The 71673-nt window shown below is 41.4% G+C and overlaps 2 protein-coding genes across 7 annotated transcripts in view; one reads left to right on the plus strand and one right to left on the minus strand.

Moving 5' to 3' along the window:
- Positions 1-46833: 46833 nt before the first annotated feature.
- On the plus strand, positions 46834-56484 carry Hnrnpa3 (heterogeneous nuclear ribonucleoprotein A3). 3 transcript variants are annotated; one of them, XR_010050885.1, is made up of 12 exons: positions 46834-47025; positions 48969-49091; positions 49178-49324; positions 49403-49613; positions 49906-49995; positions 50079-50174; positions 50274-50351; positions 51125-51265; positions 52040-52162; positions 52251-52321; positions 52414-55001; positions 55085-56484. XR_010050885.1 is itself a non-coding variant. In XM_005008660.4 (11 exons), exons 1-10 carry the CDS (start codon positions 46954-46956, stop codon positions 52301-52303), a joined length of 1134 nt encoding a protein of 377 aa, XP_005008717.1. In that variant the 5' UTR covers positions 46834-46953; the 3' UTR covers positions 52304-52321; positions 52414-56484. The 3 variants fall into 3 exon arrangements, 2 of the variants coding, with proteins under 2 accessions (XP_005008717.1, XP_063115424.1); XM_005008660.4 differs by having other exon boundaries at positions 52414-56484; XM_063259354.1 differs by lacking the exon at positions 52414-55001.
- A 4720-nt stretch (positions 56485-61204) lies between these two features.
- Nfe2l2 (NFE2 like bZIP transcription factor 2) overlaps positions 61205-71673 on the minus strand; it is a 26740-nt gene continuing 16271 nt past the window's right edge. For 2 of the 4 annotated variants that reach the window (XM_063259351.1, XM_003478542.5), the window contains exons 2-5: positions 65278-65547; positions 64334-64423; positions 63484-63672; positions 61205-62998 (exon numbers count right to left, since the gene is read on the minus strand). In XM_063259351.1, coding sequence (XP_063115421.1) covers positions 61769-62998; positions 63484-63672; positions 64334-64423; positions 65278-65547 — 1779 coding nt within the window. In that variant the 3' untranslated portion in view covers positions 61205-61768. Of the gene's footprint in view, positions 62999-63483; positions 63673-64333; positions 64424-65277; positions 65548-69605; positions 70188-71673 lie in introns of those variants that run through there. The other 2 variants (XM_063259353.1, XM_063259352.1) reach the window with 2 other exon arrangements.

Below are 71673 nucleotides of genomic sequence, written 5' to 3' on the forward strand. Positions count from 1 at the left end.
TCTTTTATAATTTGTCTTTTGATAGAAGTAATTAGTGTTGGGGTTTTTGTTTGTTTGTTTGTTTTGTTGTCTTTTTGAAACAGGGTTTCACTATATAATTCAGGCTGGCCTTGAGCTCACTTTGTAACCTAGGCTGGGTTCAGATTTGCAACAATCCTCCTGCCTCAGCCTCCTGAGTGCTGGGATTACAAGCGTGTGCTACCACATCGTTTAAAGTAATGAGATTTAGATGGGATCATGACAGTGGAGTCTTCAGGATGGATCAGGGCCTTTATAAGAAAGGACACAAATCATTTTCTCCCTCTCTCCCCCTCTCCCTCGCCCCTCTCTCTCTTCCATGTGGGGATGCAGTGAGAAACTGGCTGGTAGGGAGACAGGAAGAAACCTCCTACCAGGGAGCTGAATCAACTGGCCCCTTGATCTTGGACCTCTGAGCCCCTGGAACCATGAGAAATAAATTCTCATTGTAAACCACCTAGTTTACATCAGAGCAAGCCAAACCAGAACCATATTGCCTAAAATCTCAAGCAGAGATCACTGGTTAAAATGTAAATACATGATTTAGGATTAAACTCCAATGGGTTTTCTCCCTCCCTTTAAACCCAAATCTAGTGTTTTTGTTTTTGTTTTTGTCTTTGTTTTTGTTTTTGTACCAGGAAGCTAACTCATGATCTCATGTTTGCCAGGCTATATCCCCAGCTCTGTTTTGTTTTGTTTCCTTTCATTTTGTTCAGATAGGATTTCATTATGTAGTTCTTGAACTCGCAGCGATCCTCTTGCCTCAGCCTCCTGAGTGCTGGGGTCGCAGGGGCGCACCACCACGTCTGGCTCAAACTTGGTTTTGACATTCTACCTCTCTTAAGCTAGCCAGCCTGCTTCATGAGATAAAAACCAAAGTAAAAACTCCCAAATAGCAACCTTTGACCTAATTTAATAGTGACCTAACAAAGCCTGAGAAGAAGAAAAGGGGGAGGGAGTAGAGCCAAGGAGCTGTGATCTGATAAAACACTGCCGGCACACCGGCACACCGGCACACATGACCGTGCCGTTCAATTTTAGGAAGCCAGTGGAGCGAGAACGCCAAGAAAAACTGATACGGGAAACGAAACTCATGTGGAATAAATCAGTACGGAATTCCAGTACCGTAACCCAAAAGGAACGAAACTGTTAACGAGAATTTAAATATTAACACTGCTCTCTGGCCTATAATGTACGGAAGAGTGACATTTTGCTGGAACACATCCATTTCTGTAATTACTTAACCAACTAATCCAATAAGGCCAAATTTACTAAACTCCAAGCTGACAACCTAGAGTTTTTCTTCTTTTGATATAATTTAAAACATTTTAAGATATTTTAAACTGTCACCCAACATAGATTTATTAGAAACCTAATGGTATGTTATGCAACCTGCAGGTTTAAGAAATATTAAGATAAATGCAATCTTTTAAAAAGTGCTAAGCCAAGTGTGGTGCCTCATGTCTGTATTCTCAGCACTCAGAAGGCTGGGGCAGGAGGATCATTTCGAGTTCAAGATCAGCCTGGGCTACAAAGTGAGCTCAGCCTGAATTGCATAGCAAGAGCCTGATTCAAAAAGACCAAAATAGATAAGTAAGTAAATAAAAAATAAATATAAAAAGTGTTATTAAGTGATTCATTGCCCTTCAAATTATAATATTCACTATGTATTTTACTCTGGAAGGGAGAAAATGCCCAATCAGTTTTCAAACTTTCTTGTAGCCATAATCTCTTCTTCCCAAGCCCTACTGTATGAAAATGTCCCCCTTAAATAAAACAGGAAAAGCAGATCTGCTCCAGGGATGTCCAGGAAGGGGTAAACAGGGAGCTGTCCACGTGGACCTTGGGAAGTTTGCTGCTCTCTCAGGGGTAAATGTTTCCAAAACACCAGGGCCTGGTGCAGAGCTGGTCCCGAGAACACCCCAGCACCCCCAGAAGGCTTCTCCCTCCTCTTCATGCCTCCAGAGGCATGGTTTGAAAACTTTAGTAAGATAACTCTGCTGTGCCTGCCAGGATGTTTTCTGAAGATTATCTCTAAAGTTGATAAGCGGCTGCTTATCCATATTTAGAAATCTTATTTGCCTAGTCTTATCTTGTGAGTCAATAAATGATCTTATAAAACACACAGTAGGAGTTGAGTAACCAGCAGTAGACAACTTTACCTCCTCATTTAAATAATCCTTCGATCTCCTTCCCTTGACATTTCCAATGTATACTTTAGATACGATTTCCCCTTCATGTTTAGCATTACAGTATATGGAAGTCAAAAAATGCCTACAGATTAATTCTTTACAATTTGCTTTCAGGGTTGAGCTGTAACTTAGGAGCAGGGTACTTGCTTAGCACACACACAAGGCCCTGGGTTCTGTCTCCAGCACTGAGGAAAAAGGAAGGAAGGAAAGAAGGTCAGGCAGGCAGGAAGGAGGGAGAGATGGAGGGAGGGTACATTGCTCTTGAACTTATGAAAGGACATACAGACATTATCTTATTCCTCTCCCTCATCCCTTTTTCAAACTGTCTCTTTCATCTGCCCTTGAGTGAGGACTCTGTACAGGAGTAGGGTGAGTTGCAGGCTTTTCTGGGTCCCAACTCAAACAGAAGACCAGGAGAAGCAGTCCCTTCTGAGAAAGCCCAGGGCGTCAGAGGGTCTGATGCAGTCGCTTGCCAGGCAAATGTCCATCAGAGCATGCGGCTTGCGGGGCACAACTGAGCGTCCTTCAGTAAAAAATCTTCAGAAGAATAAAGGGAGGCACTGAGCAGATGCCCCTGCTCTTGCTAGTTCTTGGCATTACCCATATTTTCTCTCCGCTTTATGTGTTTGCTTTCTTATTAGCAAATACCCACTTCATTTTTTTCTTGTGAATTTCTCAATCACCTTTGCATATACATTTGTAGATTAGGCTATCAAGGGGCAGGAGATAAACATTTCTTGTACAGGCTGGGAGCCAGCAGCTAAGCACTTACAGGTCTTTCCTGGGGTGGATCAAGTTAACCAAACAAAAGAGAAGGGAGGGGCCAGGCACTTTTGAGTAAAGACAGGACCCCTGGAGGGCGGTCCCTTCCTGGGCCCAACTGAGGGCTGAGCTCCACACATCTACCAGGGCCTGTTGCAAGCCAAGCACCTTGCTCTGGAAGTCAATTCCACCTCCAAGAGCCCAGTTTGCCTTTAATTTGTTTTGTTTTTTTTTTTAATTTTTGTTGGCACACATTTGTAGTCGGTAATGACTGCAGTCACTGTGGTGAGTAGGTACATGTACACAACACATCTTAGTCCTTTTTACCTCCCTTTCTTCTCCCCTCCCCCCTTCTCTTGGTTCCCTTCCCATTAGTTTTATTGCCTTTTCTGTTTGTTTTTCTGGGATCAGGGAGCTGGGTGGTCTGAAGGAACCCCGTATGGCCCACCACACAGTAAGGCCGATCACTAAAACAACACATTTTATGAAAGACGTTGTTTACTTACAAGGTTAACAAGTGTGTCCAGGCAGAAATCCAGCTTCAGATCTGCCTCTCCCCGGACAAGTTTCAGAAAATTGATGGGATATAAAGCAGGGCAGGCTGAGGAGGGGAGAAAGGTGATCAGAAGGAAGGGAGGTGGCTTGCTTGTGCCTAAGCAGACTTTGTGGCTCATTGTAGGACACGTGCCAAAAATGGTGGCAATAGCATACTCCAATTGGAGTTTTGGCCCTCTGACCTCAGAAAGTCACCTATTAGACACACAGGTGCAAGGGAAAGTTCAGTGACTTTGACTGGTATGAGCTACTTCCAGATACCCGAAAAACAGCTTGGGCAACTGTTAGCATCATGACCCATAGGTCAGAGGCCTTACGTTCAGCAGAGCTAATGGACACTTTTTTGCTTAGCTAGGTGAACTCTAATAGAGATAAAGGCAAATGAGGAGACACAAGCCAAGCTAGAGGCTTCCTTCAGGCTTTCCCTCCATTCCATGCAGTATGCAAAGTCCTCCCACATGCACACAGGACTACTCTGAGGCTGTGTACTCTGCTAGGCGAGTAGGGGCAGGCTAGAAATCGGGGCAGGCTCTGGGTCAGGCCAGGCATGCTGAGAACTTGGGGAAAGGGGAACTTGGGGACAAGGGAACTTGGGAGAAACCAGAGAAGAGATCTTGCAAAGAAACAACAGAGATTCACATCCAGTCCCCACGATGGGCAAGTCCCTGTGGCCTCCGAAGCTCCATACTGATTTCTGCTGAAGTTTTACAAACAGGATGCAAGTCCATGATAGTTCACTAAAACTTGTGGGTTCTTCAAAGCAAAATCAAGATATTTTTTGTAGCTTGAACATATGAATTTTCACATAAAATCCCATATTTAGAAAGAGGTACACTAAACTGTTTGGGGTGTGTGTGTGTGTGTTGCACTGGAGACTGAACCCAAGGTCTACACATGCCCCACCCACCACTGAACTACACCCCCAGGCCCAAATAGCCCCTTTTGGAGGTATGATTAAAAGTAAAGTCCTCTGAGAGAATTCTTAGGGTGTGGGAGAGACTATCAGCTCACTCTGACCTGTGTTGCCGGAGTGGAGGAAAGTCCGTTTGGCAAAACATTGAAACCACCCTATTTCCCTCTGTTCAGTAGCTCCTGATTAGCAAACGGACCCCAACCCTCTCTTCTGTATAGATCGGTGCAAAGTCCTGAGGGCCGTTCAAGTCAAGGATTCCAGTTTTGATGCCTGTGTTTTCAATGGAACCACAGAGCCACCTAGGGCCTGTACCTCTGGCACTTCTTCCTGACAAACTGTTCTCAGAATTGATTGGTTCCAGCCATCCATGGTGGTGCACACCTGAAATTCCAGGACTCAGGAGGCTGAGGCAAAAGAATTACTATGACCTCAAGCCCTGCCTAGCTCTGCATGAGTTCAAAGCAAGCCTGGACTACATGGCAAGACCCTGTCTCAAAAGAACAAAAAAGCCAAAAATCCCCCCAAATCAAATACATACATACACACCACTGATCTGGGGGCCCTAGCCCCAAAGCTTCTGATCTAATTGGTCTGGGGTGTAGCCTGAACCTTAGGATATTTACAATCTCCCTCCTTGGTTCTAAGATATAGTCAAGGTTGAAAATCATCACTAATGTTAGAAACATAAGATGCGACTAGCTTTCATCTACTTAAAATTAATCTTGCTGGGCATGACAGTGATTGCCTGTAACCCCAGCACTCAACAGGCTGAGGCAGGAGTATTGTTGCAAGTTCAAGACCAACCTGGGCTACAAAGTGAGTTCAAGGCCAGCCTGAATTGCATAGCAAGACCCTTTCTTAAAAAGACAACATAAGAATAATAACTGGCAAGTTACTGACATCTAGATAGGCCCAACCAAGGAATGCCTAGCCACCACAGCAAAAGGGTCTGGACCATGCCTCGCTGGCCCCCTTAGAGGGCGCCCTACCAGCAATCTCTTCCAGACCTGTGGAAACACAGGACTCACTGGCACAACCAGTCCCTGAACTCCAAGGACAGCCCATCCTACTGGCAGAAGAGCCAAACTTGCTCCTGCCCTCTGGCGTGGAAGGGGAGTCAGTCTACCTACAGGTCTGAGAAAAGAACTTTGCAGCCTGGCTTACTCCCCTCCAACATACTCAACATCACCTCAACCTTGCACTAGGTGTTCAGCAGACAGCAGCGAAAGGAGAGGAACTTAAGGCCTCCAGAGTGAACATGCAACAGGTCATGGAGTGTCATTAACAGAGTTTTCATCAATTTCAGAGACTTTTAGTTATGTGACTTACGTTGTTTGGTTAGTGCCTAATCATTGTAATTATCTCATGATCATAAAATACTTTAAAGAGCATTAGTATATCAATATGATATGCTGTTTAAAAAATGTTTCCACTTACGTCTCAAAGTAGAGCGTAAGAATCTATGCTGCCTGTGCTGTATCATACAAATCAAGAAAGGAAGTCAGTGAGATTATAAGATATACACACACACAGCACCAAGTCTGTTTCCACTCGCTATTGCATTACTAGCACTTAGCAGGAGTAACTAATAGGTGGTAAATAAGCAACAAATAGAGAGTTGCTTGGTGAAATGCACAGAAGGAGAATGAAAGGCAGACAGGAGAGAGATGACATTGTTTAAAGGAGAATTTGCGTTTCTACAAATTCTGGTGTGGAACCCCTTCTTAGTCTTTTGACAAAAATGTATTGCCCTTGCTGCCAAAAAAGATGCTTGCATGGAAACCAAATATTTTTAAATGGTGATTACTAAGACTGTGTGATCACATGTACAAAAAATTATCAGAACTTTTGTTCCAGTAACAGAAATCCCACTGCAATTTTTTAAACAAATAAAGAAAATGTTTTCTTACTCACAGAACTGTATATTAAGTTCCATTTCCGCTCTAACTTCAGCACAGCTATATTCTCAGGCAGGTTTTCCACTTTCTACACATGGTAGCCCTGGCATTTCTAGGGTGCCCCTGGAGCACCCGTATGAATTGTCTAAAAACACGGTGGGCCGGCTTAGACAGGTCACAAGCCCACCCTTAGTAGAATCTCTACTTCCATAATCACCGGAGCAAAAGAGAGGCAAATGAATATTGCTGTAAGAACTCACCTTGACATGACTGCAGCCATGTTAAGTCTCAGCCACATGGATTGCTCCTGTGGTAACCATGGTCAGTTTTCCCTGCATATTTTCCCAGATTCTATAAGTAAACAAAACTGCCAGAGTGGTATGTGGAATTTATGACCAGAGCCTGTGTCTGACTCTCTGATATTAACTTGAGATAAACACATACATGCAGTTCAGATGAAATCACTCCTTCTGATCTCTGTAGGTTCCTATCTTTCTCACCTGAATCTCAAGAACCTGCTTGGTCTTGATTCCATCCAGGACCATGTTTCTGTCACTGAGTCCCCCAATAAGTTTGGACTCCTAAATACGTCTACCTCTTTTCTTTGTTATCATAACACCTTGTGGCCAATTCTCATAGACTAGGACCAGGCTGCTTGGGAACAAGTGGCAAGCCACCCAGGAGACAGAGGAAATGATGAGGAGAAGGAGTCACAGGGGAAGCCCTGAGGGCCATCAAACTCTCAGAGGAGTGGAATCCCATACACTTGCCTGTTAAATGCTTGTTGCTTGCTACACGAGTACAAGAACACCCCAAAGTCACCTCTGGACTTGGAGGAACTATTTGTGAATGCTGCTGGCCCCACTGCGATAAGAAAGGGTGGCATCTTGCTGCTGCCATGGGGTGCCCATTGATGCAGGCAGTTCAACTGGCCATCCATGTCCAGCCAGCTGAAGATGAGAGACTCAGGAAAAAGAATTATAATCTGAGCAAGATATGTGTCTCTCTACCTCTCAGCCTCTGGCTAGGTGAGGAAGTAGGAGACCAGGACACACTGTTAGAAGCCCCAGCTTGCTGCATTGTGCAGATGAAGGCGAATGCAGATGAAGAGCAAATACTTGTGCTCTATAATCTCCAGAACTGGAATTCTTAGAAGAGGAAGAACTTCAGGTTGAAGTGATAGCGGGCAGGGATTCTCCTGCCTATGAGACTCTCTCTGACACTCAACTGTTAATGGAAGGCAAGGGAAACCCACAGCATATGCAAGAGGTGGGGGCCCCCCTGTTCAAGGAAATGTGGCTATCTGGAATTTTTGTCTTGTTTTGGTTTTTGGTTTTTGAGACAGAGTTGTGCAATTCCAGGCTAACCTTGAACTCACTATGTAGCCTAAAATGGCTTTAAATCCACAGCAGTCCTCCTGCTTCAGCTTTCCAAGTGCAGGGATTACAGGCATGCACTATCATGCCCAGCTTCTGTCTGGAGTTATACTTCCAAAGAGTTGGTGGATGTTGTGAACATTTTTAAGTAACCACCCCATTGGGTCTGGCTGCCTGCGTGGTGAGACTCTGGAGAGGAGATGGCGTTTCTCTGGAAGGAAATGAAGCTGAGCATAATTACCACTCATCTGCCCTTAGACAGTGTCTACATAATGCCCACCGGATCCAAGAACATCATTCCCTTCTAGATTGGGTCATCGTGAGCTTGAAGAGGAATAGCCAGGAAGGGCACCCCATGGAAAAGCACAGAAAGCCCCACACACTCTGGAAATCAGCCCTGGATAACCATTTTGCCCCTGTGTTTCAAGGACCAGATGAACCCATTTTTACAGCTGGACTAAAAAGTCACAGAAGCCTCTTGAGAATGGCATGGCTCTTTTCTCTCTCCCCTCAGCCCAATTGACACACAGGATGTTTATGAGATGGGTGAGGCTATCACCAACCAGGGAGAGGCTGACCATGGTTTGGGCAAGGTGTGTCTTGTCACAAAACCTGGCAGGGAAAAGGGACAGATAAAAAGGGGGGAGGAAGAAAGTGAGGGGCTGTGTAAGATAAGCAGAAAACAGATGTGGTAGGATTTGCTTTGTGCCGACACTCCCAGAGAAAAGCCAGATAAACAGCCTAACGTAATCTTGGTAACCTGTCACAAGTGGCCTTGCATGAAACTCACTACATACTGGCTCTCCAGGGTCAAGGAGAGTCCATCACTGTGGTCGAAGGGGTGCTGGAGTATGCCGAGTGTGCCCTGACCAGGTAGCCAGACTGTTTTTCCAGGACCCTGGCAGTTTTTGATGGGTCTGGGGATAAAACTATCAGAGTAAAACAAAAAAGGGGGCATGTAGAGACTGGGAGAACACCCCCCCCCACTTACTCCATAAGGAGAGAAGTCACAGACCTCTGTGATGGAATTCTGACTCAAAGCTCGGGTAGTAAAGGCAGTGGGGGGGGGGGCTGCCCTGTTAGCCTCCCCATCTCTAAGCAGGTAGTAAATACCAGGCAGAACAAGCTGCAGAGTAAACAAGCTGAGATTGGGCACTTCTCATAAAAGAACTAAGGCAGATTGGGGTTTTGCCACCTCTTTACATTGCAGGGCCATTAGTAGCCCCGTCTGGCCAGTGAAGTATCTCAGCAGAACTTGGAGGATGCCTGCAGATCGCAGCACTGATGTGGCCACACTGGGGAGGAAGAGATGACATTTTACTGTTACAGTGATGATGCGGAATTGGTGAAGATTGTACCCTCTTACATTTCACAAAGTGAAATGACTGTTCACTCGTTTACACACGAGGGGTAGGCGGTCAACCCCAGGAAGAGTCAGAGCCCTAGGTCAGCTCTAATTTGACGCTCCTAAGGGCTGGTCAGATCCAGTCAGATATGTGTGATTCTGAACCCAGTACAAAATAAATATGTGCCAAAAAACCACCTTCCCATTTAATAAAAGATGCACAGTTTTTGCAGGACCCTGGAATTTTTTTCAAATCTATTTTATTAGAAAAATTTTTAAAAATTTCAAAACACAATAATTAGGGGGTAGCAATGCATATCATATATATGGATAGGTACATATACATATATTGTTTCTTGAACAGCCAGACCCTAGCCTCTCCTCGTGAGTCAGTGCCACTTGTGGACCTGTGGTAGACAGAACAAAGGACACATTTGGAGCAAACCCAGTCTGGGATGCAGCACCATGCATGGACCCCTCTGGACTGGAACAGCCAGACCCCAGCCCCTTCTGGCATGTGGGCTGGCAAATAAGTACCAACCCACAGCTCTCCGCTGCCCTCCACCATAAGCGACTGGCTTATCCAGAGAAACACAGGCTGTGATGATAGCTATGGAGGTGAAATGCAATTGGATGTCTGTGGTGCTTTGTGGTTTCACTAACATTGCAGGTCTAAGGCCAGTGTTCAGATCATAGATTCAGAGGATGATGGTACACAGTGTGACATTAGGGGGGATCTCCTTCTGAGAGTTGCAGCCATTGTTGATTCCCTATGGTCTTGTTTTGGAAGTCCTATATCATTTCCATTGTTTTATTGGGTTGGGTTTTATTCTCTTTTGTTTTGTTTGAATATGTCAAATCCAGTGGCAAGAGCAACTATTTCAAATATAGCAAGATACGTTATGGTAGCCATTTTGGATTTACTATAGGCTTGTTTTGAAGTCCTTTATTGCATTCATTGTCTTGTTTTTTATTATTTCTATTCTATTCTGTTGTGTTTGATTTTTACTATGTCCAAAGTTATCGGCAGTTATTTTGAAAACATCAAAAAGTGTTATGGTAACTATCATTGATTTTGTAATGTTTTTAGGCCCTGTATCTCTTACACTGATTTGTTTTGATTGGTTTTATTCTGTTTTATCCTCTTTAAATTTTTTTTTTTTTTTCTTTTTGGTACTGGGGATTGAACTCACAAACTTGTACCTACCAAGCAGATGCTTAAGCCAATTGAGCTAAATCCCCGGCCCATTAAAATAAATTTTAAAACATCAAAATATACATATATTGTTTTGTTAAGCTTCCCACACTAGTGATGTTTACATATATATGTCTGATATATTTCACGTAAAAGTGTGATTTCAAGTTGCATCCATTTACCTATAAAAGTCTCAAACATACCCTTTATGGCTCAGTAATGCTCCATTGTATAAAAATACCACATCTCTTTTATCCACTCTTCAGTTGATGGGCATTTAGGTTGTTTCTAAGATCAAGCTGTTACAAATTGCGCTGCTAAACATGGGAGTACATATATGGCTGTGATACGTTTTTAATTCTTCTCGGAAGATACTCAGAAAGGGAATAATTGAGTCAAACAGGAACTCTAGTCTTAGCTTTTTGAGGGATCTTCACACTGATTTCCCCAGTGGTTCCACCAGACTACACTCCTACCAATAGTGGAGAAGGGTTCCCTTATCCCTGTAGCCCCTCCAGCATTTGTTATTGCTTGATTTCTTAATAATAGCCATTCTTTCTAGGGTGAGGTGGAATCTTCCTGTTGTTTTAAATTGCATCACTCAAAAAATGACCAGCAATGTCGAACATTTTTTCATATATTTATTTGCTGTTTTTATTTTTTCACCTAAGAAATGTGGATTCATTTCAGATCCTCATTTTTGGATTGGGTATTTAAATCTGGGAGGACTGGTTTGTTTTTTTTGTTTGTTTGTTTTGTTTTTTGTTTTTTGTTTGTTTTTTATAGTTCTTTATATGTTCTTTATCTGTGGAAAAATTGGTAAAGATTTTCTCCCATATTATGGGTAGTCTCTTCACTGTGTTGGTGATTTCTCTTGCTGTGCAAAAGCCTTTCAATAAGGTAAAATCCCAGTTGTTGATTCTTTGTGATAGTTCCTGTGCAATCAGGGTTTTGTTCATAAAGTCGTTACCTACACCAATGTCTTCAAGAGTTTTATCTACTCTATCTTCCAGCAGACATAATGTTTCTGTTTTAATATTTAAATCTTTGAGCTAGTCTGAATATAGTTTAGCACATGGTGAAAGATATGGGTTCAGTTTTAATCTTTGGCATGTGCAGAGTCAGTTTTTCCAGCACCATTTATTAAAGATGCTATCTTTCTTCCAGTGAATGTGTTTGGCACCTTTGTCAAAGATAAGATAGCTTAGTGTGCCTGAAATTGTTTCTGCATCCTCTAATCTGTTCCACTGATCTTTAGATCTGTTTTACTACCTGTACCATACTATTTTTATCACAGTAGCTTTAGAGTGTAATTTCAAGTCAGGGATTGTGATGTCCCTGTCTTGTCTTTTGTTGCCCAGGATCGCCTTTGCTACTCTAGGTCTCTTCTGATTCCAGATGAATTAATTCTGTGAGATATGCTATTGGGATTGCATTGAATTTGCATAACAGTTTTGGAAGCATGGCCATTTTCACTATATTTGTTCTTCCTACTCAAGAGCACAGCATATCTCTCTATTTTCTAACATCCTCTTCAATCTCCTTTTCAGAGTATTGTGGTTTTCAATGTAGAGATCTTTTACATCATTTGTTAGATTGATTCCTAAGTATTTCTTTCTTTCTTTTCTGGATGCTATTGTGAAAGGTGTTATTTCCCTGATTCTTCTCTCAGTAAGTTTATTTTTCACATACAGGAATGTTATTGATTTTTTTTTTTTTTTTTTTTTTTTGCTTTTTTACCAGTACCAGGGATCAAACTCACGACCATAGGCTTGCAAGGCAGGTGCTTATGCCACTGAGCTAAATCCCCAGCCCCTATGCTATTGATTTTTGAGTATTGCCTTTGTGTCCAGCTACACTTCTGAATTTGCTTATTAAATCTCCACTTTTGGGGGCTGGGGATTTAGCTCAGCGGCATAAGTGCCTGCCTTGCAAGTGTGTGGTCGTGAGTTCGATCCCTGGTACTGATAAAAACGAAAAAGACAAAAAAAAAAAAAAAAAAAAAACCCTCCCACTTTTTTTAAATTTAAAAAATAAATCTATCAGTGTTTTTAGCACAGTTTTTAAGGTCTTCTATGTAGAATATCATCGCAAATAACAATAGTTTAACTTCTTCCTTTCCTATCTTTATTCCCTTTTTTCTTTCTGTTGTCTAATTGCTATGGCTGAAGTCTCCAGGACTGTTGAATAAGAGTGAAGATAGTGGACATCCTTGTCTTGTTTCTGATTTTAGAGTGAAAGCTTTCAGTTTTGCCCATTTAGTATGATGTTGGCTGTTGGTTTGTCATAGAAGGCATTTATCAGATTGGGATAAAGACCATCTATTTCAATTACCTGTAGGGTTTTTGTCATCATTGGGTGCTGGACTTTGTCAAAGGCTTTTTCTACATCTATTGAGATGATCATGTGATTTTTGTCCTTGGCCCTGTTGATATGGTATATTATGTTTGTTGAATTACATATGTTGAACCATTCCTGCATCCCTGGGATGAATCCCACTTGATCATAGTGTATAATTTCCTTGATGATTTGATGCATTCTGTTTACCGGTATCTTATTAAGGATTTTTGCGCCTACACTCATTAGGGACGTAGGCCTGTCATTCTCTTAGTTGGGTTCTTCTCCAGCTTTGGTATCAGGGTAATGCTTGCTTCCAGGAATGAATTTGGGCATATTGCTTCCCTTTCAATTTCATTAAAGAGTTTGAAAAGTAGTGATATTAGGTCTTCTGTAAATTTCTTGTAGAATTTAGCAGTGAATCCATCAGGGCTTGGTCTTTTCTTTGTTGATAGGTTTTTTAGTACATCTTCAATTTCATTGATTGATACTGGCTTATTTAGGATTTTTATATCTTCTTGATTCAGCTTTGGTAATTCATATGTATCTAGGAATTTTTTTTGTTGATTTTTTTGTTTGTTTTTTGTTTTTGAGGGGGTACCAGGAATCGAATTCAAAACCCTGTACTACCCAGGCAGGTGCTTATGCTGCTTAGCTATATCCCCAGCTCCCTTGTCCATTTTTTCTGTATTTTCATCTTATTAGAATACACATTCTCAAAGTAGGTATAAATGATCTGGAATCCTGCAGGGTCTGTAGAGATTTCACCTTTTTCTATTTCTTTTTTTTTTTTTTTTTTTATCGCTACCCCGGATCGAACTCACAACCTTGCTTTGCAAGGCAGGGGCTTATGCAGCTCAACTAAATCTCCAGCCCCGCCCTTTTCATTCTAATTGCATTGATCTGAGTCTTCTCTTTAGGGCCCTGGATTATTGGCAGGCTTTTGTTTCTCATCTAGCTCAGTGCTTATTCCCAGCGAGATTTTGATAACCCAGATGCAGCCTCCTCGGTGCGCCTTACCAGATGGCCTGAGGCACTTAGATGTCACTAGTACGCCAGATGACACGGGTTGGGCTGTCTGGGAAGAACAATGAGGATAAGTTACCTCTAGGTTTTTTTGTCTGGCAGGGAGCTGAAACTAAACACACCTCATCGGAACAACAGAGTCTAGCAGGGTATAATTCCTTACTGCAGGAGGAGCCAGTGACGGAGATTTTACCAGGCCGTGGTCTGCCTATGAAAGGGTGGCTGGGCGGCCTATTTCACCAACCACGATCACCTGAAACAGACTCTACTCCAAATTACTGGCATGAGTATTTACACAATGCCGTGTCATTTCCAACTGCTTGTTGATTTCTAAAGTGTAGATGGTGTTGGGCCTGGCTACCTACGAAGCCACTGCAGTGCCCCCACATCCACCCCTGTGCCTCTGACCTCACAAGTATGAGAAGGGGTGGTCCCCCGCGCTGAAAAGGCTGGGTATGCAGATGAGTCCAGTAGGGGGAACCCGAGTGCCAGGGCTGCTGCTGCAACACAAACTGTCACAGATGTTCTCTGGTTTGAGACAGGAGAAAATCAGAGCAGCCAAGGAGCAGAATTACAGGTGATGTGGCTGATGGCGACTGCAAGTCACGGCTGCTGGTTGTTAGTACTGACAACCGGGCGGCATACCAGGTCCTGCCACTGTGAATGGCACAATGACAAGTGAAACAACGGCCTACTGGCTTTCCGCAAGCCTTTCCTAACAAGTGAGCTAATCACACTGCCACCAGCAAAGATCTTGAGTAGTTAAGTGTGATTAATGTGTGGATAACCATGCCAGGTTGACAGCAAGCAGGGCGCCCTTCCACAGGATATGCTGCCCAGGACTGGGCCAGAACACATGACACGCCGTGGGACTTCCATCTGCCGCATAACCCTCAGGCAGCAGGGTCGGCAGGGAGAAAGCACAGCTTATTAAAGCAACAGATGCAAGCCCTATCAGGCAGACCCACCTTGGCTGCCGGACTGAAGACTTCAGAGAAGCATTAACACATTTAAATAGCCACACATCCAGTACAGCTGCCCCTTGTGAGTGTGCAGGGGTGCTGGCCCTTGCCCCTGAGACCATCCATGTCCACTCAGGACCTCCAGATGCTACAGAGACAAACAGTGCTCTGCTTCAAGTACTGCCAGCATTAAAACCAGGGGAGGGAAGGGGACGATTCAGTGAAGGGCTGAATGGTTTTTCCCTCTAGATGGAGCAGCTATACCTTGCCATGATATGAGGAGTCTCTGGCCCTTCTAACTGGTCCCTGTTGGTCCTATTGGCCTCTGGACCTCTGATCATGGTCTATGCCCTGAATCAGCTGACGAGATACATCTAGGTGCCACAGCTGGCCTCTCAGTCCAGCATGCTTTCTCCTTTTGTTTCAAGAATGACTTGTGGTGGACCCTCGTGGTGGTCAGTATGTGAGTATGTTCCACTACTTCAGCCCCCAAAGCTGCCACCGTGTTGCCTAACAGAGATGATGCCCCTAGTATTGTCTTGCTGGGTGGCACAGATTTACCTTCACAGACACTACTGAATATTTGTTTTTCTAACTATGGCTGTGAGGCTTTTTGCTGCCCTTCCTGGAACCACTGTTTTGGTTTGATTTAGTTTGTTTTAGTTTGACTTGGTTTTTTGAAAAGCAGTTGTTATTCTTCCACAGTGGCCTAGGATGTAAGGAGATGTAAACAAAATCCAGGCATTTTGAACTAGAAAAGCAAAAATAGACAATTTTTAGAACCTGATGTTTTGCCGGGCTGGTGGCGCATGCCTGTAATCCCAGGAGGTTAAGAAAAGAAGATCCTCACAAATTTGAGACCAACCTATGCTACAAAGTGCACTCAACTCCAGCCTATATTGTGTATAAGACCCTGTCTCAAAAAGCCAAAAAAAAAAAAAAAAAAAAAACTGACATTTTATTTCCCATCAACTTCATTTCCATTTTGCTTAAGTGTCTGTAGAACAGCTCCAGACTGCTCAGTGATTGTCCCTACCAACTCAGTGACCTGAGCAACCGGGGCTGCAGCACACTCTTCCTCACTAGGAAACTGATGAATGGACTCCAGCATGCCCTTCCGCCTCTGCCCCCTCAGGCTGCACAGCAGTGAACTCAGGAGCTGGTGCAGTTCGTTCACCTTCAGATTCCTCTTTGGTCAGAGCCTCTGCAGCAGAGACCTGCTACTTTGTTTTCAATCTCCTCGGGATCCCTGTAGAAGCAGAGATCAGGCCTGCTCTCCCACAGATCACACAGAGCAGTGGTCAGCAGGCCAACAGGACATGCTGCTGTGAGGGACTGGTAGTGAGCCCTGCGATCCGCAACCTGCAGAGGATGTGGTTCTCAGTAGGCTCCCTGGATCCGGTTAGTACAGGTTCCAGGAATGAAGTGGCCAGCAGCCAACTTCAGCACAGCCCGCTGGCTGGGGTTCCTAGAGGATTGTAACAGACAGCTAAGTTAGAAATAGTAGAGGCAGTCAGCTAGGGCAGGGCCCCTGAAGGAGCCAGTGCAGAAGACCAGATGCCTTGCAACTGTGGGAAGAGATGGGCACCTCCGAGATGGGCCAGACCTCAAGACAAAAAGATAAGATGAATGCACCTACATACTTCCTAAGGATAAACACCAGGGATTGATACTCTAAATAGGTCTCTGTCACCTTGAGGAAGTCAGGAGAGCCACATCCAACCCCCTACAGAAGAGCCTCTATTCTGTATTCATGCTCACTAGCTACATGACTCGCTTCCCCATTTGATCCTGATTTAATCAATTTTACCTGAGTGATTATACTTGCACTCTTATTGGTTGATCACAGTTTTGTCCCACCTCATGCCCACCTTGCAATTTCCCATCCCCCCCCCCCCCCGGACCACACGCCTTGTGGATTTACTGTATAAAAATCCCTGGGAAAGGCAGGGTTCTCAGCAACCCACTTATGACCCCTTCCATCTCTCTTTTGGACAGAAGCTTTCTTTTCCCCAATAAATATATTCTGCTCTTGACCTCTGTTGTTCCTAAAACTCATTCTTCAATTTTAGAGAACATGAACTTGTAACGGACATCTAGCAGTTCGGGGGCTTCTTTCCCCTGTATCAATATGACACTGACAGCAGGGGGTTTTAGTTGCAACTGTGGCTCGAGCTGCCAGCAGAAGCTTCTCCCAAGTCCTCTTCAGGCTTCCCTTCTGTAGGTATCCTGTGGCATCTGGAAATCCAGGTTGGTGCTGCCTAAGTGGACTCCTGCTGGAAGGAATTTGAGGACATCCTCTTCCTTCATCCACAGGACCAAAAGGGCTCTGGACACTGAAAATTTCCCTTTCAGTTAGGATGGGAATCGAGGGCATTGCCATGTGGACCTCTCCCTGGGTGGCACAGAAAGGACAGAACCAATGTTTTCAAGACAAAATGTTGTATGTCCCTCATTTCACATTCTTTGTGTCATATAAAGTTAAAAAAAAAATTAATGCTTTATCTGATCCTGTCCCTGCTCTAGGAGACACACGGCTTGACTCCCAGGGCTTCTGGTGGCAAAGACTGGTAGTTACTAGCATTTGCATGATTGTTCTTTGTCTCTTTTCATGCACGGGCTTCCACTGCAGCTCTGAGCTCTCTTACAGCCTGACATATGGCCTCCCGGCATGCTGCCTGCACACCGCTGCCACCCTGTGCAGGCTCAGGACACACACGGAAGGTGAGGGGACAGCAGATGAGACGGGAAGAGAGAGGCTGGAATGCATGGTTTTCCTTGATCTGAGGGGAGTATTTTGAGTCATAACCGTCATGATTGTCCCTGATTAGCACTGGTCAGTTTGCTCTGCTTATCCTCCCAGCACACTATAAACAAACCAAACCTTCAGAGCGGTATTTACGGTATTTAGGACCAGAGCCTGTGCCTGACGCTGATGTCTGTTTGCGATAAACCAGGTATGTTCTGCTTTGAATGAAGTCACTGTAATCCTGACCACTTTATATTTCTACATTTTTCTTTCTTTCTTTCTTCTTTTTTTGCATTCCAGTGTTAGGGATCAAATATAGGATTTCACACATGCTAAGCAAGTGCTATACCACAGAAATATAGTCCCAGTCCCTGGCTGGCCACTGTATTTTTATTTTATTTTTTATTTCTTTATTTTATTTCATTTTTAGAGACAGACTCTCGTTGTATAGTTCAGGCGTCCTTGAACTCACTATGTAGCCCTCACTGGCCTTGAACTCTTGGTGATCCTCCTGCCTCAGCCTCTCAAGTGCTGAGATTATAGGCATGCCACCATGCCCAGACCTGGCCACTTTATAAGCCCCTGTCATTCTGATCCCTGATACTCACTTTGTTGTATGGCTGCCTATGACCACACTTTTATAAGCCACTCAATAAATAGCACCCTGGCCAGGCATGGTAGTATACACCTGTAATCCCAGTTCTCAGAAGATAGAAGGCCAGCCTGGGCTACATAGTAAGTTCAAGACCAGCCCAACTACATAATGAGATCTTGTCTCAAAAAAACAAAACAAAACAAAAGTTTTAATCTAAATAACATAAGATAAATTGCACTCTTCAGTCCTGAATTTGAATCTTTTAATTGGTCTCACAGTAAACTGGGACTGGTTCTCATACATTGGGTCCAGGGTGTACTAGAGCAAATATGTATAAAGCCATGCAAAGCACTTAAATGAATCACTACATTATTTTAAAATATGCAAACTCATATATCTGTTAAGATGATAAATATATTTTTTAAAGGGGAAATAAAAGATGAACATTAAAAAAAAGAAGAAGAAGAAAGGAGCCTGGTAGAATGGTACACACCTGTAGTCCCAGCTACTCAGGTAGCTGAGACAGGAGAATCACAAATTCAAGGCCAGCAATGGCGTTTTAACAAGAATTTTGTCTTTAAAAAAAAAAAAAAAAGGATTCAGGATGCGGTTAGCAGAGCAACCATGGGTTCAAATAGTTATATTTATGTGACAAAACTCTTAATAATATTTTATCCTACTTTCTCCTTCATAATTTATTAATCACTTATTTTATTATGAAAACATTTTAGTCTTATATAAATAGAAGACACATTTAACTTCTAGATAGCTATGTAGACAGGTATGGTGGTGCACATCTGTAATCCAGCACTCAGGAGGCTGAGGCAGGAGGATGCCTGCGAGATCAAGGCCAGCCTGAACTGCATAGTGAAACCCCATCTCCAAAAGACAAAAACAAAGGTTAAGAGGATCCTAAAATTCTCATTCGTTTCATAGGTATCTGTGTAAATGTTTTATTTTACTTTCCAAACTATGAAAATAAAGAACAAATCTCATGCAATTTGATTTCCTTCCTGGCACCTAGTACATAGTATTTTGCTTTTACTAGATAGAAAAAAAAAAAAATGTGAAGCCTGGGTGTGGTGGTGCACACCTGTTACCAAGCACACCCAAGCCTGAGGCAAAAGGATCACCATGAATTCAAGATCAGCTGGGCTACCTACAGAGTTCAAGGCCAGCCTGGAACACATAGTGGAGACCCTATCTCCAAAAAAACAAAAATAAAACAAGAATGTCCAGGCTGGGGCTGTAGCTCAGTAGCACAGCGCCTGCCTGGGAAGCACAAGGTCCTGAGTTTGGCTTCCAGTACCAAAAAAAAAGAATGTCCAAATTTAGCTTCTCACCAAATGCCACCCTGCCTGAAATCCTTGTTCTTACCACTGGTTCTGATGAAAGTGTTGAAGGCTTCTGGTAAACAGGATATGTAATAATATATGTACTATTTTATCAGAAGAGCAAATCTATCTTCTTGGAGGCATAGGAATGGGGACAAGGGAAAAAGAAATTTCTCTGAAGAGAGGGGAAGGAATTTAGTGGGTTTTCAAGGATAAGGAAAGACGCATTCTCCTGCTGGCTCCTAGCCTGGCACCTGCAGGGTTAAAGATTTTCTTCAACTCTGTTTGCTCCTCCTTGTTCCTGTTTCCTGTCTTTGGCGGGAAGGAAGGGAAGACGCTGAGCAAGGGAGTGATGGCCTCTGTTTGTCCTGGAGCGTACAGATGACCGGCAGAGACCAAGCTCTGTATTTTTTTTGCCCTACAGGACATTAACTAGCTTTGAATCTATTCACAAATGTGCTCCAATATTCCTATATGTGTATTTATTAATATAATGCTAATATTTAGCCAGGTATGGTGGCACACACCTGTAATCCTAGCATTCAGGAGGCTGAGGTAGGAGAATTGCTGTGAGTTTGAGATCAACCTGGGTTACAAAGCGAGTTCAAGACCTGTCTGAGCTACACAGTGAAACCCTGTCTCAAAAAGACAAAAAAAAAAAAAAAATTTGAATAATCAACAACAAAAAACCCCTGATATTTATAGATGCAAAATGTTCTTTAAATTCTCTTTTGAATCAATCTTATATATATATATATATTTTTTTTTTGGGGGGGGGCCTTTTTCCTTTTTAGGGGTAACGGGGATAGAACTCACAACTGCATGCTTCCAAGGCAGGTGCTTATGCCGCTGAGCTAAATCTCCAGCCCCTTTTTGAATCAATCTTAATAGTTGACTAAGTCCCCCACTAATGAGTTATGGAAGTCCTTGACACATCTTCATTTTAAAGATTTCACAATTGTATGCAAATTAGGTATGTAATCTTTTTAAAAACCATACATTAGCACCATGGATGTTTCTAGGGATATTTTTATTCATCAACCAAATTCAAAATTAAACTTATCTTCCCAAGCAACATGATTCTTTAAAAATGTCAATTTTATAACATCTAACTTTTCCAAGTTTAAACAAAAAAATATCAACTAGATAATTTCCCAGAGGTTTTGAAATTGTCAGTTGCTTTAATATCAGATCCTTATGAAGATGTGATAGGGGCTGAGGATTTAGCTCAGTGGCATAAGCACCTGCCCCGCAAGCAGGTGGTGATGAGTTTGAGCCCCGGTACTGATAAAAAAAAAGATGTGATAAATGTATGCATCAATTCCCTCATGATGAATGTATTTCTTGTGTATCACAAAAATATATAAAGAAGAAAAACAGATCTTTAAATAAAAAGGTAGATTAAAAGCAGACTGACCAGGACAGTGTGGAGAGAACAAAACTGAAGGGTAATGAATGCCAAAGATCTATAATTTTAATACCAATCTGGGTAAAGGTCAACAGTGCAATTGGTTAAATAAATGACTTGTGAACATTAAAAAGCGAAGATTGATCATTAGTTCTAAATTATCTCTGAAGCAAGAATTGCTATGGAGACGATCCATATACCCACCTTGTTAACTCAGCTAGGAACTCAATAAATTCTTGTTTGATTGATCCTTAGTTACAGGAGACGATACATAAAAATGTTCTCTGACCTCCCAATCATTTACATTTCTCCTTTTAAAATTTATCTTCAGATGGCTGTGGTGGCACTCGCCTGTAATTGGAGCATTTGAGAGGCTGAGGCAGGAGGATCACCATGATTTTAAGGCCAGCCTGAACTACATAGTGAAACCCTGCCTTGAAATAAACCAATAAATAAGTAAATAAAGGAACAAACATAAATAATTTTAAAAGTTTATTGTCAAGGATCACAGTACCCTGAATTTTAAAAAATCAAGGCATCAAGGGGAATAAAATGTAACTTCCTTGGACGTACTCAGGTAAAATCATAGAAAGCGCTTGTCTTTGAGCCCCTTCTCTCCTTTTCAGCATCCCTTTCTATCAGACCTCTTCCTGGAGATTCTCCTCACTATGCAGGAACCCTCTGACCCAGGCTTCTAACCCCCTCTAGGCCCAGTTGCACCACCTATGGGCTTCCAGTCTCACCAAAACCCTGTACTTCAGCATAGGAAAGTTGGAGTCTACTTCTTTCTCTTCATTCCCTCTCTTGCTTGTACCCAACCAGCACTAAGAGAAAATGTTGGAGAGGCTGCTCTCTCTTGCCCCTGACTCCTGCTCACTCTGGATTAGTGAGGAGCTCAACTTGGGTTCCTGGACATCTCTCTCCTTATATTCTTTCATGTGGCCAACCAGATAATAAGATCTCAAAGGGGCTGGAGGTTTAGCTCAGCAGCCTAAGTGCCTGGCAAATGAGAGGTCATGAAAAAAATCTCAAAGCAAGTTTGAGAACAGAGCTATCAACAATCTCGAAAGAATTCACTTTCCTTCCCTTTAACTGGATCTGTAGAAGAGCTAAAACAGGACAAATCCCTTAGAAGAGCAAAGACAAAGCAAATCCAAAGTCGAGGAGGAGCTATCTTTATTTTCAGTGTGACCTCTTTAGGCCAGTGATGATGAAACTTTTGGAAAACCAAACAAAAACTAAAAAGGAAGGAGAACACACATTTTGTGCCTCGGGCTGCATCTCCATGGTTTGTAAACTGTTTTTCTCCCCTTCTCGCTTCCTTCCTTCTCCTTATCCTTCACCCATTGAACACTCCCTTAAGGGGAGAAAAAAGCTAAAAAAGGAATTAACCTGAAAAGTCAAATTTTTGCCTGGTAATAACAAGTAGTCACAAAACTCTCTGGAAGGAAGGCAGAAAAGACTTTGGGATTGAAACATGGAGAAAGCTGTGGTGTATGTGTCTCTGTATAAAAATAATCCGCCAAAATGGTTCCATCTGACCCTCACGTTGCCACTGATGCTGAAGATGCAGCAGGTGTGGGTCTGCTTTTCCACGAAGGAGGTGTGGGTGTTCAGCGCAGGGGCAGGGAGGCTGCCCTCTGTCACGGAGCTCAGAGAAAAACACCAAAGCAAGAAGAACCCAATTTCCTGCTACTTTTTGGAGTATGCTTCAGTTGCTTTGTAACTGCTGTGCAGATTTGTTAAAAGATAAAGCAAAATGGATAAGACATATAAACATGGAGTTTTAACTTGGACTTTGCCCATGTTTAGCAATTAGACTTTGGTCACATTACTCAACCGACAAATAGGAGATCGGTTTTGACTGGGATGGGGGGAAATTATACTAAATGGTTATAAAGCCTTTCACTAACTAAATAGCAGTGTGATTGAGGCTTGGTAGTTTTTACTTTTATTTGTGTGATTAAATAAAAACAAACATTTAATTTCTTCTTTATTTTTGAAGGACTTTTTATTATGCTTACATAGGGGAAAATGCAACAGTGTACCTTTAGCTCAGCTTAGTAGTAAATTCTTTAGGCTTTGCCTGAAATACTTAATCTCCCTCTCTCTCTGTCTCTCTCTCTGTCTCCCTCTTCCTCTCATTCTCCCTCTCCGTCTCCCTCTCTCCCTCTGTCTGTCTCTGTCTGTCTCTGTCTCTCTCTCACACTCTGCCTCTTTACCTTCCTTCTCTCCTTCTTCTCCTTTTCTCCTCTTTCTTCTTTTCTTGGAATTCAAGCCCAGGGTATCTCATGTGTGCGGGACAAGTGCTCTGCCACTGAACTGTACCCCTATCTGTTTTTATTTTATTTGAGACAGAGTTTCACTAAGATGCTCAGTCTGGCCTCAAACTAGCAATCCTCCTGCCTCAGCATCTAGGAAGTAACTAGGATTACAGGTGCACACTACTGCACCTCATTCCTATTTGCCAGCTTGTTTGTTAGTTTTTAAGACAGATCTTCACTCCATAATCCAACCCAGCCTTGAATTGAGTATGTAGTACAGGCTGACCTCAAACTCACAATCTTCCTGCCTCGGCCTGCCAAGTTGCTGGGAGCACAGGTGTGAGCCACCATGCCTGGCCATTTAGATCTTTAATCCTTTAAGTAACAGTGTTTTCACAGCAACAGGATGCCTCCTGAGTCTTCCTGAGGTGGTCCACAGGAGTCTGTACAGGAAACCCATTTAAAGGGAGGACACCTCTGAAAACACTAATGGGTAGTCCATATCTAAAAGGCTGTGATGTTTTATTTCAAGGTGAAACTTTTAAGCACAGATTGAAGAGTCTCAAGCTCCACCTAGCCACACCACCCTCTGGTGCTCAGCCCCCTCTTCCCCGTCCATCATCTTCCTCTCAGCGGCAGAACCCTCGGCTCCTGCCTCTGTCTATCAGTCAGTACCTGGCCCCTGTAAACCATCCCTCAGAACCATTTCTTATTTTCTCTGCATCCACCAACTTCTTTCCAGCCACTCTTCCTCCTGCCAAATTTAGCCTCTCACTCACCCCAAGTAACAGGATGTAGCCAAAATGAAATCATCTGTGTATATTTGTAAACTTCTTGAAGAAAACTGAAATGTAGACCTGACTTATCATTTGTTATCTATGGAAAATATGTTGGATTTTATTTTTAAGGTTGATGTTATAAAACATACGATATACACAGAAGGTAATGAACTTCAGTGCCTTACCACCGGTCCCCTTACCGCAGTCTATTCCCTTCCTGATTTTTCCCTAGAGTAGCCTGAAGTAAGTTTTTCATCCTATAGGTTCACTGCGAGGCACTCCATACATTGAGTTTTTGAAATTTTAAGTTCCACTCTGAAAAAGGAGAGCCTTGTCACAGACAGACAGTCTGGGAACATAAATGACTCCTTTACACGAAGAGTTTTTCAAAGTCTTGAGGAATTTTTCTCAATTTTCTATTTTCTTTCCCTGCATAAGTTGCTTTTAGGTTTCATAATTGTATTGAATTCAATTATTTAAATTCCAACAGACCTTTTCTGTGTTGAACAGTGAGTTTTCAACAAATAAACTGTCCTCAAATAAAAGTAAATTTTTAAATCTTATTCCCAGATCAACAAAAATATACAGGTTACATACATGAATATTACACAAGGACCTAGATTATCTGTCAGTATGTTTAATTCACTTAATCCCAGGATATTCATAACTCAATATTCCTCTAAAATGTGAATTATTATTTCAATTTCTTCACCTGTGAAAAATTATCTTACAATAGGACAATTCAACTTAATAGCTATCAATTTATTCACTCTTAGATATTCAAATTACCAAATAGATAGTTTTCTTTTTTGGTACTGGGAATTGAACTCAGGACCTTGTGCTTGCCAGGCAGGCATTTATGACACTAAGCTATATCTCCAGCCCCAAGAAGATATCTTTCTATCAGAAATCTTTACTTTTATCAGGCCTGGTGACACATACCTGTAATGCCAGCACTCAAGGGGCGGAGGCTGGAGGATCACCATGAGTTTGAAGTCAGCCTAGTTACATAGGAAGTTCAAGGTCAGCCTCAACTACTCAGGGAGGCTTGTTTGTTTATTTGTTTGTTTTAAGAATAAATAAATAAACACATTTTTAATTTTACTAAGAAAATATAGAAGGTCATTTAAGAATTTGTTTAGAGATCCAGATTTGAAGTGTAATTTAACAGCCAGGTGTGCTGGCGCACGTCTAATCCCAGCACACGGAAGGCGGAAGTTTAAGGTCATCTGAACTATATAACGAGACCAAAAAAAAAAAAAAAAATGTGTCCAAAAGAAAAGAAAGAATGAAAAAAGACATTTAATCCAGTTTTATTCTGTTGCTGTATTTTGGCTTCAATATAACTGTCAAATTATGAATATTTACATATCATAGATGGACCTGGCTTCCCTAGAGGAGAGGTAGGGAAGGTGGGCTGCTGTTAGGAGCATGCGGGAGGCCTGGAGAAGTAACACGGACCTGCCTAGCGTTGGCCAAGTCCCTGGTTGATGCTCAGCTGGGAGCAGGGTAAGGGAGCAGGAGTTAGGGATGGAGGATGGCGGGAGGACTAAGTCCACTGCAAATGCAGATACAGTCTCTTTTCCTTGCCTTCACTTGGATGTGAAGCTCTCACCAGAAGCACGGTGTTGTCTCCTATCTACCAATTCAGAAGTTCTTTAGTCTTCAGAGCACCACGCAAACAGTTCATCTCCAGGAAAGCTTCCTGGACACTGGTGGCCTGCGTGTACTCGCCCACTTCTCTGGAGCACAGCACTCTCTATGCAGACCACACAGGTCAGCGCTTGTCTGTTGTCTCCCTGTGACAATTACGAGAACAGAGGAAAGAAATGTCTGCATGCCGTTTAGTGTTTTCAAAACTCTGCATAATATTGTCCCTAGACTAGATGTTCAGTACATTCTTGATTAATTATGCAGAGGGAAGAGACTCAGAAGTCCCAGGAAAGACATGAAATTATATCCAAACACTACAGTGCCTCCAAAATCATATTGAGCGAATTATTAATTATGCATTCCATTTGAAGATCGCAGTGTAAAAATAGATCTTTAAAAGTTATCCCCAAGGCCGCCTGAGTTTGTACCATATGAATCCTCAGGGTTTATCTTGTCTGCTTCATATAGTGGGCCTCATTTACTAGAACACAGGGTCTAAAAGAGATTGAGAGCCGGGTGTGGTAATGCATGCCTATAATCCTAGCACTTGGGAGGCCGAGGCAGGACTGTTGGGAGTTCCAGACCACCCTGGCCTACAAAGTGAGCTCAAGGCCAGCCCAAATTGCATAAGACCCTGTCTCAGACAAAAAAAGAAAAGGAGATTGAACACTCTTGCTTTATCTAATAAAACCAGAACAGTGAGAAGAGGAGAGGAGAGTGGCAGGAAAGAAAGGACAAGAAGAACACAGGTGAGCTGCAGGCCAAAGCCGCCTGGAGCAGTCAGTGAGCAGGGGAAGGAAGGGACTGGACCGCCACAGTCCTTCAGAATCCTATTGCTATCATCAGTGTTCATCCTGAGAGTAATAGTAGATGGACTGAGAAGGTAGTGGCAGCCTGGTAGGTGGTGACCTCTATGCCCTTTCATGCTTCATGCCCTGCAAATGTCACTTATTTCCCTGGAGGCAACTAGAGTGGGTTTATTGCACCCCCACCTCCAACCCAAGGAGCTGGGCCCACAGTCAAGACACACTCAGCCCTTCCCATTGTGTCATCCAGAGGCTTTAGCAATCATTCGTGGAACCACACCAGGTGTTTTATCTAAGTCCAAAGGTGGTGGGAAGAGGCGAGAACTCCAAATGAGTGACAGGCAGGCACAGGAGTCACCAAGAAGAGCCAGCATCCTGGACAGGAACTGGCCAGCCCTGGGCAGCAGTACGGCAGCAGGCAGTCAGCTGGGCCTCTGGGCAGGACAGAGCCAGTCCTGCAGCAAAGGCAATGTGAGGAAGTGCTTATCATAAGATGTCTCTGATGTACAGATGCCTAGCATAAGGTTCAGAGGCCAGGAAGGCTATTGCCACCTTTTTCTGAATGCTTTCGCAGAATTCTCAAAGGCAGCATGATATGCTAGCTAATCAAATGACAGATGAGTGTGTGCACACATACAACTTTCAGTCTCTACGCGTATAATGAGGAGTTTTGCTCACTTAAATAACACTATAGTATGTCAAAATAAAGAGATCACGTCAGCTATCCATATAGGGACAAGCAGTGAAACTAGGTTCTCTATATTCCAAAGTAAGACATACAAGAGAAACTTCTTTATTTTTACTTTTTATTGCTTTTATTTTTATTTTTTTATTGTTTTAAAAACAAGGTCTAAGCTATGTGTGCTGTTCAGTCTGGCCTTGAACTTGCTTATGTATCCTAGGCTGGCCTCAAACTCACAGCAATCCTCCTGTCTCAGCCCCCCAAGTGCTGGGACTACAGGTAGGTACCACCATGCCTGGTCCAAAACCATAGTATGTAAATAACCTATGGCCTGTGTAAAAATTTATTCTATGACAATTGTATTCATTTATCAGAGGACTTTCTTCCACAAGGAAGAAATTGCTTTTTATAGGAACGTGAAAAGAAGGCTCTTGACTGTGGGCCCAGCTCCTTGGGTTGGAGGTGGGGGTGCAATAAACCCACTCTAGCTTCCTCCAGGGAAATAAGTAACATTTGCAGGGCATGAAGCATGAAAGTGCATAGAGGTCACCACCTACCAAGCTGCCACTACTTTCTCAGTCCACCTCCAGCTCTGATCCACACTGGAGGGACCTCTGGAGTACTCAGGTGGACAGCCCAGGTCCTTCACCGAGGGACCACATACTCAGGACTGGCACACTGTATGGACACAGGTATAGGGAAGAGGTACTGCAGGCTCTTGTGTGTTCCAGGGTTTTTGGCCACAGAATTCAGGGGTTCCACAAAGTCTTTAGGGGCAGCAGGAAAGTTGTTTTTAAAAAATTGCAAAATCATATCCCTAAGGGGCTGGGGATTTAGCTCAGCGGCATAAGCGCCTGCCTGCCGAGTGTGAGGTTGTGAGTTCAATCCTCGGTACCAAAAAACAAAAGAAAAAAAAAATAACATCCCTTGCTAAATAAAGGTAGCTGAGGGCAAGAGACTCACCTTTCTCCTTTCCCCAAGTTTCCAGGGGTGGTATAAGCACTGCTTCTTGCCTGTGGATGACACACTGTGCTTCTGGGTGAATGACTGCATACATTTCTTTTGTTTTTGCACTACCAGAGATTGAATTGCATGTTTGCTATGGCAGATCAAAGGCTTTCATTTGTTGTATACCATTTCTGTTTTATTTTTTAGCCTATTATGTAATCTAGCCAAAGAATTGATTATTGACATTCAATAGCTTATACTGCAGAGCTTATTTTGAGCAGAAAAAAGCTACAGTATAGGGGGGTAAAGCGATTAGGAATTATATGGTGCGAGATTACTAAGTGATAATTATAGCTTCACTTTAAACTACTTATTACAAAATATCTGCTTTGCTTCTGCTGTGGAGGAGAAGATAGGGAGGAGGTAAAATTTAGCCAATCTCCCAACCCAATTTTTCAGGGATAACCCTTGGAAATAATTTGTTCTTCTGGCACTGAGTGATATCATATGTTATTTACTTTCCAATGGATGTCGTTTGGCATCAATCTGAGAGATTTATTGTCTCTTGCAAAAAAGTAGCTAGTGGTTTATTTCACACTCCAAAATTTACACATCTAATTAGATGAGCAAGCCTTCCAAATTTCACACTATTTTGAAAAGAAAAAAGTCTTTGCTGAAAGCCAGTTCTGAGCCTTAAGAAACAAACTGCCTATAATTGAAGAACCATATGGGGAATGATTTGAAGCACAGTGATAAGGCTTTAGGGGTTGTTCGAGGTGGTCCAAAGAGAAAGCACAGGCGCCCATGCTGCCCTGCATCTGCAGATACCACAACCCCAGGTGGAGAATACTGCGATGAAACTACTCATAAAAGAAGGAATTCAATGTTGTATGTTAAGTTGTTTATGGCATCTTACTCAAGTGCACAGGGCAGGTTGTGGTGTGTGTGTGTGTGTGTGTGTGTGTGTGTGTGTGTGTGTGTGCCTTTTTGAGAAAAGGTCTGGCTATGCAGTTCAGATTGGCTTCAAACTTGCAGTGATCCTCCTGCCTCTGCCTCTCAAATGCTGGGATTACAGGTGTGCACCACCATGCTGGGCAGATTACAACCTTTGAGAAACTGAGGCTTCCATGGATAGCCTTTGCCTTCATCCTGCACAGAGCCCAGAGATCCCCACACTGCTGCCACTGAGACAGGCCTGCATAGCAGGGCTGAGGAGAAAGGGCCCTGAGCTGCCTGCAGGGTGAGATGTTACCTCACACCTTTTCTGGGCAGATCTAACTTTCTCTTCCAGTTTCTCATTAGCGGTACAATCATAGGCAAATTACTTAGCTTCTCTGACTCAGGGTGTCAGGGTGTCTTTAGTAAGAAACCTACCCACATCGACAAAATGATGAATTGAAACAATCTATGTAAACACTTTTGACAACCTATCTATGTGAATTTCTACTCTGCCTCCTCCTTTTCTACATAGGTGGAATTGGGAAGCCACTCTTCCTATCTTGTTCTCTTTGCTGCCTAGAAATTCAAAGTCATGGCCCAAGAAACAAGAGTGATTGTAACCCTGGAATTGACCAAGGAAGGAAGTTGTAGGTGTTCCTTTCTCCTGAAAGTGAACTCTAGCAAAAAGCGTTCTCAAAGGAAAAGCAAGAATTTTTTAATTGGTTACTCATTTTTAAAATGTTACACATTGAGAAATTCTACTTTTAGCCCATTTTTAGAAACAATCTTTGCTGCACAGATTAAGGAATACTTCAATGACACCCTGTGTCTTAGCTCAAGCCACCATAAGAAAAAATGTCCTGGCCAGGGAATGGTGTTGTTGGGAGTCTAAAAATAGCTGGGCTTCTGACCTCCCCTTAGCTGTGCTGAGAGCTCCTTTCGGTTCCCAAAGGTGTGTGGTCACTAAAGTATGAGCAAAGCTGAAGCGTTTGCCAGAACTCTTAGCTGACAATTTCAGAATAGCTGAGAAGGTACCTAAGAGCAAGATGATGCTTTATTCAAGAGAACACTGTGAATATTTAATACAGATGGGTATTATAGGGAAAAAAAACCTTTTGTCAAACAGTGTAAAGTACAAAACATAAAAAAACTAAGACTTTGTGTAAAAGAAAAATCCCATCATCTGTGTTACACTAGATGTCTATATATGACATTTTGCTAGTGATACAATTTGATTTGCAAACACAAGCATTTGGCAAATGTTTGCTTCCATTCACAAACTGTCTCAAAAAGGCAAAAAAAATTTCTCCTAGATCTAATTTTCTAAATTCTAATAAAATTTCATAAATAATGTAGAGTTAGAGGGGAAAAGCATAATCATAGCAACAATGCACTAATTAAAACACCAAAGTGGAACCTTTGCTGGTAATACAATTGGGTAATTCTCTGATGGGCTTGAATTTACATGGAACTTCATTATTTCTAAGGCAATTAACCCCAAAGAACTGGGTTCTTCTACAAAGAGTAGCAACACACTCACAACATGTCAATCTAGTACGAATTCATTACAAATTATCAAATATCAACAGATAGAAGTTTTTTTTAAAAAAAAAAAAACTCACTGGATTTTATTTGCCCCTTCTGAGCTATTTGCTAAATAGTATTTTTAAGAATTATGTGAATTTGATCATGCTCAGGCTGACTGGGGGACAGCCAAATGCCAGACCTCTCCTATGAGTCAGTGCCATTTGCGAATCGAGAGGGAAGAGAACTAGAAATCAACAAGAAGCTAAGACCTCCTATGATCTGGCGCCATGCCTGGGCTAACTAGGGGAATGCCAGACACCAGCCCCTTCTGGCGCGTGGCAGGGAGACAAGAAGAGCTAATGTTCCCCTGCTCACACCCCGTAAGCAATCGGCTGAACCACAGAAACACAGCCTGTGATGATAGCTCATAAGGTAAAATACAATTTAATCCTTATAGCGTTTAGTGTTTCATTGACTTTGCAGGCCTAAACCTGGTAGTCTGATGATCTGTGCAGAAGATAATAATACTCAAGGTAGCATCTATGGGAGATCTCCTTCTGAAGGTGGTAGCCATTGCTAATTCTTTATTATCTTGTTTCAAAATTCTGTATTATTCTCGTTGTTTTGCTTGGTTGGGTTTTATTCTGTTTTATCTTGTTTGATTTTGTTGTATTCCAATGGCATGAGCAGCTGTTTCAAAGATAACAAGATATATTATGGTAACCATTTTGGATTTACTATTATCCTGTTTTGAAATCCTGTAGTGCATTCATTGTTTTGTTTTTACTGGTTTTATTATGTTTCTGTTTTGTTTGATTTTACTATGCTTTAAGGTATGGACAGCTATTTTGAAGACAACAAGAGGCATTATGGTAATGACTGCTAATTTCCTATTACCTTGTTTTGAAATCCTGTGTCTCTTACACTGTCTTGTTTTGATTGGCTTTATTCTGTTTTATTTTGCTTGGTTTTTTTCTCTCTAAAATAAAATTTTAAAAAAAGAATTATGTGAATTTAGTCCCGGGACAGGAAGTAGCATGCAGCTCCATCTGCAGTGAACTGGGGGCTTCCCTCACTTACTTCCCTTCTGTAAAGTTACCTGTAAAAGCTTTTTAGCTGTAAAATAGTCTGATCACCCTTAGTGATGGTTTGAACTTATTTAAAATTCTAAATATTTTCAAAAGGGTCATGTTATCAAATGCCTCTCTAGCGCATCTTTGACAATTAGAAATTCGGTATTTATATTGGATTAAATAAAACTTTAAAAAAAGAAAAAAAAGGAATACATAGAAATAAGTATGTAGTACAAGAAAGTAATAATCTATTTTCTGTCTTTATCCTCTACAACACTGTTCTTATCAACTGTTTATTTTAAGCTCTTGCCAATTGAATACCATATAATCTAGGTAAAATGCTACAAGAAATTTATCAAAGGGTATGGAGATGCAGCCATTACTATTTTTAAGTGATACGGCTCTTCCTTTTGTTTTTGCTTTTACTTTCCATTTCTGTCATTGTTGATGAACAAGATTTATGGCAGTATGTGTGACCGCCTACACCCAAAGTTGACTGGATTAAAGATAGGCGTGTGTGTGTGCATGTGTGTGGTACTGGAGACTGAGCTCAAGATCTTCACACTGAGCTATACTCCCAACTATTTTTATATTTTTATTTTAAGACAAGTCTCCCTAAGTCACTAAATTGCCCAGCCTGGACTTGAATTTGTGATCCTCTTGCCTCAGCCTCCTCCTGTACTGGATTACAGATGAGCAACACCACACAGGCCAAAGATGGACATCTGAAGTAAAACTAATACATGTATCTGTTGCTTTCCTGTGTCAAATCAAATTCTATTTCTATCTCTATTTCTCTCTATAAATTTCTATCTTTCTGTCAGCCCGAAGGTATTTATGCTCAAAGGCATTTAACTCTGTGTACCACTGAAATAGTGTTAATTTGTCAGGCAAATAAAAGAAAAATGAAGTTAGATGTGCTAAGAGAAGGAAGAGACACCACTTGTCTCAAGTGGGACTTAAAAAGAGAGATTGTAGATCCTTTGGTCCCTACGAGTGTCACGGCTTATGGTCTTATTTCCCACGAAGCCTGAGTCTATTCCATTCTGTGAGATCTGTATTATCACTTATCCCCATGCTCTGAGAGCAAATTCGAATAGATTTCTTTCCTTATTTACAACACAAATGTGGCTGATACACCCGGGCTGTCCTCAGAAAGCGCCCAGAGAGCACCAGAAGCACGACAAGAGCAGACGAGGAGGAAACAGCACTTGGAGGACAGCATGGTATGGGTTATGGGGTACGGGTACGGGGTGGGTTCACCAGGCTCTGCTGCACCGCTAGTTTACTGGGACCGATGCCAAGACATCCAAGACCGCCCTTCATCCAGGCCAGCTGTTTCCAGAGAGTCCACAGGGAGCCCCGCCAGCTGGAAGATGGTTTCATTCCCCAATAGCTAGGTCAGGTCGCCCTGGCTTACCCTTTGGCAAATTGCAGTACCCACTGAAGGAGAGACAGTTTTGTAGAAACTTAACTCATCTTAGAAATTTAACTCATCTGAACTATCTCGTATAGTGTTAATCTCAGCAGTTCTAGCAGTATGTGGTCAGTTTGTTACTCACTAGTTCTAGATGAAAGAACATGTAACTTTTAAAAACATGGTACCAAGAACTGAACCTAGGTGGTACTCTACCACTGAGGTACATCCCTAACTCTTATCTTTTATTTTGTAATAGGGTCTTACTAAATCGTGCAGGTTGGCCTTGAATTTATATCCCCCTGCCTCAGTCTGCCAAGTAGCCAGGATTATAGGTATATAAAATCACAGCTTGTTAGGAATATACAATTTTAAGAATAAGAAACCAGGCTGGGCATGCTGGCACATGCCTGTAAGTCCAGAACTCTCACTCACTGCAAGTCCAAGGCTAGCCTGGGCTACACACTGAGTTCAAGCCATCCTGAACTGCATAGCAAAACCCTGTCTTAAAAAGACAAAAAAGGAATGAGAAATCAAGGTCCTTATTGAGTTGAGGGGGGAGAGAGGAACTCAAAACTATTTAAAATTGAGGATCAAAATTTGTGACAGTTTTCCCTCAGACACACAGATCAAGTGCTTTCAATGTTCTGAAAATGCTAGTAGACTTTATTAAGTGATTTTTCCCCCAAAGTTCTTTGATCACTTCTTAGATATATTTCACCTTTTTCCGTCTCCTTGCAAAAAGCACTTTTTCCTTTATTATTTAATAACCATACTTTCAGCTTTTAAAATTGTCTTACGTTTAACAGTAATAATTAAGGTTTAAGACAAATTCAAATTTAAAACAATTAATGAATTATATACATTTTATTTCTAGAACTCATTAAAACTGTTTTAGTCTAAATAACTGCATATTAGAATACTTATTGCTTCGTGTATGTGTGTGTGTGTGTGTGTGTGTGTGTGTGCGTGCACACATGTGTCATTTTGAGACAGGGTCTCATGATGCAGTTCAGGCTGACCTTGAGCTAACTTTGTAGCCCAGGCTGGTCTTGAACTTGCAATGATCCTACTGCCTCAGCCTCCTGAGTGCTGGGATTATAGGCATGTGTCACGATGCCCAGCAGTCACTTCTTTCATATGGTTTATATCATTTGGGTTTTGTTTTTTGGGGTTTCTTTGGTACTGGGGATTGAACTCCCGACTTCACGTTTGCCAGGCAGGTGTTTATGACACTGAGCTAAGTCCCTTATTTATTTGGTCTTTTTCATTTTTACCGGTACCAGGGATCGAACTCAGGACTGCCTGCTTACAAGGCAGGTGCTTATGTCGCTGAGCTAAATCCCCAACCCCTCCAATCATGAGCTCAAACTATCTTTTCACTTCAGCCTTCCAGGTAGCTAGTTAAAAACCTAGTTAAAAACAATCTGAAGGTTAGATGTGGTAGTGCCGGTGCTATGCATTGTGGTATAATTTCAGCATTTAGTTGAGGCAGGAGTTTTGAAGCCAGCCTGGGCTACATAGTGGGTTCAAGACCAGCCTGAACTACAAAGCAAGACCTTGTCTCAAAAAACAAACAAATAAAAAACTAAACAAAAAATAAAAATTTGAATTGTACTTGTCTTCCATATGCAGTTTTGCAATTGTTATAACTGTTTCAAGGGACTAAAGCATAGCCCTGTTGTAAACAACACATATAAATATCTATATTTCTCTCATTCCTGAGACAAAATTCCAGACACTCAAAATTATGGAAGAAAGGTTTATTTAGCTCACAGTTTGTGGAGATTCCAGTCTATAATTATCTGGCTGCAATGCAGGGTGGCATGGCGGACGGGCAACAGTTCAAGACAGTAGAAGAAAGCAAAAGCAGTAAGAGCAAAAGAGGGAGGAGCAAGCCTCTTTTCCTCCTTGATATTGTAGCTGGCTTCCTGTCCTCAGGTGGGTGTGGCACCCACATCATCTCCCGTTCTCTCCTCTTGCACAGGCTCTGAAGGTTTACAGTGGGAAGAACCTGGCCCTCCGCTGAGTCACTTGTTAAACTTCTAAACTTCTCAAGTTGATACAATGAACAACATCCTCTAGAGGTAAGGACATGTCAGCTACACCCTAGGACCCAGAACTGCTGAGTTCTTAGTTAAGCTTCTAGACTTCTTGAGTTAACACAATGTATCAACCATGACAATATATAAACAACAAAATAACACTGTTTGGATTTAATATTGCTCAACTGTAAAAATAGTTCATAAAAAAATAAAAAAAATTCATAAACTCAGCTTTCACCCAATTTTTGTCCCGATAGATGAAAAGTTATTCTACTGCATAAACTGATAAGCATAGTTACTCATCTATTAACTTTTGAAAGGATTATAGGATATCATCATGCTATATCCATATCTGCAAAAAATAATAAAAGCCTATTTTGTGAGCTGAAATAAACATTTGGTTTCATTTTTCAGCCATTTTCTCTATTTTATTCTGAGTTATAGTAATAACTAACTTGTTTGAGTTTTTACTATGTGTCATTATCTAACTTAATATTTATAAGAATATTACACATAAATTTGTTTTAAAAGTCAAAACAGAATCACTAGCAGAAATCTCATATAATAAAGGAAATGATTAGGTTGAACATAGTGGCACATGCTTATAGTCCCAGCTACTTGGGAGGCTCAGGCAAGAGAACTGCAAGTTCAAGGGCAAATTGGACAATGCAGCAGCCATATCAAATTTTAAATATGGTTGGAAATGCAGCTCAGAGGTAGAACGCTTGCTAAGCATGCGTGAGGTCCTGGGTTCAGTCCCTATAAGTTCACAGCCAGCCTGAACTCTCTTAGTGAGACCATGACTCAAAAAAAAGATACTTGTCCTGTACCCAAAAAAAAAGGAACATCCTCATCTCTGAAGACAGAGACACAGGGAAGAGTATTGATATAGTGGAATGAAACTCCCAACTTCCTATGTCTGGTACGAGTTTGTGTTCTCTAAAATCAAGGAATGAATTTTAGGAACAACAGAGGTTAAGAGTATAGTATATTTATTGAGAGAAAGCAAGCTTCTGTCTGAAGAAAGACAGAAGGGGTCCTGAGCAGGTTGCCAAGGACTATCTTTTCCAGGGACTTTTATAGATTAAAATCATGGGGTGAGATGGGTTCAAGGTGGGGGAAAGGAGTGAACTCACAAGGCAGATGGGCATAAGGAGGGACAGAACTATGGTTAACCAATAAGATTAACAGTTCAGGTAAAATTGACTACATTAGGGACAAATGGGGAAGCCAGTCACATAGAAAGCGGGCATTCTTTGAGGGCAGTGACTCTTCCCTAGGGGGTTGGAATGATGACTCCAGACTTTCTCAGGGTGACAGGGAACTATTTAGAATATCAGTTCAATAGTATGAACAGGCTTTGCTAAATTACTCCCAGTTTATTACTGCTAGATACTACCCCCTTTGTCCACTGATACATGCCCATAACAATCCACTCATGTCATACCTAAGCATAAAAATATGAGCGTTTAGGCACTGTGATGGCACATGCCTATAGTGCCAGCACCCTGGGAGGTCGAGGGAAAATCATCACAAATTGAAGCCCAGCCTGGGCAATTTATTGACTGAGACACTGTCTCAAAATTTAAAAATAGGCTGGGTATGGTAGTGCATGCCTGTAATCACAGCACTCAGAGCTGAGGCAGTAGGATCCTTGCAAGTTTGGAGACCAGCCTGGGCTACAAAGTGAACTCAAGTTCAGCCTAGACTGCATAGAGAGACCTCATCTCAAATAAATAAATAAATAAATAAATAAATAAATAAATAAATAAATAGAAAAAGGGCTGGGTACGTAGCTCCATGGAAAGGCCTTTAGTTTAATCTTTAGTACCAGAAAAAAGAAAAACAAAAAATATCATGAGCTTGCCTATTTCTTTGAGTCTTTATTTCCTTATGAAGTATTATATGGCATGTAAAACTTTTATTAAGTAAACTTCACGTCCTTCTCTTGTGAATATGTCTTTTGTGTTAGGTGCTTCTGCCATGAACCCAGTGATGGCTGAGGAGCCTTGCGATAGGGTTATTCTCTGCAATCCACTGCAGGTACAATTCACAGAAATGTTTTCAGAGGCGATGGATCCCTCTCTCCCCCTTCCTCCTTCCTGCTGACTGGAATGTAGATTTAATCTCTGGTATGCAGTGCAACAGACAGCAAGATAGCCCATAGCCAGAGCCATGGAATGCCACACCAGGACAAGGATTAACAATCTCTGGTACTAAAAAGACTTCAAAAATCTGAGAAACTTCTACCTTATGTAAGCACCTATTGTCTGCCTTATCTTTGTTACCTCCAGGCCAACTCACTCTTTGCCCTATTGAACAGCAGGACTTGGGGCTTTGCTAACACATCCTTTCTGTACCTCTGGACCTTAGCAGCTGACCTCTCCTAACTTAGACCATGATGCAGGAAAAGGGAAATAAAGAAACTGCAAAAATCCTCTCCAGATAAAACCTCAGCTTGCGAGGCTACAGACATGCATAATGCTGCTTTGCTCTGGGAAGCTAAATGTCAGGCAGCCTTTTCTTTCTGTATCCATTCCAGCTCAAATCCTAACTTCTTGCTTCTGCCAACTAGATCAATGCCTCTGCCAACTAGAGCAGAGAGTGTATTCTGGGAAAATCAGAAGGGAAAGTCACAGATGGGTTTTCAAAATGTTGCCTCTTTACAACGACCTGAAGGAAAAAAGCTAAATTTTATTCCTTTTCAATCCCTTAAATCAGTGGTGGCAGACCTGTGGCATGCCTGCTATAGAGGACTGCTTTCACTGAAAGCTCTAGAAGGTTCCCTATCACTGCCTCGTCATTTCCTATCCACTCAGCCACCAAATTTATCTTTTAAAAATGACAAACAAGGGGCTGGGGATTTAGCTCAGTGGCATAAGCGTCTGCCTTGCAAGCAGGCAGTCATGAGTTCGATCCCTGGTACCGGTAAAAAAAAAAATGACAAGCCTGCACACACCTGTAATCCCAGCACTCAGGAAGCTGAGGCAAGAGGCTTGCCATTAATTTGAGGGCACCCTGGACTATATAACCAGACCCTTGTCTCAAAAAATAAATAAATAAATAAATTTTAAAAAAATAAAATATAATAAATAAATAAATGTAAATGACAGACAAGCCAGATCCAATGGTACATACCTATATCCTAGCTACTCGAGAGGCTGAGGCAGGAGGATTAAGTTTAAGGCCAGCCTAAACAATTTCCTGAGACTCCATCTTAAAAAATAAAGAGGCAGGGATGTAGTTTAGTGACAGAGCATCCTTAGCTTCCATCTACAGTACCACAAAAAAATAAATAAAGTGATGGATAAAATCAGAAAGAAATTCGATTACAGGCCTTTGGGGCTTCGAAGAGGAGAGATAAGGAGCTAGTGTTTAGAGAGTTCCTAAGTTCTATTTATGTTGTCGGAAATGTTTTGGTGAATTATATGGTTAAAAATGGTTCAAATGACATATTTAATGTTAACTATCTTGGATCACATTCTAAGTTAATTTTTAAAACGCAGGGAAAATTTCCATTAATGATACAAGAAAGAACCCTCCTCCCCGCGCCCCCCAGCTTCCCAGACGGAGCTTTCAATCCCTGACTGCCCCTAGTGCCCTGGTCTCCGTCTACAGCCTGGTGGAGAAGCCCAGGGCCGCTCAGGCAGACGCCTTCCCCACAAGCAAGGGGCAGCCTCTCCGCAGGGCCCCACCCCTCTGCTTCCCTCCTCCTTCCGGTCCTTTGGGGCCCCTCCCCCACTTGGGGCGCCGACTCTGACACAGCGCATGCGTGCAGCCTCCCACGCCCTTTGCCGGTCTAGTCTGCGTGCTGGTCCCCGGATGCAGCAACGTGGCTGCTCCTACCGGGACCTCTGGATATCGTTACTTTTTTTGATTGTATTTTCTAAATTTAACTTGAGCACGGCTTTGAGGTAAAAAGGAGTCTAAAAAAAAAAAAAAAAGAGAGAGAGAATAGGAAAAGTGGAAATAAAGCTTTAATAAAATTATGTTAATTATATTATTAAGGAGGGGAAGAGGAGCTGGAGGGGAGGGGAATAGGAAAAACAAGCAAGATATATCTGTATCAGGGACCGTGCTCTATGGTGAATGTGATCATTATGGGTAACTAAAATGTACCAGTGAAATTTTTAAAGTAAAACAACAACAACAACAAAATAAAAAAACAGGACTCCATATAACCAAGTGGCAAGGGAAAACCTGAATCATATGTAAACCTCCTAACCCTAGATTCTTGATAACAATGTCCTCTAAGATGCATATTTGTTTATCTAGTACCTAGGGTTAGCAGGGTTCCTTCATATTTGATCTTCAGGGAAGATGAATTTAAAAAAAGAAACCCTAAACCTCCCTGCTTAGGAAAACAGAAGTAGCCAGGCATGGTGGCACATGCTTGTAATCTCAGCACAAGGGAAACTGAGGCAGGAGGACTGCCGTAAATAAATTGAAGGTCAGCCTGGATTACACAGTGAGTTCGAAGCCAGCCTAGATGATACAGCACAACTGTTTCAAAACTAACAAACAAAAATTCCTTAAGACTGAACTAATTCAGATTTTAGTTTTATTTCAATCATTCTCCCTTTTCCTGATGGTGGCTGTGATCACTAAACTGACAGTGATCCTTTTTTTTTTTTTTTTTTTTTTTTTTTTCTGGTACTGGGGATCGAACTCATGGCCTTGAGCTTGTCAGGCCCAGACAGAGATCCTTCTTAAGATTCTTCTGCACTGCACTCTTCATAGCATTTACATTAAACTACAGGACAGCACCACCCATGCAAAAGCAAATAGGGGTGGCGGTTTTGTAAGACAATCTGAGCATCATTTGTATGCCAAGCAGACAAAACTCACAGAAACTCAAAAGATGTGACTAGGAAAATTCAGAGGTGTCATCTCCGAAGGACTGATACAAACATGTCAGCTGCATCAGATTTCCAAAGTGGGAATTCTGCCTGACAGTGAGTCTGCAGTGTTCTGAACTTGCCTCTCCCCAGTTCTCTTAAGTCTCCCTCTCAGCCTATGCATGTGCAGAGAGCAGGGAGCCCCCTTTCACGCATCACCTCTCCGGCCCCAGCACAGCACTTTCCCTGGGACTGCAGCCATTCCCCAGAGTAATGGGTGCCATTTCAAAATCCCTTGAGAGGTTTTGCACTTCTGTGTCACCAAACCTTAGGGAAACAGAATGGGAGAAAGTTAAGAGGTGGTAGAAATGAAAGAGAAAAGGATCTCCAAGGGGCGAATCCATGTCCACAATAAAGAAAATGGAGGAAAACTCACAACTAAGCCAGGAGTGGTAGTGCACTCCTGTAATCCCAGCACCCAGGAGGCTGAAGCAGGCAGATCTTTGCAAGTTTGAGACCAGCCTAGGCTACAATGTGAGCTCAAGACCACCTGAACCACATAACAAGACCCTGTCTTCAAAAGACAAAAAGGCAAAAAAAAAAAAAAAAAAATCACAACTGGGAAGACACTGAGTTATATTAATTTATTATTAATCCCTAGGAGTCAGGTATGGTGGCCTAGGCCTGTAGTCTTAGTACCGTGGGAGGCTGAGGCAGGGGGACTGAAAGTTGAAGTCTAGCCTACACAATATAGCAATTTGGGAAGACCCTACTTAACAAAAAAGGGAGTATGATGTTACACACCTTTGATCCCAGCACTAAGGAGGCTGAGGCAAGAGAATCATCTCAGGTTTACTATGGCCTACACAGGGAGTTCAAACTGAACTACATGATGAGATCCGGTTTTAAAAAACCTAAAAAGAAGAAGGAAAAAAAGATCTGTGGAGGTAGTTTAGTGTATAGGCTGTCCCCATTACTGTAAAGAAGAAAAAGAAAAAATTTTAAATCTCTGGGATAAAAGGATTAATGTACAGCCACTCTTGTGCCTCAGATTCCCAAGTACTGGGATTCTAAGCATGGCCTCCACCCTTGGCTTTGGGTTTTGCTTTTGTAAAGTGAAATGTTTCGTATATATTCAAAGCATTGATCAGGCCATGACAGTGCTTGTACTGTGCAATAGTATTTGTTATTTTTTACTTCCTGAACTTCTTTCCTCATGGGAGCCTGTCCTGTTTTGCTCCAGGGTATTTTTTTTTAATCTTGCTTTTTCCTCTTTTACTAGGCCCAAGCTCCCTAGCTTCTCTTTCACGCCTCACTTTTACTTTTTAAAAAGACCTTTCCACTGCTTTTTGCTCATTTTGTCAAATTCTTTGAGAAAAGAACTGGAAACCACCTCCAGGAGACATAAGTAAAGGCAAAGCAAAGCAAAACAAAACAAAGCCTCCACCCCCAGCCCCCCATACCTTCTTTTCAAGAACCAAAATTTTTGTTTTGTTTTGTTTCTGAGACAGGGTTTCACTACATAGTTGAGGCCTTCCTTGAATTTACTGTGTAGTCCAGACAGACTGGCGTTGAATTTGTGGCAATCCTCTTGCCTCAGTTTCCTTTTTTTGTCTTTTTGAGACAGTGTCTTCCTATGCAGTCTAGGCTGGCCTTGAGGGGACTTTGTAGCCCAGCCTAGTCTTGAATTGGCAAGGATCCTCCTGCCTCTGCTTCCCAAATACTGGAATTACAGGCGTGAGCCACCACACCTAACAAAAAGATAAAAAATAAAACTATTGGCGTATTCTGAATACAAAGGCAGACAACAAAGCTTGTAGTTTATTACAATTCTTCCCTTCTAATAATTACCTTCTTCCAGTCCAAAATATTTTCATTCTTTCAGGTCCTACTCTGACATAAGTTAGCCATTAATCTTGGCTATTAATCAACTCCACCTCTACCCTGAATAATGGCTTCCTCAATAGAAAATGAATCACAAAATGCAGACAGCATTTTTTACCTGGCAGACCTCGGCATGTTAATGTCCCATGTGGCAGTGAGAAACGAACCCTTTCTGCAGTGGAGCAACTAGTTAAGAGAGGTCAGAGGTGGCCAGCTCTTCTGGTCATGAATCATCTTATTTAGGATTCCCTGGGGCATCCCAGGCACAGCGGTCCAGGTTGTGCACCAAGTAAGCAGTGAGCACTGTGGCCAACAACCGGTATTTGAGTTAGCCTGCGGGCAGTGTGTGCCAAATGGGTAATCATATGCAACATTGTCACTGCCCAGCATGAATTTATCATCTGGGTGCCCAAGGTAAAACACATAGCCCCAGCCCTGCAGTATCTGTCAAGGAGCCAGGAGCTCCGCCCCAAGTATCACCTTTTCCATATGTCTTTTAACATACAGTAGCTGTTTTTAATCCTTTTGCAGCTAAGCACCCTTTTCCCTTCTTTTTATTTTTTTATCTTCGAGGCAAGGACCTGCTGTGTAGCTCAGGTTGGGTTTGAACTCACAGCAATCCTCCTGTCTCACGGTGCTGGGATCACAGGTGTTTGCCCCCTCCCAGTGAAACCAGTGGCTTTTTAAAATTGCATCCAAGCTACTAGCTGTGGCAATGTAAGCGTGCTCCAAAAGCTGGAATTTCAATGTGGAAATTTTTTTTTTTTTTTTTGAGGTACTGGGAATTGAGTCCACAGAGAACTGAGCTACATCCCGAGCCTATTAAATATTATTTTGAGACAGAGTCTTGCTAAATTGTTCAGACTGGCCTTGCACTTGCAATCCTACTGCCTCTGCCTAACACACTAACAATTAGCCAGGATTGTAAGCGTGCAGCAGCACACTTGGCCCAAAGTAGAAATCTTGTTATAAAACTGTACTACTGCTGGGCATGGTGGCTCATGCCTGTAATCCCAGCATTCAGGAGGCTGAGGCAGGAAGATCATTGTGAGTTCGAGACCAGCCTGGGCTACAAAGTGAGCTCAAGGCCAACCTGAATTGCATACAGAGACCCTGCCTCAAAAAGACAAAAATAGTAATAATAATAAAATAAAATGAAATAAAACTGTATTACCAGGGGAGCTGGAGATGTGGCTATTTAGAAGAGTTCTTGCATTCCATGCATAAGGCCCTAGGTTTGATCCCTAGCATCACCAAAAAAAAAAAAAAAAGTACTATTAGGTTCAAAATTCATTTACATTTTTACATGAAATTACATTTGTCAATAAAAGAAAAGGAAGAGTTGTTAGAGTCTTTAAATGTTAATTCTAATTATAAATTTTGAATGGATATATAAAATGGTTTTAAATATTTTCTCACCCAGTTATGTGATCAGAGGCCCTCACTGATAATGAACGCCTCAGAATATGAGGAGTTCAGCATTAAAAAGTCTGGATCACAAACTGTGAAAAGCCATTTCAGTCATAAAATCTGGTATGGAAATGCATTCACAGGAATAGGTTAAAACCAATAATTTAAAAACATGGAAATTTGTATTTGCAAGTTTTATGTGAATTCCATGTTTAGTATTATCCCGAATATTCTGTATTTTATTTTTAAATAAAAATTATATACCTTGAAGAAAATGTTATGGATATTTTTAACTATCATCCAAATGGCTCAAAATTTCTAACTCTAGTGTTCTACATAAAGTTATCATTTTCTGTACATCATGATATGAAAAAAGTTGACATGGCCTGAAATAAACAGGTTTCATAAAGGCACCATCCCAGCACTTAACCCCCTTCCCAACTCTCATGCACTCTCTCACTTCAGAGTTAGGGCAGCCAGGCGTGGTGGCGCACCCCTATAATCCCAGTGATACAGGGGAATGAAATTCCTGAACTCCTATAACCGGTATGAGTTCATGTTCTCTAAAATCAAAGAATGAGAATATATTTGTTGAGAGAAAGAAAGCTCCTGTCTGAAAGAGAAGGGGTCCTGAACCGGTTGCCAAGGTCTGTTCCAGGGACTTTTCCAGGGACTTTTATAGATTAAAATCATGGGGTGAGATGGGTTCAAGGTGGGGAAACGGGGAACTCACAAGGCAGATGGGCATAAGGAGGGACAGAACTATGGTTAACCAATAAGATTAATAGTTCAGGTAAAATTGACTACATTAGGGACAAATGGGGAAGCCAGTCACATAGAAAGCGGGCATTCTTTGAGGGCAGTGACTCTTCCCTAGGGGGTTTGGAGGGTAACTCCAGGATTCCTCAAGGTGACAGGAACTATTTAGAGTATCAGTCTTTAAGATGTGGGTGCATTTGCTTGGTCTTTTGTCTTGAGGCCTGGCCCACAGCAGGAGGTATCTGTCTCCCCCATAGTTGCAAAGTATCTGGGCTTCTGCACTGGTTCCTTTGAGGCCCTAGCCTATACAATTTCTTTTTCTTTCTTTCTTTCTTTTTTCTTTTTTTTGTCTTTTTCCTTTTTACCGGAACTGGGGATCGAACTCACGAGTGCCTGCTTGCAAGGCAGGCGCTTATGCCGCTGAGCTAAATCCCCAGCCCAGCCTATACTATTTCTAACTCAGCTGCCTGCAACACCAGCACTTGGGATCACTGCAAGTTCAAGACCAGCTTGGGCTACAAAGTGAGCCCAAGGCCAACCTGAACTACATAGGAGACCCTATCTCAAAACGATTAAAAAAAAAAAAAATGGAGAGTAGTCAAGCTCAAGGTTCAAGCCTGTGTGTCTCAGGGTCAACAATTGGGAGTAGGAAATTTTTTTTTTTTTTTTTTTTTGAAACAGGGCTCACTCTGTGATTCAGGCTGGAGTGTTGAACTCTTTATGTAGCCCAGGCTGGCCTCACACTTGTGACAGTCCTCCTGTCTCAGTCTCTGGAGTGCTGGGACTATAGGGGTTCATCACCACGCTTGATTTTGTTTTTTTTTTTTGTTTTGTTTTTTTTTTTTTTTTGAGATGTTTTCATTTTGTAATTAAGGCTGGTTTTAAACTCACCATGTAGTCCAGGCTGGCCTTGAACTCCAGGCAATTCCTCTGCCTCAATTTCCCAAATGCTAGGCTCACAGGTGTATACCACCACACCTAGTTTAGATAAGATGTTAATATGCAGTTAGGGATTGAGCCCTCCAGGAAGTCAGCCCAAAAAGGCATGAGAATTGTGCTTAAACTGGGCGTGGTGGCTCACGCCTGTAATCCCAGCATTCAGGAGGCTGAGGCAGGAGGATCATTGCGAGTTCAAGACCAGCCTGGGCTACAAAGTGAGCTCGAGGCCAGCCTGAACTGCACAATGAGACCCTGTCTCAAAAAGACAAAAAAAAAAAGAGAATTGTGCTTAGAGGTAAATCTGAAGAGCCTGGCCTCAGGATGGAGACTCACTAACCAGGCCCGGAAATTAGAAGCAATTTGAGACTAAATTGTAAATACCCTTGCTAGGAGACTCAGTTCCCCGCCGGATCTGTATTAGCTAAGTGACCATACTCGACTCCTAGTGGTTTATTGTAGTTACACCCACCTTGTGCCCATTTTGTGATTTTGCTGTTTAAGTACCCCTGACAAAAAGCCTCCAAAGCCTGCTTGGAAACCTAGAAGCAGTCTTCTCTGTACTGCCAATGAAATTCTTTTAACTTCCTAATTTTAGTTTGCAACTTCATTCCTTCATGTGGTAAGACCACAGACTTCACACATCTGAGCCAGGCATTGTATTTTTATCAATATCAGAAGCACAGCAACAGGAGGAAGCTATTTGGGGTTTATTTCATTTCATCCAAGTTACTTTAAAACCTGGTGACTGGGCTCATTCCTACCACATAGCACCTTATGTTCACCCTTCACAAATACAAAGATTGCCTTTTTTTTTTTTTTTTTGATAGCGAAGATGGAACTCAGGACCTTGTACTTGCCAGGCACACGCCTTACTTCTGAGCTGTATCCTCAGCCTAAGGATTGCCCTTATGAAATGAGAAACATCAACAAATTCTTATACTAGGCCTGGCCCTCTCCCAAACTCCAAGGTGACCACACCTCATTTAAATTTTCAAACAATTTACAATATAACTGATTAGATTTCTAATCTTTCTAAGAAAGGGCCAGTCACTTGTATTGCTAAATTAACACAAAGCATTTTCTTGCAAGAAAGGGAGGCATGTCAATTGTGACTTTATCAGTAACTTTGCTTTAGTACAAATCTATAACTTATGGTTGTCATGGGTTTTGGGAAGTCCCCTAGTCCTATCCCTATTTTCATTTAAAAAGAACAACAAAACAAAACACCTAAAGCTCAACGCTTTAAAACCCCATGTTGGGCATGGTGGCCCATGCCTGTAATCTCAGCACTTGGAAGGCCGAAGCACTAAGAGTATGAATGAGATCAGGCTGGTGGGATCCATAATGAGCTGAAGCGCAGCCTGAACTGCATAGCAAGTCCGTCACATTAAAAAAACAAAAAACTTTAAATCTCCTTGAGTACGCAGAGGATTACATTTCTAGATTAACAAATTCATCTTATTCACAATAGAATTGGACATCAAGGTATAAATCTGGGGCATAGGTACCCTAGCTGGCGACTGTGCCTTTTTAGAGATGTTATAGTCACTCCATTCCCCACAATCTGTCCTCTAGAACAGATGCTGGAGCTCTGTCCTCGCTACGCAGCGCTTTATGAAACACCATGACCAGGGGTCCCGCTACCCATGCGCACTCTGTGACCGAAACCCCGCCAGACCCGCCTCGGGCTGCCAAAGGAACCGCGCAAAAGCAGTCCCGGCCCGCCACGCTTGCCCTCGCTGTCGCAGTTTTCAGCACTGGCCCTCTCCAGTGGGCGATGCAGATCACAGACACTGGGATCCTGCACTAGGGAAGGGCAGATCTGAGAGGCGAGAAGGGATCTGCACACCTTTCAGTCACAAGAGTGTGGGGCTCTATTTCATGAACAGGAGGGCAGTGAATTCGGAAATGGAGACCTAAAGGCCTCCGTGGGGGAGGGGAAAAGAGCGCGAGAAGAAAAGGAAAGGCCTCTCTGCTGACGCCCGGTCACGAGGCGTTCTCCCGACGTGGGCCCTTGCCATTGGTCGAGATCGCGGTGACGAAACAGCAGCCGCCTGGGCGCGAATCGCGGCCAGAGAAGCACTGCATTGGAAGTTGGCAAGGCGCGCGCGCTCCCGCGGCCCGCCGAGCCTCCGCCCTCGCCACTCTGCCCGCCAATCCATTCGTCCAGTCCCCGTTCTCTCCCACTAGGACCCGCCCATTTTCTCAATCGCTCCTCCCCCAAATCGGTGGCGCGCGGTAAGCGCATCACGTGACAACTGGCCCCGCCTCTTCCTCTCGGTCCCATATTGAACTCGAGTTGGAAGAGGCGAGTCCGGTCTCAAAATGGAGGTAAAACCGCCGCCCGGTCGCCCCCAGCCCGACTCCGGCCGTCGCCGTCGCCGCCGGGGGGAGGAGGTATTAGGGGGAGCGCGGGGGGTTGATGGGCAGTGGCCGGCATGGGGGGGCCTGGCTCGACGGGAGTGGGGAGGCCGGGTGGATCTGGTCGGCCGTCCCGCGCTCTGCGTTGAGACGGGCGGTGGGAGGGGGAGGGGAGCGGGGCTCGAAGGCTTCTCCGGGGCTCCTCGCCCGCCTCTGCCTCTCCACCGGTCGCAGCCATAGCCCGTGGGCGCAGCGCGGCTGGGTGGGAGGCTTGGGCGGGATAGAGGCCCGCTGGTTGCGCGGCCTCGTCGGCGAGGCGGAGAGCGGCATGGCGGGCCTCGGCGGGAGCGGTTGGAGAGGCGGTGGGGGAGGGGAGGGACGAGCAGGCACATCCGGGCGAGCGAGCAGGCGGGCGGCGGCCCCATTGACATTGATCGGCTGCCGCGTTACGAAATGGCGCATTGGCTCGCAATGGCCGCCGCCTCGCTGCGCCGCGGGGGAAGAGCGCGGGATTGGAGGGAACTGGCAGGAGGCGCCCGGCTGAAATAAATGCTGCAAATGGCCTCGGAGCTCGGCGCGGCGCGCTCTCTGTAATTCTGCCGGGCATTTTTAGGCCTTTACTAATTCTCTGGAAACGAGAATTCATTAATTTTTGGGCCTGTGTTTTTTTTGCTCCACCCAGTTGGAAATATGAGGTTTATGAGAAGTTTGCTGCTTTAAAATGCTTTCGATCTGCTATTCTTGCTCGAGTATTTTTACCATAGTACATGTTACCAAAATTGGCTACGTAGCTGAGTCTTCCGGAATTTAAGTGTAAAATTTGGAAAAACAGTTTTTAAACCTGTTTTCACATTTGGATCGACTATAGTAGTGTTTTTTAGATTTTTGTTTCAGAGAACTGCTGTCAGAACGTTCACGTGTTTGGAGAATTTCATGTAGATTTTAAGTTTTCTATTGATTTTTTGTGTGTGTGTTGTCGATCAAATAATTTTATTCAAGACCTGGAAAAAATGAGACGGACGTTAGGCTGTTAATTACGTATTTTTAAGAGTTTTTTTCCATATTAAATTGCTTAACATCTACTTCTAGAAGACTGGAAGATGTGAGTCCCTTTAGGGAATTTGGATCAACATTTTAATGCATGAATTAAATGGCAGTTCATATAATTTAAAGTAAAAACAATTCCAAGCTGCATCATATTTTTCAGACAGTAAATTTGTGTTGGTGCTCTGTTCTGTACAGGCAGTAATGCTGTACCTAATTTAAATCCAACTTGACAATGTGTTGTGATTCGAGAAATGTTTTATGTTTTTAAAGGTTTATGCAAGTGCATGTAAAGTAGTTTCTATAGTACATAATAAATTGGTTGCAGAAAACTCCTAGGATGGGTCTTTTGTCTTTGGTTAAGCCTAAGAATGTCTATTTAACTTTGTCACTTAGAACTTAAGAATGTCGCAGTTTTGTGGCTTAACATGCTTGTTGGAGTGCAGATTGACAGCACTTAAAATGGAATGGGTGTGACACTTTTACTAAAATTTTGGTTTCTTAGAAAATGTCTTCTCATTAGCAGATCAGCCCCCAGGTACTTTTAGTTGTGGCTTGAAAAATTAAAAGGATTTTTGATTATGCAATTCTCTTGGACTCCAGTTTTTGGATGTTAGTGTTTGCAGTTGATAGGCTGGTGTTGGTTTTCTTGGCACCATGGCAAACTTCTTAACAGGAGATGTTTGTTACATGTATTTGTTACTTTTTCTTACATGTTAAAGAAAGGTGCAATTTAGAAATTTCATCTCCTACAAGAAGTAATTGTAGCTGGGTGTGGTGGCACACACCTGTAATCCCAGTACTTGGGAGGCTGAGGCAGGAGGATTGTTGCAAATTGCTGGGTTAGCTACACAGTGTACTCAAGGCCAGCCCGAACTGTTTCACAAACACCCCCAAAAAAGTAATTAAAATGTATTGTTTTTCCCCCCCCTCAGGGCCATGATCCAAAGGAACCAGAGCAGTTGAGGAAACTGTTTATTGGTGGTCTGAGCTTTGAAACTACAGATGATAGTTTAAGAGAACATTTTGAGAAATGGGGCACACTCACAGATTGTGTGGTAAGTTACCAAGGGAATAAAGTGGCTTTTAGGAAAGGATGGTCTGTAAAGGCATATTATAAAACCTTGAACATTTTATGTTGCAGGTAATGAGAGATCCCCAAACAAAACGCTCCAGGGGCTTCGGTTTTGTGACTTACTCTTGTGTGGAAGAGGTGGATGCAGCAATGTGTGCTCGACCACACAAAGTTGATGGGCGTGTAGTGGAACCAAAGAGAGCTGTTTCTAGAGAGGTATTTTATTGGTATGTTGTATAATATGTGTAATTGTGAATGTCTGTTATTTTTGACTTAACATTGTTTTATCTGTAGGATTCAGTAAAGCCTGGTGCCCATCTAACAGTGAAGAAAATTTTTGTTGGTGGTATTAAAGAAGATACAGAAGAATATAATTTGAGAGACTACTTTGAAAAGTATGGCAAGATTGAAACCATAGAAGTTATGGAAGACAGGCAGAGTGGGAAAAAGAGAGGATTTGCTTTTGTAACTTTTGATGATCACGATACAGTTGATAAAATTGTTGGTAAGTAACAATTCCTAGGAACTTGGGTGAGACAAATGGTTTTTGCTTTGAAAATTTGCTATATTGTTCATGATTTTGTTATGTTTGATATCTGTACTGTTGTGTAGTTCTGTTTTCTAAGCATCTACACCTGTAGACACCAGCATCTGGATCAAGAAATACTCCCTCATCCCCATTCAGACTCAGCTGCCTTCTTGACAGTGTTTTAATGTTATGAAATGACAGGATGTCGTTTATGTGTGCTTTTCCAAACATAAAATAACTTTTTTTGTTTTGATTAAAAAAAATGTAGTTCAGAAATACCACACTATTAATGGGCATAATTGTGAAGTGAAAAAGGCCCTTTCTAAACAAGAGATGCAGTCTGCTGGATCACAAAGAGGTGAGTAGGATTTGTGTACACTTGCAGAATAGATGGGTGTGGTGTTGGTAAAGGTCTTAAAAATCATTTTGTGTGTATTTAAGGTCGTGGAGGTGGCTCTGGCAACTTTATGGGTCGTGGAGGAAACTTTGGAGGTGGTGGAGGGAATTTTGGCCGTGGTGGAAACTTTGGTGGAAGAGGTAAGATGCACTTACTAGTTCTCAGTACATACGTATCTGATGTGTAATGAATGAAAAGCTGAATATATAATTGTAACTCGGTACCTTGACTTTCCTCAGGCGGCTATGGTGGTGGAGGTGGCAGCAGAGGTAGTTATGGAGGAGGTGATGGTGGATATAATGGATTTGGCGGTGATGGTAAGTTTTAAGTGATGTTTAGTATTTTAACTTTGTTTCTGTGCTTCACTGAAAATTGACTTACTGCTTTCTAATTTAGGTCAGCTTTAAAGGGTTAAACAGTATAAGTATACTTAGCTAGTACCATAAGACAATGCGCTGCCCTTGGAGACTGAACATAGAGGATCTAGCTCGGTGGCGTGAGTGCCTGCCTTGCCAAGTGTGGGGTTGTGAGTTTGATCCTTGGTACTGAGGGGGAAAGAAAAAAGAAAAGCTAGAAATGTTCTGATTTTCCTTGGTGATGTTTTTGAAAGTGGAGGTAGTGAGTTTTCAATTTGAATTGAGCTCATTCAAAGAAACGGTCATATTAATTCTTACTAGCCTACTTGTAATCCCAGCATTCAGGAGGTTGAGGCAGGAGGATTTCTGCCAAGACATAGGCCAGCCTGGGCTACATAGTGAGTTGGAGCCCAGCCTGAATTAGAGCAAGACCCTGTCTCCAAAACACAAATTTCCTACTGGCTCAGGTTCTTTGCTCTATTAATGATATAGTAGGTCATTTCATTGGTTTGACAATGTCTTTAAATGTTATATAAGCTCAAAATTAAATGTCTATCCTCTATACATTAATTTGTTCTTCTTTTTTTTTTTTTTTTTTTATTTGTCTTTTTCCTTTTTATCAGTACCAGGGATCGAACTCACGACTGCTTGCTTGCAAGGCAGGCGCTTATGCTGCTGAGCTAAATCCACAGCCCCCATTTGAAATTTATTGTTTGATCTACTTTATCTTTTAGGTGGGAACTATGGTGGTGGACCTGGTTACAGTAGTAGAGGAGGATATGGTGGAGGACCAGGATATGGAAACCAAGGTGGTGGATACGGTGGTGGTGGAGGAGGATATGATGGTTACAACGAAGGAGGCAATTTTGGTGGTGGTAAGTTTGCTTTATTTAAATGTTAAATATTCAACATAGTTCTATTACAATGTTTTTTTAAAAAGTGATGAAAAACATTTTAAGTTCTTTTCATTGTGTTAAAAAAAACACCCAAATGGAGATAAACTCAGTTTTGTCTGTTCATTAAATTGACAAAATACACTAAATTCTTTTTGGAAGGTTAGTAAAATGGCTGTTTACATTTTTTATGTTGTGTTTTTGGCAGAAATTTATTTGTTGGGCACTTTACACAAGATTTGCAAATTATATGAATACTCAGACTTGTTGAATATGATACCATCTGGGGTTAGATTAACAATCTGTCATTTTGCAGATTTTAAATCTAACCCATTTCTCTGGGTATTAGTGAATTAATGAATTGGACCCTTAACAGGTTGATGGTGTTCGTGGGATGAGAACACATGCCTAGGGTACAGTATCAAATAAACTGGCATTCTCCTAATACCCTAATACAGTTTTGTTTTTTAATTTTTTTGGTACGGAGAATCGAACTTAAGAGCCCTGGCCTTACCAGGAAAGCCTTGTGCTGCTGAGCTACTTCCCCAGCCCCCTAACAGTTAGCTAGAAAATGCTTTTGGCAATCTTCCACTTTTGTTTCCTCTGTTTAGTAGAGGGAGTTTGGTGGCTTTGAGGTCTGGAAAGTCACATGGAGTGTTACAGAACATGATGCTGTGATTGTCAGTAGATTAGTTATACAAATGAAAACTCACAAAAAGTAACTGCAAATGAACCATAAAATCTTTGTGATTTCAGGTAACTATGGTGGTGGTGGGAACTATAATGATTTTGGAAATTACAGTGGACAACAGCAGTCAAATTATGGACCCATGAAGGGGGGCAGTTTTGGTGGCAGAAGCTCTGGCAGTCCTTATGGTGGTAAGTAACTTCTTGAGTCAATATTTTTCATAGCCATTTCAATTTAAAATCCTGTATGTATTTGAAAATTCTTCATGTGTATTTCCAGGTGGTTATGGATCTGGTGGTGGAAGTGGTGGATATGGTAGCAGAAGGTTTTAAAAAAAACAACAGAAAAGGGTAGGTATCTTTAAATTTTTATCATGATGATAAAGAATATGTGGAACTGTTCACTGAGTGTAATAATTTTTTTATCCTGTATTATTCAACAGGCTACAGTTCTTAGCAGGAGAGAGAGCGAGGAGTTGTCAGGAAAGCTGCAGGTTACTTTGAGACAGTCGTCCCAAATGCATTAGAGGAACTGTAAAAATCTGCCACAGAAGGAACGATGATCCATAGTCAGAAAAGTTACTGCAGCTTAAACAGGAAACCCTTCTGGTTCAGGACTGTCATAGCCACAGTTTGCAAAAAGTGCAGCTATTGATTAATGCAATGTAGTGTCAATTAGATGTACATTCCTGAGGTCTTTTATCTGTTGTAGCTTTGTCTTTTTCTTTCTTTTCATTACATCAGGTATATTGCCCTGTAAATTGTGGTAGTGGTACCAGGAATAAAAAATTAAGGAATTTTTAACTTTTCAATATTTGTGTAGTTCAGTTTTTCTACACTTTAGTACAGAAACTTTAACATAATGCAGTTTTGAAGGTGTTTCCTTGTGAGTTAACAAGTAAAGAAGATCATTGTTAATTACTATTTTGTATGAATTTTGCTAAAGTTAACTGTAAAGAAACACCTACTGACTTGCAGATTTAAGGGGAATAAATCTATTCTCCCCATTTCAAACCATGATACAAATGGGCACTGACATGTGGAGAGAATAGATATTTGTATGTTTGCAATGTGTGTTTTAGATAAAATAGGATTGGGTATTTAAATTAGCATATTTGTGAATTTAATAGCATTAAGATTACTTTCAAATGAAAAATCTCAAAATTCTTATGGTTTTGTGCATTTTCTTTCAAAATGTAATTATGATTTTTAGTGTGTTAGATTTGCTGAGTCCTAGCTGTGTTTAAAACATCTCCATTCTGCATTTACCTTGGTCACATTTAAACTGCTGCGTAGTATTTGGGTATAAAGAAATGTCTGCTGCCCTCCATTAAATCCCGGGAAAAGGGTAGTGGATGTTTTCCCTCTCTCACATTAAAAACCATTAATTTTTTGAGATAAAGAACCACTAAGCCTGCTGTATCTGAGCAAATTAGTGGATACTTGGTTTTGTTTTCTTTTCAAAGCACACAAGAGGAGGCCCTGTTTTTACATCTCGAGTTATTTTTGGGTTTTTTCCCTTCCCCCAATACAGGCTTTCAGAACAAGAGAATAAAAATCATGCATTATCAAACCCTTAACTGGCTGGCATGCTTTCTCCTCTTTTACCCTATACGTTTTGCTGAATGAAACCAAGGGTAGTTTAGGTGTGATTGTTCAGAACCATTCAATGCAGCAGAAATGTAGCACAGTTGTTTAGTACAAGCATCTTATTCCCCAAAGACCTGGATTCAAATTTGGATAATCACCAAGTTCTTAAATTCCCAGAGGACACATTGTGTTATTCTTTGTGTATATTTTAATCTAAATCATGTTGGTGTGAGTTGTCAATTTGTTTGGAAGACCCTGGTTGAGAAAAGAGTTTTTAGATTTAAAGGTCATATAAATCAATGTCTGTTTTGCGCCAGCTAGTGCTTACAATTTCTTTCATTCAAGCCCTAAGTATGTGCCCTGCTGTTACTTTTTCTTTGGCAGTTGAACATTGAATTCAAGATTTTTATTTGGTTTTTAAAGTACTAAGCAAAACAAGCAATAAAAAGGGGAATGGGGCGTGCTAGTGTTTGAATATGCTCTCTTGTTGCTCTAATTCTGTGCCTCTGTGCATTATTAATACTTGGATGCATGCAATGCCAGCATGGAAATTGGTCTTCACAGACAGAAAACACTCACAAACCAATAAATGTAACAGACAACATTCCATTTGTTAATGGGCATATGTGAATAAGCAGTGTAGAAAATAGGCTAATAGAAAATGGTTAAGTCCTTCATAACTAAAAGTGTGGTTATATAAATGGACACTGTCAATGTTCATAAGTTAAACCTTGGGTACCTGGTCAAAATACTGCTTGGGAAACATTAAAATTGAGCTAAATTGTCTCAAGTTCTTTTATTCATACAATAAAGGTTGAAAGAATGGGGGAAATTAACATTTTCTGTTTTTGTTTGTGAAATTGTCTGATACAACCTTGACAGTATCCTTTAATGGCATATGAGGTTAATTGTACTGTTATAACCAACTTTCTGTGTTCTGGAACTAGTTCAATAGTGGAAATAATTTTCAGTTAAGTTACTGTTTGCAACCAACCTATAAGCAGGTAAAATCTTTGTGTGTGACCTGTTTATAAGTTGTGTTAGCTTAGCTTGTGTGAACAGTGTGGAAAAAGTAAGCCATGAGGAGAGCGATTTAACCAGCTTTAAAGGACCTAAGATGTGCTTTTTAAAGCACAGTGTGGATCAAAGAAAACTCACTAAGACAGGACTTCAGCAGCCTTTTGAGTATGGACAAGTCAGCATAAATAAAGAATGACAAGGCAGCAGCAAGAGCTTCAACTACAGAGAAGTGGAGGCATAAGAGTCTATGATGATAGTGAGCAACTTTGCAAAAGCTAGTTAAATCTGCTTATTACAACTGAAATATCGAAGAAAGTCTAGCAGGAAGGAGCTCTTCGCCTTTTGGAACATCAATGAGAGATAGTTGCCACAGTTGCTAGGTCTAGCATTTAGACCTGCAAGGAAGGGCAATAAGCATTAGGTAAGGCTTGAATTTGAATTTTTTCACTAATTAAAGAGTGATTTTTTGTAAAGCAAGGTAAGAGTAATCTTTTTGATTTGCAGGTTGAATGAGAACCCTACTTGCCTAAATGAGGAATGTCTTTCCTACCATCTTAAATACGAAGGTTTCTGGCTGGGTAAGGTTTGTAGCTCACAGTAAAACTTGACACCATTTATTTCCATATAAATTTATATTACATACTTTAGAACACGAGTCCCTCTAATAGACACATTGGCAAAAATTACCAAGCTAAAAGCTCTTGCTACTACATTTTGACACAATTTAAACTCTTAGGTAGTTTTTAAAATTCCCAAGGAATGGCCATCCCATATTCTTCATGTATACAACTCAGTATCTTTAGCAGAGTCAGTTCTTGGTAACAGAAAGTAACCTCAACTTTGAAAATATAAGCATGATGTAACACAGCCAATTAGAAAAAAACATCTTCAAATGAACTTAGTAATTACAGATAGAGAAAATTTGTTTTCGTTCAGCTGGCTTCATAAGCTGTCAGATTCAGGGAATTTGGACTGGTGGGGTAATTTTGGTTTTCATTTTGGTTTTGTTCATTTTGGTATCTAACTAGAAGCAGTAGGAGCCTGAGTACACTAATGGTCTTTTATAAAAAGGTATCTTTCCCAAAGAATAATTACTTGGTTACTATTTCTATTAGTTGCTGATGATTCATAAGGGCTATTTTTGCTGCCCCAAAAGGGCATATTAAAAATTGAGATTTAATTCACTTTTGATAAAGTAACATAAAAGACACTCAAATTACTAGTTTCTGTAGAACAATAGAAGGTTGACTTTAACACAACTGAATTTCTACACACAGCATTTAAGTGTTAGTAAGGCCATAGCCTTTAAAAAGATAAATCAAGGTTTTAGTGAATTAAATTTCATGAGACAGGAAACACTTTTTCTTTTAAGGACGGTCTTTCGGTTCCATTTTACTTGTGAAATAAAATTATTTTATTTGAATGTAGTTCTGTTGTCATTTCTGAAAAATGTATTCTCTTAGGTGGTAGCACCAATAAAGTTGGAAAGTGCTTTAGGCAAATGTAAGCTGATTTTTAACATGTGTAGGTCACTGCTTCCAGGAATACATTTCTTAAAAAGCTGAGATTACACTTGTGTTCTAAAGGAGACAATATCTGGTATAATCCATTTGTCAGGAATAAGGAATAGGGTTGGTTTTCAAGAGCTCAGTGTAAGTCAAAATTCAATATTTCTAATGGTGGTTATCTCCTGGGAGTTTAATGTCACAAAGTAGTGAATAAAGCATGTTAATGTGCAGGGGTAATGTAAGGGTGGTTAGCCTGTGTGAATACTCAAAATAACTTTCAAAGCTTCAATGTTTGACTTGAGAGGTGGTCTGTAATGGATTTGAATGTTTCATTTGTGGTATAATGAAATGTTTACGGAAAGATGACTTTTTCATTAAAGTATTTTTAGAAATGTGTGTGTTGTTTTGTCAATGTTCATGTGACTTAAATCATATAGTTGAATGTTACAAGTTCAGTAATAAAACAGGAAGTTTGGAGTGAGCCATCTGTATGCTTTTTAAAATGTGGTCTTACTAAATGGAACCAGAACTGGGAAATCGATGTACAAAAGAAGGGTATTTTTCAAAGCTTAAAAATGTTCCTTGCTTAAAAGGACACTTGTCCAGAGGCCAAAATACACGTGAGTAATTCGAGCAGTCTTGGAAAAAGGACAATGGTTGGAGGACGAATGGGCAGCCTCCTGGTGTGAGAATTGTATGGTTTCTTGAGGCAGTGGGTTGTTTGAAGTGTTGGTGAGTTGAATTGTGCCCAAGTTTAACCCAAATGAAAACATGGTACTCATAATCCTGTTAGAATGTTGGTAATTTGTGATTTACAGCATTGCACATTTGTATTTATAACAAATTGCTCCTGTTAGGCACACATGTAGCGCGCTCGGGCAGTCTAGCTGTGTAATTCAGATGCCTCAACTCTGCAGTTGTGCTGAGACTAGTGCACCACCACACCTGGCTATTTGTAAGGGATGTGCTTACAAATAGAGGCTAGGTGATGCTTGTTAACAGGATGGTAATAGGTTTTGTGTGTTCACACTGGTTTCTCTTCATATATAGAGGGATTGTCCTGTGCAGTTTTAATGAATTTTATACCTTACAGTTTCAGTTCACTATTAGTGTCCTGGATTCAAGGCAAGAATGAGCTTCATTTCCAACAAAAATATTTTCTCAGGATAAAAATGAGCTGCCAAAAATTCAGAACGTATAAATTAAATCTTGTGTCCATTAACACCATTAAGTTTTTCAGAAGATCACTTTTGCAAAAAGACTGAATTTTGGATTAAATACACACTTGGGGAAAAGTAGGCCAATTTTGCTTACAGTTTCAAGGATCTTAGGTAACATGGCAAGGATGTAAGGAGCTGCCTGTTAATCGGGAGGTTGTGTGGGCACAGGTCTGAAAGCTGACCAGGAACTAGGAGTTTGCCTGTACAATTAAAGTTCCAGGATTTAGTGGCAAAGAAGTAAAAGTGCATCAAGTTAAGATGTTGACAGCTTTGGAAGGATGTAGATGGCAGTTATAGGTACTGTAATGGTTGAAGGGCTTGTATTCAGATAAAAATTCTGTGGAGGTTGAAAATTTGGTAGTTTTCATTTTTTGACTTGCTCCATTCCCTTTGTCAACAAATTGTCTTTTCATTAAGATGAAAATCCGATGAGTTTATTTGAAAATCTTACGTTGTTTGCCATTTCATAAGTACTAAAGGACTGATTTTGTTCAAACTTTGCCTATTTAAATTCATAGTGACCTTGGGTGAGAGAATGGAGGTTCTTTAGTCTGCAGTTTGGTAATGCCAAAAGACACGATATTTTTTGTTATAAATACATGGAATACTAAGTTTGTGACTTAGTAATATGTACTTCATACAGTAAATGAGGCCTAAATGGTGAGCCTAATTTCTTTGAAGTTGCATATGTGATACTTTGAAGTTTCCCACAGTAATTAACACTGTTTTGAACTAATAAAACCATAAGCACTGAATACCAAGTATTGTGGTTTGTTACTTCTGAAAGAATTACGCATTTTATTAAACACTAGGAAAACACTCAAGTTTATCCAGGCTTGCAACTTTTTTTTGTTTTTTTCATTTTTATCGGTACTGGGGATCGAACTCGTGATCGCCTGCTTGCAAGGCAGGTGCTTATGCCGCTGAGCTAAATCCTCAGCCCCAGGCTAGCAACTTTTTAAAAACCTGATTTTCTTTCATATGAAATGGAGATAGCTGAGAATACAGCTCAGTGGCACAGTGCCTGCCTGGCAAGTTTCAGGTTATGAGTTCCATTTTTAGTACCTAGAAATAAAACTGACACTTTCAAATCTAAAGGTTCAGTGTGAAGATGGACTTAAATCCCATGATTGTTTTAGCATCCCTGATGGGTGACAAGATTTTCTGTATGTAGTCAAGGTGGTTTTGTTTGTTGGACTTTTTGAGATACTCCCTCTTTCAAGCTGGGCTTAAGCTCACTATGGTAGCCCAGCTAGCCTCCCAATTTGGCAGCCATTCTCATGCCTCAGCCCCTCAAGTCCTAGAATTACAGGTGTGCCACCACCCAGCCTCATTCAAGTGTTTATATAGTTCTTGAAGTTTTTTATTCAGTAGTAGAAATAGTCATATCTTTCCAGTAGAAATAATTTCAATTTGTCTTTGAGACAATGTCACATTATGCAATTCAGGTTGGTTTTGAACTCACTTTGCAGCCCAGGCTGGCCTCAAAATCACTGCTGGGATTACAGGTGTGAACTGCCACATACAGCTGGATTTTTTAAGTGGGAAGCCAGGTGTGCGCACAGAGGCTGAGGCAGGATTGCTGAGAGTTCAAGGCCAGCCTGGACAACAGAACAAAGTCCTGTCTGGAAACATAAATGGAAGAATGTTTTGCATTAATTATAAAAAGGTGTGGTAGATATATTTGAGAAGCCCCTTCCCAAAAAGTGAGATAACCTCAGTCCAAAATCAGGCTTTATATACAATATCATGCAATTAAGATTTATCATACCTATTTTCAGACTGCAGAATTTAACTGTTCAAGTAAGGTTTAACAGTTGAAGGGGGCCAGATTTAGTTTGAGGACAGCTATGAAGCTATTACTGAGCTAGGTGTGGTGGGCCAAAGTCTGTAATTCCAGCACTCAGACTAAGGCAGGAGAATCACTGTGTATTTGAGAACAGCATGGGCTACAAAGTGAGTTCAAGGGCAATCTGCACTACATAGCAAGACCATCTGAAAAAACAAAAATACTGAAATGTAGAGCAAGAAAAGTGAAACTGCTTTTGCATAAGCTTAAAAATTTTGTGTTCACAATGCAGAATATGTTGAAATTTGCTGAAATGCTGATGTAGAGAGGAAGAGTGTTCTGTGTAACCCAACAGTACACTTCCTCCTACCAGTTCCAGTTCCTCTGCATGGGTCTGCTGTCAACTTTGACTAAGGACTTATATGTTAGACATGAGATTATGTTTGGAGATTGCAAAAATGTCTCCTCCAGGGACCCTCTCATCAGTCACCACCACCACCACCATCAGAGAATTCTTAAGATGGCATGAGATATTCAAGATGTAAAGCATTTTCAGATTTGAATCCCAGACTCAATGGTCCTTGAAGTAAGTTTCAACCCTGAGCCTTTCAGACATCTAAGTCAACTTTTCTTATTGAGCTAGCTTGATTTCATTTTACTTAAATGTATCAGCACAAAGCTGAAGAACATTGCGGGGAACCACTTAATCGTGTGGTCAATGAATCAGAACTCTAGCTCCAGTGTAGTCAGGAAATGAGCGAGTGCTGAGCTGAACTGATGAAGGGCATTCTAGGAAATGAGAGCAGCGAACAGTCTGGTTCCAGGGCTGGTGAACCGCTGCACTATAATGGCCTAGCGGGTGGGCAGAACCCTTAGAAATGCATAACTTGCGTGCAGCACCTATTCTAAACATGCCCAAATGAATCTCCGTTTCCCAATTCAAAAATCATGAACAGTTGTTTAGATGCAAGTGAATGGTGTATGGTTTGTTGGAAAACACATTCTTAAAGGGTTTTTGAGGGGTCTTGTTTTGGTATTCTTCTGCATGTCTTAAGTTTTCAGCATGCCTAAATATTAACTGATTTTCCCACTATTTCCCATGTTTTTCATTCTAGGACAACTCAGTTCTTCCATTCTGTAACCTTTAAGGTCCTTTTGAGATGTCAAATCCAGATGTCTTTCATCATTGCTGTGGTCCAAACCACCATCATAAATACCTCAAACTCCTTTCCCTACTCCTTACCTTTGCTCTCTGAACTCAGCCTTGAAGCTATAGGATTCTTGTAGGCCTGATGGCACTCCTCCACATGGCAAGTTTGTATGATTTTGTGCAGTGCCCCACTCCTTGGCTTTCTTCTTCCCATTGTACATTGTCCTTTTTGTCAGAAACAGGCTTTTGCCTTCTTTGGACTTCCTGTGTCCTCTCTGTAGTACCCTTAAAGCTTTCAGAATACCTTGCTCTCTCTCCCACACCTTCAAGTGTTGCATCCCCAGTATGGCTTCCTGTTTATAACTATTTTGTTACAGTGCCTCTGGTCTTCCTATTTTTTCTTTTCTTTTTCAAATCATGGGCCAGCACTACACTGAGCTACATCCCCAGCCCCTGAGTCTCTTGCCTCAGGCTTCAACTGCTGGGATTATACGAATATGCCAGTAGGGCCAGCATCCACTGGTTTGCTAAAATGAAAGTTCTGATAGGTTAGAGATCTTTTCTTTTTCATAATTTAAGAAAATGCCTGATACAGAGTAAACGCCCATCTGTTGATCTATATGAATCAGTGGTTTCATGTCAATATGCAAACATTTTCTTTTGAGATATACTGTACTTGCTAAAGGAGCTTTGTGTGTGTGTTTTGGAGACAGGGCCTCACTTTGTAGCCATGTTGGCCTCAAACTCACAGCAGTCGTCTTGCCTCAGCCTCATGAGTGCTGGGATTACAGGCTGTCCACCATACGAGGAGTTATTTCTTGAAGATTGATTTTTCTGGGACCCAAGGACCATATATTTAGTATAAAATGCTTCTTAAAAAGTGTAAAAGACATTTTGAAAATTCAAAATTGACTCTCTGAAAATACTGTTGTGAATAAACTCAATCTGAAGATACAATTTAAGTCATCATATTCCTTTATTAGTACCAGCTCTTAATTTTTTGCCAGAACTAAGCAATATAAAAATGCAATTTTTTGTTCATATAGTATTTATAAAAAAAGTACATAGTGGTTAGTTTTGCATCAATTTGCTTTTAGCCAGATGTCACATCATCATATAAATCTATGAATGTAACAAATGAGATAAGAACAGTATAAATAAGAAATTTTGTAGTATTTACACTTATACAGAAACAAGCCCAAATGGTGTCCTAAGAAATTAACCTTGCAGTTAAAGTGAAACTACTGATTCAACATACTGATAATTCAGTGCTTTTTAATGTTTATTTTCATTAAATTTTTTTTTTTTTTTTTGTACCAAGGATCAAACTCATGACCTCGTGCTTGCCAAGCAAGCACTTGTGACGCTGAGCTAAACCCCTGGCCCTTTAATGTTTATTTTCTATACTAGTTTTGGCTATAATTTTTGCATAGAATTACTTATAAAGTATTTTCTTGCATTTCACATCACAGTAGGAGCTTTTAGTATAACAGTACAAAACAAAAGGCAAATCTTCCCAATCTAGTTTTTTTTAACATCTGCCCGCTTGCTTTTGGGAACAAGGAATACATTGCCATCTCTTGTTTGCTGCAGGGAGTATTCACTAGGAGAATAAGGTTTTCCATCTTCATCACGTAGCATGCTGAAGACTTCAAGATACAAGGTGCTGAGTTGTTTTTTCAGTTGATGGAGGCTTTTGTCATTTTCTCCTTTTTCTTTGAGTAGTTTTTCTTTTTCATCTTTTAAATGACCTAAATCTTGCTCCAGTTCCACTATATTTTCCAGTTTCCTTTTTCTGCAATTCTGAGCTGCTACTTTATTCTTGCCCCTCCTACGTATATCTCGAATTAGTGCAACTTGAGCTTCACTGAATTGCTCCTTCGACATCATTTCATGGAAGTCATCAACAGGGAGGTTAATGATTTTTTCTACAGGGAATGGGATATGGAGAGCTTTTGCCCTAAGCTCATCTCTGGTGAAATGAGCCTCCAAGCGGCTTGAATGTTTGTCTTTCGTGAATGGGGTTTTTCGATGAGCAAGACTTGTAGGTAAATCTTTCTTTGGTGTGTTTTCACACGGGGCATCATGTACAGAAGAACTGTGCCCTTGAGATGGTGACAGAGGTTGTGTGGTATCCTCAGCGGAATACACTGGCTGTGTTTTGGAACCACTGGATTTGACATTACCAGGGGCACTATCCAGCTCTTCCATTTCCGAATCACTGAAGCCAGGTGGTGGGTCTCCATAGACAGAAGATGCCACTGAGTGTTCTGGTGACGCTATGCTGGGACTTGTGTTCAGTGAAATGCCAGAGTCAGAGTCATTAAGCTCTACTGTGCTTTCAGGGTGATTTCTGTTGAACGCTTTACAGAGTGACAGATCAGAAATATCAATGGGCCCACATAAAAGTTCAAGTTCAGAGAGTGACTGGCTTACAGTGGCAGAGGAGGATGCACTGTTGCTGACACTTGGTCCTGCTATGAAAGCAGAATAAAATTCATCACCAAAATCTGTGTTTAATGTGGCTTCTGAATTTAAGGAGTTCACTGTCAGCTGGCTGGGATCTTCTGTGGAGAGGATGCTGCTGAAAGAGTCCTCAAAAGTATTAAGAAACTCTGGACCGCAGCTTCCTACGTCCTTTTCCAGTGAAGGGACTGATGAGTAGAAGAAATTGTTAATTTCTGTCAGTTTGGATTCTGGGCTTGGAACCATGGTAGTCTCCACCAACTTGTCATTTTCAATATTAAGACACTGTGGAAACAAGTTTATACTGTATGAATCAAGGTTAAATATTTTTAATAGCTGATAATCCACAGCTGTTGGAAACTTTAGGTTAAACCTTTCCCATACCTGCCCCTCAAAGTATCTTTAAGGGTACTCGACAGTTTACTAAGCATATCTATTACTTTCAAAAGTCCTAGTTTAGATTAAGTTTATAATAGTTCTACTGGGCTGGGGATTTAGCTCAGCGGCATAAGCACCTGCCTTCCAAGCAGGCGGTCATGGGTTTGATCCCCGGTACCGATTAAAAAAAACAAAATAATAGTTCTACCCCGAAATATGTGGCCGTTTACTCATAAAAGTGCAAGTTAAGCAAGCCCTGGGTGCTCTCATGACTATTATAAAAGCATCTATAAATCCTTCCTATAAGTACAGGGTATATAAATAATAATCACAATGACTAATTTAAAGCCACTGAATATAAAATGGCATTGCAGCACTGTGTTACATCTTACCTGTAATTCTGGAATGGAAAACAGCTCCTGCCAGATTTCCTCAATGTCCTGCTGCATGTTGTCTGCATCACCCATGGCTACCTCAAGGGGAGTTTCAGGTGACTGAGCCTGATTAGGTGCAGTGAAGACTGGGCTTTTGATGTGGTTGGGAATATCAGGAACAAGTGACTGAAATGTAGGTGAAGAAACCTAAAATGGACAAGGCATAAGGCACCTGTGGATAAGGAAGCTCCAAAGCACAGTGATACACCTTTGAGTAGAATCAGCAACAGTTCTGCACTTCTCCACTTATTTGAAGATTGATAAGTACAATCTTGGCCGGGCATGGTGGTGCACGCCTCTAATCCCAGCCCTTTGGGAGGCTGAGGCAGGCAGATTGCTGCAAGTCGAGGTCAGCCTGGGCTATCAAGTGAGTTCAAGCCAGCCTCAACTGCATAGTGAAACCCTGCCTCAGAAAGACAAAAACAAAACAACCCCAATCTTTAGGAGTTAATTTGCACCTTTAGTATCAGTACTTCAAATAAAACAGATGTGTTTAAATTGTTAACAAGTCTGTTTCTTACTCAGCTTGGTCTTACCAGAAAGTTTTGTAAACCCATAACAAATAAGTTACTGCCAGCTCTGCTGATCCATAACTGTGTAGTAGGAAAGGTGTGTGATTTTGTATTGTGAGGGTTAAAAAAAAAAAAAAAAATGAAGTATCTATCTATTAAGGTGCTGACAGAATATTTCCTTGATAAAAATCCTCCTGCTAAAATGTTTCATTCCTTTAAATGGAGACACACTGAAGAGACTTATGCAGGATGTGGTGAATGTAGTCAAGTTTTGCTGGTAACCAAATGTTTTATACCTCATTGTCATCTACAAATGGGAATGTTTCTGCCAAAAGCTGCATGCAGTCATCGAAGCACAGAGCATCTGGTTTGGGAATGTGGGCAACCTGGATTAAAGGGGAAAGGCATAAAGGGAAAAAAATTGTTACAATGTTCCAGTGCCAGGCTAACGGTTCATGATTGATGTAAGATTTATGATTGATGTTCAGAGAATAATATTTTTCTGATTTAAAAAATCAGTTTGGTACACAGACTCAAACCAGGCTACCTCCAATTTTTTTCTTTTCCTTGCAGTGCTGAGGACTGAACTCAGGGCTTTACATATGCTAGGCAGGTGCCCTATCACTGAGCTATGCTCCTTGCCCTCCCCTTTCTTGAAAGATCTGGGCTAATTAACATTTTTAAACTTCAGTTGCATATCTGTATATAAAATATGAATAATGGTGCCTAATTTACACAGCTATGTTGATTAGTTTTTGTTTTTTTCATACCAGGAATTGAACTCATGACCTCATGTTTGCTAGGTAGGCACTGTGCTACTGAACTATATTCTGATCGCAGCTATGTTGATTAACCCGGTTAATAAACAGTCCCTGGCACAATATGGTAAGCAGTGGTCACTACTAGTTTCACTAAATTTTTCTTTTGGTACCAGCAATCGAACTCATGACCTCGTGCTTGCCAGGCAGGCGCTTACGCAGCTGAGCTAAATCCCTGGCCTACTAGTTTCACTGTTACCAGTACTTCTACTACTGTTTGATCGTTACTATGTGCTTCTGTGATCTACAAAGTCCTTTTATGTGATTCATGTCCTGCTCCTTATAATGATCCTGTCAGGTAAATAGGCTGGGTTAGAACTTACCAGCAGGCCAAGGCTGGGAAGTTAACTCTAGATATTCTAATTCCTGTCAGTGTTTCTTAGCTCTGCCATACACTTTCCTAAGAACTGAGTACTCTGTACCTGGGAGTAGTTGCCGGATCCACTGGTTTCTGACTGGATGTGCTGCTGGGCTGGCTGAATTGGGAGGAATTCCCCTGTCTCTTCATCTAGCTGTAACTGAGCAAAGAAGGCTTTCTCTTGCTCCTTTTGGAGTTGTTCTTGTCTTTCCTTTTCAAGTTTTTTCTGTTTTTCCAGCTCATACTCCTTCTGTCGCTGAGTGAAGTCAAATACTTCTCGACTTGCCCCAAGGTCAATATCTTGCCTCCAGAGTATGTCAATTAAATCCATGTCCTGTATTTAAAACAAAAAAGGAAGGTCATAAGATACTCCACATAGGTTAATCCACAGATGCCACTGTTGATGATTGAGACAGTTATAAGAGAAAATCTGACCAAGAACACTGGTCCAATGTTAAAAAGAGAATTAACTCCATTCTGTGAATCTATTCACTAAAGGAAATCTTTAAAGGAATTGATTAAAATTATCAGTGGCAATCACAGCAAGAGATAACTTGTTAGTTTTCTGTCTTTCCCTTCCTACTAGATGACATCTGAGCGCTTCCAATGGCTTCAGCTATACATTTTAATTATTTCATCCTACCCTTGCATACAACTAATGACCAAATGAGACATGAAAAAGATCTCATATATGTGTGCAAATGTACTACACGTTGACAGTGGTGGGCTACTTACTATAGGTGAGACCAAACTCCAGACCACTGAACAATAAAGCTATGAACCTAAAATTGTGGGAAGCTTAAAATAACACTGTGATTATCTAGACAGAAAGAATGGAGCAGTTTAACTTGTCTCCAAATTTTGTGTCATTGAAGCAGTGAAGCTGCTTGGTTTTTTCTCAGGGGTAGGTCTGAAATTTCTTTCAGCCATGTGCAGTGTGTGGTTTTAGTTTGTTTGTTTGTTTTGGTATAAGGGATTGAACTTAGGGCCTTGCACTTACCAGGCAAGCGCTTGAACCACTGAACTAAATCCCCAGCCCAAGTGTATGTTGTTTAAAAAAAAAAAAAGGACTAAGATCTTTTTTAATAAATAAAAAGCAAATTACAGGAATACTGTGAATACTGGGGACCATGGTGATGAGAACAGTGGGTACCCCCTACCCTGTTACTATCCCTACAGTGTTCAGTGGCCATTCAATGCCTGCCATGAGTAGCTTTCAATGCATTCAGTGTTGTTTTAAACTTTATATAACATGATCAAAAGAAGATACTTTGATGAATCTTTATTACAAACAGGAAAAATAAGAGGGACCCTCATTTGGATCAGCTCCCGAGCATGCTGTTCTCAGATCCGAAACAGTGCTGCAGCCCCACAGCTCTAGTTTCCCATTTCCACTAGGAAGGCCGCTAACAAGTATTTAAAAAGTGACTTCTTTTTTTAAATTTTTTTTTAATTTTTTTTTTGGGGGGTTTTTCGTTTTTACCGGTACCAGGGATCGAACTCACAACTGCCTGCTTTCAAGGCAGGCGCTTATGCCACTGAGCTAAATCCCCAGCCCCCTAAAAAGTGACTTCTAGTTGTTCTTCCTAAGGCCAGAAGCAATCCAAGCAATCATAATGGCACCAAAACAGCTTTCAAAATACTCTCTGAATTCTTAAGAACACTTTTTAATCAAGTTTAGAACACAGCAACAATAATTTTCTTGTCACGGTCTTAATATATCATATTGAGTCACTTAGATTTTCTCACATGTTTCAAAAGGCACATGCTAGCAGAGATTGGACATTGTGTGAATACTCAAAACATGATGTTTCAAAAGAACAGCAGAAGCCTGTTGGCCCCAGACGCAGCTGGGGAGGCCAGAGGCGCGGTGCTGTGTCCTGTGCTGACCCCACGGGCAGCAAGCACTTCCTGTGAGGAGCCCTGTGACTGCGCACATGACTTACTGTACAAACCGCCCACCTCGCGGCAAAGCTGCACCCCGTCTAGGAGGAAATAATAGTTGGGGAGGAGCCCATCGCAAACAAGAACATGACATCAGGCAGCGGGGAAGGGAAGTGCCTTAGCAAAAACCCACACTGCTCTTCGGGGTAGAATCTCAGCTGTATTTGAAGAAATGAAATAAGAGATATCTGGCCAGCCGCAAGTCCCCCAAGAAGACAGCCATGGTGCACAATGTCGGATAAATTCAGGGAAGGAGAGAAGAGCAGGGATGGCTTCCAGCACTCCGACAGGTACTTCCTGACCACTGGTGAAAAACTTTCCTAAGGATCACTTAAGTGTTAGCTGTGAGCCTTTTTATAATAAGCATATGGAATTAATATTGTTTGGCACTCAGGGCCTGAGTTTTTTGTTTTTGGCCTGTTAAGAATGATTCCAAGTGTGTTCCAAATTATGTTGCAAGCCTGGCTTACACAAAAGAAGACAATTTAGTAAGAAACACATATGTTGGACAATTCATGTTTAATCACCATGGCCTTGTGGAAATATTCATGTTTTAAAATGTATACATCATTTGTCATCTGGGTAATCTGTCACAGGTTTCGTGGGAAAGCGGAGTTGGACAATTAGCTTATACCCCTTTAAAACAAACATCTTTGTACTGGGGTAAAGAAGGCCTTGAACATAGAATCCACATTACATATTTGTGTGTGTGTGTGGGGGGGGTAATGGGAATTGAACTCAGGACCTCATGTCTGCCAGGCAGGTGCTGTGCCCCTGAGCTATATCCTTGGCCCCTTAAACACATTTTTTGCAGGTCAATTTTAGTACTTTGAATAAACCAATGTTTATTTTGTTGAGATGATCCCAAAAACTCAGAAAAAAAAATAATGGTCCCTGCCCTAAACTAAAGCTATTCAGTAAACTGTGGTTTTAGAATCATATTTTAGATGAAAAATAAAATAGTATTGTTTAAGTATATAAGTAAATGAGGCTGGTACCTCACAACCCCCTTTCCTTCTGTGGACAGGAAGGTGGTAGTTTTCTTCTAAGAACGAACAAACCTCAGCAATCAACCTCTTTAATAAGTGAGTACACCACCACACGCAGCACGTTACTACACAACTCCTGAATGCGCATAAGACAAAAATCAGGCTTCGAGTTTATCCCCCAAGGATTGCTTCCATCCAATTTTAGTAATGTTAATTACTAAAATTCAGAATTTAAGTTACATCTCATGATCTTCTTACATTTTGTTGTTTATGCTATGCCCAATTATTCACCTAAAAGTTAAATCGGATTATTTTACTTCATAGACACTGCCAAATATTTCTGAACAAAACCAGACAAAACATGAACCATATTCTACTTTTCAGCTATTAAGAACTATAGGAAGCTAATTGTTAAGACAGAGCTATAGGCAGCTATAAAAACAATTGAGGGCATGCTTGAATTTGTAAGAATTAAACAGCAAACAAGATTTCCTTGGTTAACAACATACTTTGCAGAGAGAATCTTTACTAAGTAAAATGAGACCAACGAGGTATTTTTAAAATTTATTTTGCTGTTAACTGTTTTACTTTATAAACTAGATGATCAAAAATGCAGAATGAAGCACTGGGTGTGGTGGTACACGCCAATAATCCCAGCACTCCAGAGGCTAAGGATGGAAAGACCCTGTCTCAAAACACCTCCAACAATAGTAACAAAAAATCTTCTAGAATGATTAAAAATACACAGTAACTATTAAAAGGAACTGTACAGTCATCTATGCCAACTACAAAGTTGCTACATTTTTAACTGCCAAACTGTTTAAAAATTAGATGGTCTATCTAGCAATGACTTATATATATCAACAGACTCAAGCGTTAACAGCTATCACTAGTTCAAGTTTTCCTTCTAAAGAAACCCTAAGGATTATTAGTTCAGGCTTCAACATCTACAACTGTTTTAACTACATAAAAATTCCCAAATAAACACCAACAGACAAATGATTTGGCAGCATACAGGCTGAAATCGTCAGTGTACCATCTCTGGGTTGAAGAACCATCTATGGTCCTCCTCTAACCCTGACTGTTGTCACATGCCAGGCAAATAGTCTACATGCAGCCCTTAGCTTTCTACTCGCTTGTTTTTCAACTAGAAAGTGTCCAGTTTCCTCAGAGGTGGGCAGGTTACTAGGTACAGATATTTTCATAAGCTGCTTCCTGTTCACAAACAAGTTTCTCAGCAATGACTCAATCTAAGAAATATGATCCGGCTGGCTTACTGGAACACTCGCCCATTGCGCCTGTGTATAACTGCAAAGCATGATGCAAAGATAAAGCAAAACGGGGAAGTGAAGACCAGAAGAACTTGGACTTTCTCAAAAGACCTGTATGTAGTTTTATCTATTATCTAAAAAAATCAGAAAGGAGACACTGGAATTTCCCAAACAGTAGGTGATCCCACCTCCTGTGAAATCTGCGTGGTTCTGATTTTCCAGGAGAGGCTTCACATCTGGATCCCAATAGTTATTTCTGGGTTGTGTGTAATGGAGTAGGATGCTGCTGCTAGGCTTCACCGGGCTTAGGCAAAGGTGGTCACTGCTTTTCCAAGAGAATAGTTTCATCCGACAACCTGCAGGGTACAGTTTTCTAATCTCTTCCCCATTTGCACTGGAGCCGTATGTATTGCTTCTGAGTGCACACACAGGAAAATCACTTCTCTCCTTCATGCCTGTCATATGAAGAGTGAGCCTACAGGAAACACATTTGTACACCCATGTGACCAACAGAACCCTGGGAGACACGGGATCCATCTCGCTAACCTCCTTTACCTAACCTACATGTAAATGGCCTGGGTGTGGACCAAGTGGCCCTGAAAACCGGCTGGAGGTCAGATCACCTGGACTTGCTCTTACTATGGTATCTCCTTGAAGGAGGACTCAAACCAAAGGGGCTCTACAGAAACTTCTACCACTTCTAAACTTCCCTGAGTTACCCTTCACTGTTCAGTTTATTTCAATATTCAAGCTCCTTTTCAGATTTGACTACTTACAATTAGCTAAAAATAATAAGCAAGACAACCTCCTAGGCTTGGAGCTGAGTACCAGCTCAGTTGCTGCTGCCAATCAGAGACCCTGCATGAAACTGCAGAGAGTATCTGGTGGTGATGAGTTCTGGATACATATATATCACATTACATATTATTAAACACAGACTTGCCAGGCATAGTGGCACATGCCTATAACCCCAACATTTGGGAGGCTGAAGCAGGAAGACTGCTATGAATTTGAAACCATCCTGGGGTACACAGTGAGTTCAAGGCCACCCTAAATTATACAGTGAGACCGAGCCTGTAAATAAACACACAGACTATATATCTGTATAACTTATTTTTCATTGCAGATGCCATTGAAATACTCTGCTTTTTTAGTACAGACCTTTTTGGGTATAGTTCTTGAAGTGATAAGGCACTAATATCTGAAATTTCATTTTGCCAGAATAGTGATAGTTACCAAGTTGGTAGTCTGATCAACAAGACTGGTGCATATGCTACTCTAAGTGGATCAGCAGTCCATTCACACATCTGATAACACAGGTGCTGACCACCTCCCAGGTGACAGAACTGTGCCAGGTGCTAGAGATACAAAGATAAGAAGAGAAAGCCTCTGACCTTAGAGGAAACTTTCTGTGGTGAGGAGATGAAGGAGCCCAGGTAGCAGAGGAAAGACCTTGACGAACTGACAGCTGCCAAAAAGTCATGACTACCAGCACATCCTCCTCACAAACAAGGGTTAAACTTGGTCTGCTCGGGCCTGGCCTAAGTGATCATTTGAAAGCAAAGGAGACTATGGAGATGATGAAAACATACAAAATTAAGTATGTCTCTACTCTCCTTATGTGTTCTTGGTGATGGCAGCATTTTCCCTCACTTCCCTCCCCGAGATTCAGATTCTTCAGTGCATGGTAAATTCTCACAGGCCAGCAGACTTTCTCCTTGCATCTGGACTTTTTGGGCAGCATGACTCATCTCAGCCGGCATGGGAATTACTGTGTTTATGCCACACAGTCACGAATGCTACTACTGGAAGGGGCTATGGATTCACCCAGACAGCCCTTCTCTCTTTGCAAACAGGGAAGCAGGTCTGGAGGGTGAGATGGTAATTTGCACAAGGTCAGAGGTCAAAGGTTCTAAAATTACCCGAGGTCTACTTCTCTAAGTTAACAACTCTTACTAATATATTTATCAGGGAGAAAAAGATTCACTTTTTTACTTTGCTTCAGAGTTTACAGGCCCCAGGGCAGTAGTGTAAGGGAAGAAGGCCAGGTGTGGTCACCTTTGGTTCTACTTGAGCTCTTGGAGGCTTCAAGGACAAAGCTCCCTGCTCCAAATTACGCATCTGTCAAGCAGCAGAGCCAGGTCTCCGATTCCGAACCCAGACGCCTCCTCCTCCTCACTCTGAGTGCCTGCCCATTCATACTCCAACAGGATGAGGTCTGGAAACCGCGTGGTCCTGCACCTCTCCCCAAACAGG

This window comes from Cavia porcellus, unplaced genomic scaffold (genome assembly GCF_034190915.1).
Source record: "Cavia porcellus strain 051 isolate PalLab524CR breed Dunkin Hartley unplaced genomic scaffold, mCavPor4.1 scaffold_12, whole genome shotgun sequence".
In the NCBI taxonomy this organism is placed as follows: Eukaryota; Metazoa; Chordata; class Mammalia; order Rodentia; family Caviidae; genus Cavia; species Cavia porcellus.

Bases quoted from the DNA above. Each gene is read 5' to 3' on its own strand.
- Hnrnpa3 (XM_005008660.4), top strand. From the start codon at position 46,954: ATGGAGGTAAAACCGCCGCCCGGTCGCCCCCAGCCCGACTCCGGCCGT. The intron at 49,325-49,402 runs GTATTTTATTGG...TTTTATCTGTAG, and splicing joins AGAGAGCTGTTTCTAGAGAG to GATTCAGTAAAGCCTGGTGC. The intron at 50,352-51,124 runs GTAAGTTTTAAG...TTTATCTTTTAG, and splicing joins TAATGGATTTGGCGGTGATG to GTGGGAACTATGGTGGTGGA.